The 72089-nt window shown below is 37.9% G+C and overlaps 1 protein-coding gene and 1 pseudogene across 1 annotated transcript; one reads left to right on the forward strand and one right to left on the reverse strand.

Annotated features, from left to right (window-relative positions):
• Positions 1-3600: 3600 nt before the first annotated feature.
• On the reverse strand, positions 3601-5839 carry LOC119811876 (olfactory receptor 7E24-like). Its single transcript, XM_038326021.1, has 2 exons — positions 5811-5839; positions 3601-4543 (listed from the first exon to the last, which is right to left on the reverse strand). Exons 1-2 carry the CDS (start codon positions 5837-5839, stop codon positions 3601-3603), a joined length of 972 nt encoding a protein of 323 aa, XP_038181949.1.
• Positions 5840-17798: 11959 nt separating this feature from the next.
• On the forward strand, positions 17799-36944 carry LOC119811583 (annotated as a pseudogene).
• Positions 36945-72089: the final 35145 nt, after the last annotated feature.

The following is a 72089-nucleotide window of genomic DNA, read 5'->3' on the forward strand; positions in this document are numbered from 1 at the left end:
CACATGTGCCTAGTTTATAGCTGTCCCTTACCCTGGAGACCACTTTTATCCACAGATTCCTTTCTGATCAGGTGATCTATCACTAGAGAAATAAGGAAAAGTCGTCACTGGACCTCTGCCCTTGAGGATGTCATTCAAGGGTGAAACAAATGTGGCAAAACATATTCTGAAGATAATTTTCTCCTGCTGCTTGTGATCTGTCAGCATTCATGCCCACATATGCATGTCCCAAGACTGAACTTCTCTGGAGGAAATTCCAATGCACAATACACATTTGTGAATTACATTAAAAATCATAAAATTGGATTCAATCAGAGACTCTAAAACAATATTTAATGTGAATGGTATGAGGGATCATGTCAATCAGCACTCATGCACCCACATAAACCTACTGTGGACAGTAAGCATCATAATAAAATAAAAAAAATTCTCAAATCATGTTGAATACAATGATAATATTATTGAAATTCCTCCATGAGATCAAACACACCACCTATACCACCTGGGTAGCAGTAAATTGCCCAAGGTCTTTTGAAAAGCCAAACACTACTCTTCTGTAAAAGGAATGTAGCCACAAAATGAAAATTCTATTATACTCATCGGTGATCTCCTGGCTCATTCATCATTAGAGGAGCTTTGGATTGCAGTTGTAGTGTCCATCTTTCCATAGTTATGTTATGTGTGCAGGTGTGGAATACTTATTTCTATGGTTTCTCCCCTGAGTACAGGCATTGTCTGTCTTTATGCATTTCCTACCTAGCTGTAATATCTGATTAAGATTCCATGAAGTCACTTTTCTGTGAACTGATTCAGGTTCTCTTTAAATGGTCAGTCTTATGAACACAAATTCAGAGTCTGGCTCTATATCACCGCTCACCTGGCTGCAGATTTAGAATATGTCTCTATATAGTCACTCATGTTGGTGCAGGTACAAAGTTGGTTTCAATATCAACTATATCTGCCTGTTACATAATTTTCTCTGGTGTAGTTGAAGAATGTCTCTATTTTTTCTTCTCTAAGATCCAGTTAATGCTTTCCAGTGAAATAAGAATCTATGGGATGTTTTGTGTTTTGTGTTTACTTGTATTAGATTATATTTACACTGTAAAGTGAATGAACAAGGCGCTTGCTAATTCTATTGTAGATGCATTTTAGTATGAAAGTACTAGGTAGTCTTTTCATCAATTTTCCCACTAACATTCCCTACGCCAAGAGTATTATGCAATTTTAGTGGCTCTTTTCTTCCTTTAGGCTCCACTGACTCTCTCTAAAGAAAATGACTCAAAAAATAGTTCTAGAAATAGAACACTGCACATCTTGGCCTCAAATGTTTTGTCATCTAGCTATTGTATTTTTTCAGATTGTATCTCAGTATATAACCCATTGATTCTTGCCCTATTTTGTCAGAGTATGCTAAGCGGGGGGGGGGGGGTGGGGGGGAGGGCGGGGAACTATTGGTTATTTTAACAAAGGATTTCACTAACATTAGAATTCATCTCTTTCAACATGTTGAATTTGATATTGAACTCTCAAACTTTCTGAAAAGTAATCAATATTTCCCAATAATGAAGAATTCAATTTATAAATTATTATGTCAAGAAGTCCAGAGAAGAATTCAAATAAAGAATTATTATCTGATTGTTTATTTTTGTTTTATTGTTTGACAGTAGTGGCTAATCCCCATCTTTTTTTTTTTTTTTTTTTTTTGGTCTTTTGAGACAGGGTTTCTCTGTGCAATAGTCCTAGGTGTCCTGGAACTTGCTTTGTTTGCCAGGTTGGTTTTTTACTCATAGAGACCTGTTTATTTTTCTCTCCTTAGTGTTGGATTAAAAGGCATGATCCACCACACCTGGATAATTCCTATCTTGTAATGATCCATTTTACACTACTAGAGGCAAACACCAAAGGTAGATATTGTGTCTAGAAAATGCGTTTTCTTGGCATCAGTGTTACATCACTCTATCTGTTGAGAAACTAATAAAAACAGTGCAGTTGATACCCGTGAGATGGAGAATATGCGGCCAAACAAGAATTTACAGAGTTTCAGGGAGGTAATTGTTATGACATATAATACATGAGGCACAGTATCATTGTTTAAACATCTGTTGGACACTAAAAAAGAATGCATGTTTACAACAGGGTGTATTAATTTAGTATAAATAAAAATATATTCCTCACAGAGAAATCAAAAGTGCATTTTTCTAATCATGTTATGACTCATTAACTCAATTATTCTCAAGATATATAATGAAATCTACATATTTTCAAGTATAGACTGGAATCAAGCAGTTATATATATATAGTGACTGCTACAATGTCAGAAAATTAAAGGAAAATTTTAGTCACAGTTATATTGCAGTATGGTGTCTAAAACATTGATCTTACACTTATGAAGGAATTATCAAACTAGAATTTTTAAGGTTTAAGGCAGACAGCTGTCTTTTTTTAAATTTACATATACATTTATTTATATTGTGTGTTACTGTTTTTTCTGTATGTATGTGTGTGCTATGTGCATGCAGTCCCTTCAGAAACAAGCAGAGGATACTGTAACTGTAGACTCAAGATAGGCTTGAGCCATCAAGTGAGTGCTGTTAACTGAACCTGCAAGAATAGAAAGTGTTGTTAACCACTAGGACATCTCTCCTGCTTGGTTCTACACTAAATATCGACGATGATAGAGTTTAGTAAATGAAGAAAGTGGACAATGAAGAAGTGCCTGATACATCTGGACTTTGCACCAAAATATGACAAAGGAGTGAAATTGAAAGAAGAAATTGGGGAGACTGTGCTGAGTGTGATTCTGAAGGGAGTTTGGCTGAAAGGCCCGGCCGGAGGAAATCGTCCACCTCCTGTTATAGGAACTTGGTTTATAATGATATGCTTGAGCATAAAAAATTAGAACAGATATTTGGACTATGTATATGATTTGATACAATGCTCACTGTAGATAGATTTGTATGAATCAGATACTGGTATGAGATTCATTCATCAGTGTTTTAATGGTTCCCTGATAATTCAAATGAAATTTAAACTTGAGGATAAGTGATTAACTCCAGATTCATAGCCTATATAGAAAATATCAGTGAGGCTATTAAAACATCATAGTCATTAAGTTTAGAGGACCCAAGTTCAGTTTCTCTCATGCACACAAGGTACCATAAAACTGAGTCAAAAAAGGGTCTAATACCCTCTTCTGGCACCTCAGTGATGCCTCTGCGAACCTTCACACTTACGTTGTACATAGGCACAGATACACATATATAAATCACAATAAATATTATTAAAGTTGTATTAGTTGAAAATTTTAATTAAAACTTATATAAACTTGTACATTCACTGTGAATTTTAAATATAAATAAATATCCCATTTGACAGATAATTGCTTAAAAAATAGTAAATACCTAGAAACTCTACATTTAATAATGGTACTTCTGAAGAAAATAGGATTCATAAATACATACCAAATCCAATGAGGATACATTAAAGAAGAAATAAAATCCTTCAAGAAAGGTAATGCAAGGAATAAAGCCAGAACTATATTTGTACACCACAAAGTATTGAAATGTAACCTATGAAATTCTGGAATAGAAAATAAGATTAATTTGTTCTCAAGTGCAGCCTCCTCAAGGCACCTTTAATATCCCTGTTCCTAAGGCTGTAGATAAATGGATTAAGTGTGGGTGTAACCACTGTGTACATCACTTCAGCGATTAAATCCTTTCTATGAGAAGATGACAAAGCTGAACTAAGATATACTCCCAGACCTGTTCCATAAAATAGGCAAACTACTGACAGATGAGACACACATGTAGAAAAAGCTTTAAACTTTGCCTCTGAAGATGAAATTTTAAGAACAGATAACACAATTTTATAGTAAGAGTAAAGGATCCCCAGGATTGGAAAAAATCCAAATATAGCACCAGTAAAGTACTCAACAATGTCATTGATAAAATAATTATAACAGGTCATATTAAGGAGTTTAGAAGGATCACAAAAGAAATTAGCAATTTCCACATCCTTGAAATATGGAAGTTGCATGATAACCAAATTGTGCAGCTGGGAATCCAGAATGCTAACCAAAAATGAACTCAAAACCAGTAAGACACAGTGCTTGGGGGTTATAATGATTGGGTAATGAAGAGGATGACAAATGGCTATGAACCTGTCATAAGCCATCACAGCCAGAAGCATGTCATCTACACAACCAAAAATGGCAAATGCAGACATCTGTGTTAGGCATGCCATGTAGGATATGCTTCTTCTATGCGTCTTAATGTTCACCATCATCTTCGGGACTGTGGTAGAAATAAATCCAATATCAGCTAGGGACAGGTTGCAGATAAAGAAGTACATGGGTGTGTGTAGTTGAGGGTCATTGCTGACAGCCAGGACAATGATCAGGTTCCCAAGCACCGCAATAAGATACATGGACAGAAACAGACCAAAGAGAACGGGCTCCAGTTCTGGCTTATCCGTGAGTTCCATGAGATAGAATTCTGAAATGAACGTCAAATTTTGTGTCTCTATATTCCCTGGACACCTTGTCAAAAGGAAATATTTATATAAGAAAAGTTGGACAAATTTGGCGTTGAATTCAATAATCACAGTAATTGCATTGTCTGTATTTACTTTTATCTTGCTCTGTTTGGAGTGTAGAGAGAATCCTGTAATATAATGAGATTAATCTTGAATTTATATTGATATTCCTTTCTCAGGCTCTCTATTGCTGATATTTGATAAGAAAACACTGGAGTTTTCTTAGGAAAAACTAATTAGACTTGGAAGGTCATTTAAAAGAACAGGACATGAAGTTTGGAGAGAGGTGTTGGTGGTGTACTAAGGGAAATTCCAAGGGGAGTAAAGGGTGGCTATTCCAAGGAAACATCCTGTACACATATAGATTTTTCAAAGGCAAAAACAAAAAGCAAATTAAAAATCTCCCAGTGTCCTTGTCTATATACACTTTAAGTTTAAATATTCGGAATTTAAGCACTTGCAGCCTACAAACATTTGTTTCTATGCTGCTGCTACAATGATCCCTTTCATTGTCTGTTTCTTTATTATTCAAAACAAAAGGAAAGAGTAAAGAAAAAAGAAAATAATCAATGAAATAGTCAAACATGTCATCTGTTTAATTACACAGGGTGTTTCAAGTTTCCCTGGTTTCAGTGCTAGAATTAAACACTAAATAAGCTCATGGTCCTTTATGAAACTACACGGGCGCAAACCTGACACTTTCTATATATTTTATCTTCCATTTTCTGATTTCTAGTCTTAAGGGATATATTTTCCTCTAAAATGAATTCATAATTATATTTAATTTATCAGTTAGGAATAATATTATGTAGACAATGTGAAAAGCAGGCATAAACTGAATTATATATCTCTACCAGTTAATATATTATTTTATAATATTTGTATGATTCATGAGAGATTTTATCTATGTGTTTGGATGTGTATAACATAAATTTTCTAGTAAAGATCCTATGTGATTTCCATATTATTTTATCAAATGTACATGTTCATGCAACAGCATTGACTAAGAAAGCATACTATACTTTTCAATTATTAAACAGTTAATACATATGAAATTAAAATCTTAAGCCATAGTCTTTATAGTATGAATGAAAAGAATATATATTGAGTAAAATAACAGAAATTAAAGCCCATAAAATTCAAAATTCTCATGACTGCTATTTTTCATATTTGTTTTCTCTCACCCACTGCCCAAATAATTGTTTGATTTTGTGATGACAAAATAGTTTTTCCAAGAACCCTGCCAACTTAATGGTAATATTTCCACTTACTGACTTATACTGTTTCTCTGCTGAGCCATGTTCATGAAGTACAAACCCACAGACACTTTCTTGCAAGGTGCCCAAATTCTACTGAAGTCAAACTTGGACTTCAGTATTGAACGAAATACAGTATCAGATGTTGAACTTAATGAGAAATATAAAGTGACAAAATGACACAATTGTGAATGTAACTAATATTTTACACAATACAGAATGTTTGCAAACCAACCCAAATATTGACTAATATATATGTTTAAAGTCTCAATGCGCAGAGGACAATATTAGACAAATTGGCCTATGATAACTCATTCCCCAAAGACATTCTAATAGTAACTCCAGAAAAAAAAGAAGAAAATCAATGGTCTTGTCTCTTCCTTTATCCAGAAAAACATTTCTGAATATAGCTGATATCTTTTAATTGCACGCACTTTAAAGATCAGTTTTTTGCGCATTTCCATCTTATTGTATATTCATATGCTGCAAAACTCTACCTTACTAAATCATTATAAGTACATACCCCCATGAAAATGATTATGTTGACAGCACAAGAAATTAACCTGATCTATAATATTCAATGAATTAAAATAAAAAGAAATATATTTTATTTATCATTTTCCTAAACTAAAAAAAATAATAAAAAAGATGATTAAAGTAATTTTGATTAAATGCCTGATTTATTAATATAAATGTCAGGTTTTCTAAGAGTAGTCATAATGAGTGTTATGGGTGCTCAGTAGACAATCTTTCAGAGAAGTCTCTTCAAGGTGCTCTTAGCAGTCTTATTCCTTAGACTGTAGATTGACAGACCCAACAGAAACATTAGCAATGTGCCCATGAAAGAAGTCATTATGCTATTTTAGAAAAAAAAATCTGATAGAACTTAACCTAGGTATATTCACAGAACACTTGTCAGTTCATTAAATCTTTCTCGTCAGTTGATTTTATTATTTCTACTACCACATCTTATTCAGAAAGTCTGTGTCCTTCTAAGCTGAAGAGTACTCTTAACGCTAGTGGTTTATTAGTAACATGTCTATTTTATTTTTTTAAAAAGAAAACAAGCTACCTTTTTTCATTTTACATACCAATCTGAGTTCCCACTCCCTCCTCTCCTCCCATTTTCTCCATCTTCCTGCCACATCATCCCCCATCCACTCCTCAGAGAGGGGAAGGCACATTGCTTTGGGGAAGGTCCAAGGCCCTACCTACCATATCTAGCCTGAGCAAGGTATCCATCCAAAGAGAATAGGTTCCCAAAAATCCAGTATAAGCAGTAAGGATAAATCCTGGTGCCACTGCCAGTGGCTGCACAGTGTGCCCCAGCCATACAACTGTCACCCACATTCAGAGGGTCCAGTTTGGTCCCATGCTGATTCTTTCCCCATCTGGCTAGAGTTGGCAAGCTTTCATTAGCTCAGGTAAACTGTTTCAGTGGGTGAACCCATCATGGTCTTGACCTCTTTGCTCATATTCTCACTCTTTCCACTCTTTAACTGGACTGGGAGCTGAGCCCAGCTCTCCCTTGTGGGTCTCTGACTTTGTTTCCATCAGTCACTGGATGAAGGTTCTATGGTGACATTTAAGATATCAATCTGACTACAGGGCAAGGCCAGATCAGGGACCCTCTCCACTATTACTTAGGACATCCTTGTGAATTCCAGGGAATTTCTCTAGTGCCAGTGTTCCTGCCAGTCCCACAATGGCTCCCTCAATTGAAATATTTATTTCCTTGCTCTCCATCTCTGTCCCTTTTCCATTCTGACTATTCTGCACCCTCCAGTTCTTCTCCCTTCTTCTTCCCACCTCTGCTTCTTCTGCCCTCTCTTCTCCTCCCATGCTCCAATTTTTCAGGAGATCTTGTCTATTTCCCCTTACCAGGTGGATCTATGTATGTTTTTCTTAGGGTTCCCCTTGTTTCTTAGCTTCTCTGGGATCATGGACTATAGGCTCCTTATCTTTTGCTTTACAGCAAGTATCCACTTATGAGTGAGCACATACCATGTTCATCTTTCTGGGTCTTGGTTACCTCACTCAGGATGTTTTTTTCTAATCCTATCCATTTGCATGCAAATTTCAAGATGCCATTTTTTTTTATCATCACTGATTAGTACTCCATTGTGTAAACATACCACATTTTCTTTATCCATTCTTCAGTTGAGGGAAATCGAGGTTGTTTCCAGGTTTTGGCTATTAAAAATAATGCTGCCATGGACATAGTTCAACAGATGTCCTTGTAGTATAATTGAGCATCCTTTGGGTATATGTCCAAGTCTGGTATTGCAGGGTCCTGAGATAGGATGATTCCCAATTTTCTGAGAAACCATCATACTAATTTCTGGAGTGGTTGTACAATTTTGCATTCCCACCAGCAATGGAGAAGTGGTCCCCTTACTCCACATCCTCCCAAGCATAAGCTATCATTGGTGTTTTTGACCTTAGCCATTCTGATTGGTGTAAGATGGTACCTTAGAGTCATTTTGATTTGCATTTCCCTGATGGCTAAGGATGTTGAACATTTCCTTAAGCATCTTTCAGCCATTTGAGATTCTTTTGTTGAGGATTCTATGTTTAGTTATGTGCCCTATTTTTAATTGGATTTTTTGGATTTTGATATGTAATTTCTTGAGTTCTTTACATATTTCGGAGATCAGTGTTCTGTCTGATGTGGGGTTGGTGAAGAACTTTTACCATTCAGTAGGCTGTCTTTTTGTCGTATTGACTGTGTCCTTAGAGGCAGGTGGAACTGTGAGTTCGAGGCCAGCCTGGTCTACAGAGCGAGTTCCAGGAGAGCCAGGGCTGTTACACAGAGAAACCCTGTCCCAAAAATCAAAACAAAACAAGCAAACAGACTGTGTCCTTTGCTTTACACAAGCTTCTCAGTTTCAGGTGGTCCCATTTATTTGTTGTTGCTCTCAGTGTCTTTGCTACTGGTGTTATATTTAGTAAGTGGTCTTCTGTACCCATGTATTGAAGGCTACTTCTCACATATCTTCTGTCAGGTTCAGTGTCGTCAGATTTATTTTGAGGTCTTCAATCCATTTGGACTTGTCCTACAAGCTGCAACATTATGCAGCTATCTTTTTACACATGACTTATCAGAACCAAGACTCTGGTAATAACTAAACAAAAAAAAGCAAGGCTTTTAAGCATTATTGCTTTGTGAATAAAGTGGCTGCCCTTTGCTGTAGGTTTTTTTTTTTTTTTTTGCTATAGCTAACTCCTTTTCTGTTACATATTTGGGAATAAATTCCATAGTTCAGAACAGTTTCTCAGTCCTGGGACTTGTTCCTTTCTCCAAGTGCAGAGATCTGCCTTCCTGCAGTTATCTTTTTCAGTAGGCATTTGAGCAATGCTTAGAATCCAGACATAGGGCATTCCATCTAAGATATCAACAGATCTCCAAATACATAGAATTACTCTCTGCCCAAGCTGTTGTTCTGATTTTATATCATTACTACAAGCAGGAACTAACAGTATAGAGGCCTGGATTCCTTCTTTGTATCTACCACCTAAAGCAGTAAGTCTAACTCCAGATGTAGACCCATAGAAGCTGCAACATCTGGTATATGTACTATCTGATGAAGAGCCATCAGTTTCTCCCCAACTGTTTATGCATGTTGCTTGGTTACCTAATTCTGTGCTTCCTGGGAGAAAAGAAATGGCACACTGATGTAAATGATCAATGCCATATTCATAATTTTACTGAAAATAAACATCTTAACCTTTTATCTATCACCTAAAAATGTAGCATAGAACACTAACCTTCCCCTCAAGAATTCCCTGGTGATTTAATTTCCTTTCTTTTCTTTTTCTTTTTTTTTGTTTTGTTTTGTTTTGGCTTTTTAAGACAGGGTTTCTCTGTAGCTTTGGGTTAATTCCATTTCTTAACTAACTTTCCCATTAAGGAGTACAGCAGATGTATACTAGCCACACCCATGGATCTATGTGTGTGAAAAGTCTTATCTGATTTTCTATAAGTCACGAGAATTCTGGCTTTGGAACCTGCTAGTGCTGGGGAATTATTGGTTTTAAGGGTATATATGAGTGGAAACCTCTGTCCTTGGGGAGGACAAGGAGGAACGATGTAGAATTAAGAAACAATGTAGTACTAAGAACAATGTAGAACAAGGGAGAAAAAGAAAAAACAATGGCAAATGATGGATTGAAGAGAGAAGAATAAAGAATTAAGGATAGATGGAACCTATTGTGAGTAAACTTCTTTACCTTAGATCTTTAACCCCCTTTCAGCTATTCATGACATTTTTAAATTGAACCCTGTAAGGGAGTCTTTAAGGCCAAAACTTTTAAAGCTCTTTAAAGATTTAAGATTTATGCATGGGGATAGATATGAATCTATTTGCATTCTTCTACGTGGTGATATCCGGTTATACCAGCACCATTTGTTGAAGATGCTTTCTATTATCCATTGTGTAATTTTGGCTTCTTTGTAAAAAAAAAAAAAAATCAGGTGTCCAGATGTGTGTGGATTAATATCTGGGTCTTCAATTTGATGTCTTTCATCAATCTGTCTGTTTTTATGCCAGTATTAAGCTGTTTTCATTATTGTAGCTCTATAATAGGGCCTGGTGTTCAGGGATGGCCATGCATCCAGAAGTTGTTTTATTGTACTGGCTCTCCTGGGTTTTATTTTTCCATATCAAGTTGATTATTGTTCTTTCAATGTCTGTGAAAACTTGTATTAGGATTTTGATGGGGAATGCATTAAATCTATAGATTGCTTTTGATGGGATTGCCATTTTTATTATGTTGATCCTACCTACCCAAAAGCATGGAGATATTTCCATTTTCTGGTATCTAATTTATTTCTTCAAAGACTTAAAGTTCTTGTCTAATAGGTCTTCCACTTATTTGGTTAGTGTTACCCTAAGATATTTTATGTTATTTGTGGCTAATGTGAAGAGTGATGCTTCTCTGAGTTCTTTCTCAGCTCCTTTATCATTTCTATAGGAGGGTTACTTATTTTTGCGAGTTGTATCCTGCTACATGAATCAAGGTGTTTATCAGCTGTAGGAGTTCCCTGGTAGAATTTTTGGGGTCCTTATGTATAATAGCATATCATCTGCAAATAGCAAAAGTTTGACATCTTCCTTTCCAATTTGAATACACTTGATCTCCATTTGTTATCTTATTGCTCTAGCCAGAACTTCAAGAACTCTGTTGAATTGATAAGGACAGAGTGGACAGCTTTGTCTTCTTCCTAATTTTAGTTGAATCACTTTGAGTCTCTCTCCACTTAATTGTTGACTGTTGGCTTGCTGTATATTGCTTTTATCATATTTATATATGTTCCTTGTATTGCTGATCTCTCCAAGATCTTTATCATAAAGGAGTGTTGAATTTTGTTGAATGCCTTTTTAGTATCTAAAATGAAATGTTCATATGGTTTTTTCTTTCATTTTATTTATATTGTGGATTACACTGATAGATTTTAATATGTTGAATAATTCCTGCATCTCTGGAATGAAGTCAACTTGATCATGGTGGATGACTTTTTTGATGTGTTCTTGGATTCAGTTTGCCAGCATTTTTTGAGTATTTTTGCATCTATATTCATGAGTGAGATTAGGCTATAATTCTCTTTCTTGGTTGAGTCTTTGTGTGGTTTCAGTATCAGGGTAACTGCATCCTGATAAATAGAGTTTGGCAATGTTCTTTCTGTTTCTATTATGTGGAAAATTTAAGGAGTGTAGGTATTAGCTCTTCTTTGAAGTTCTGGTAGAATTCTGCACTGAAACCATTTGACCCTAGGCATTTTTTGGTTTTTTGATGACTACTTTCATTTTGCAGGTTACAAGTCTATTTAAATTGTTCACTTGGTCTTCATTTAACTTTGGTAAATGGTACCTAATCAAGAAAATTGTCCATTTCTTTTACATTTTCCAATTTTGTGGAGTACAGGTTTTTGTAATATGACATTAATTCTATTGATTTCCTCAATGTCTGCTTTCATGTCCCTCTTTTCATTTTTGATTTTTTAAATTTAGATGTCCTATTTTTCCCTTTTGATTAGTTTGGATAAGTGTTTGTCTATTTTGTTCATTTTCACAAAGAACCAGCTCTTTGTTTAATTCTTTGTATTGTTTTCTTTGTTTCTGTTTTTTTGCTTTCAGCCCTCAACTTGGTTATTTCCTGTCTTCTACTCCTCCTGGATGAGTCTGCTTTTTTGATTCTAGAGTTTCAGGTGTGTTGTTAAGTTGATAGTGTGATATTTTTCTCACTTTCTTTATGCAGGCACTTAGTGCTATGAACCTTCCATTTAGCACTGCTTTTATAGTGTCCTATAGGTTTGGGTATGTTGTGCCTTCATTTTTGTTTAATTCTAGGAAGTCTTTAATTTCTTTATTTCTTCCTTGACCCAGGAGTAATTCAGCTGAGCACTATTCAATATTCATAAGTTTGTAGCCTTTCTGCAACTAGTATTGTTGTTAAATTCTAATTTTAAACTATGATGATCCAATAGGATACAGGGAGTTATTAAAATTCTTTTGTATCTGTGGATATTTGCTTTGTTACTGAGTATGTGCTCAATTTTAGAGAAGGTTCCATGAGGTGCTAAGAAGAAGGTATAATCTTTTGTGTTTGAGTGGAATGTTCTATAGATGTTTGTTAAGTTCATTTGAGTCATGACATCTGTTAGTTCGCTTATTTCTCTGTTAAATTTCTGTCTGGTTGACCTGTCCATTGGAGAAAATGGTAAGTTGAAGTCTTTTACTAATAGTGTGTGGTGTTTGATTTGCAATTTAAGCTTTAGTAATGCTTCATTTACATATGTGGGTACTCTTGTATTGGGGGCATAGACGTCCAAGATTGAGACTTCATCTTGATGGATTGTTCATGTTATGAGTATAAAGTGTCCTTCTCCATCTCTTCAGATTAACTTTAGTTTGAAATCTATTTTGTTAGATACTAGGATAGTTATAGCTGCTTGTTTCTTAGGACCATTTGATTGGAAAATCTTTTCCCAACCATTTACTCTGAGGTAATGTCTGTATTTGAGGTTGAGGTGTGTTTCTTGCATACAGCAGCGAGATGGATCTTGCTTTTGTATCTATTCTATTAGCCTGTGTATTTTCATAGGTGAGTTGAGTCCATTGATATTAAGAGATATTAATGACCACTGGTTGTTAATTCCTGTTATTCTTTAGAGATGGTGTTTGCGTGTTTTTCTTTTTTGGGTTTTGCTGGTGTAAGGTTATATGTTGCCTGTGTTTTTGTGGGTACATTTAGCTTCCTTGGGTTGGAGTTTTCCTTCTAGTACATCCTGTAGGACTGGATTTGTGGATAGGTATTGTTGAAATCTGGTTTTGTCATAGAATATCTTGTTTTCTCCATCGACGATGATTGAAAGTTTTGCTGAGTAGAGGACTCTGGGCTTGCATCCGTGGTGTCTTAGTGTCTGCAGCATACCTGTCCAGGACCTTCTGGCTTTCATGGTTTCCATTGAGAAACCAGGTGTAATTCTGATATGTTTGCCTTTATATGTTATTGGCCTTTTTCCTTTCTTAATATTTTTCTTTATTCTTCATGGTTTTCATTTTAATTATTATATGGTGAAGGGACTTTATTTTTGGTCCAGTCTATTTGGTGTTCTGTAAACTTCTTGTACCTTCATAGGGATGTCTTTCTTTAGGTTGGAAAAGTTTTCTTCTATGATTTTGTTTAATATATTTTTCATGCATCTGAATTGTAATTCTTCTTCTCTTCTATCCCTATTATTGTTAGGTTTGGTCTTTTCATGGTGTCTCAGATTTCCTGAATGCTTTTGTTAAAAATTTTTTGAATTTAATGTTTTTTTGACCAATGAATCTACTTCCTCTATAGTATCTTCAACAACTGAGATTCTCTCTTCCATGTCTTGTATTCTCTTGATTATGCTTGCCTCTGTAGTTCCTGTTCAGTTACCCAGATTTTCCATATTCAGAATTCCCTTGGTTTGTGCTTTCTTTATTGCCTCTATTTCAATCTTCATGTCTCTAAGAATATGAACTGTTTTCTTCACCTGCTTGATTTTTTTTCACCTGCTTGATTTTTTTTGTGTGTGTTTTTCTTGGTTTTCTTTAAAAGATTATTCATTTTTTTCCAATTTTTGTTTTATTTTCTTCCATTTCTTTAAGGGAATTTTTCATTTCCTCTTTACATGTCTCCATCATCCTCATAATGTTACATTTAAAACCATTGTCTTCTGCTTCTTCTGGGTTAGGATGATCAAGTCTTGCTGTTGTATGACTCCTGAGTTCTGGTGTTGTTAACATGTTGCTTTTTAGGTTGTTGGATAAATTCTTGCATTGGCTCCTATTCATCTCTTTCTCCAATTGGTGCCTGCAATGTCTTTGCCTCTTGTTCCAATCCTTACAGTGGCCGTCTGTGTCTTTGGAAGCTGCTCTTGTTCTGCTCTGTACTGTTGCTGTCTGTGTCTCAGGGAGCCACTGAGATCTCTTGACCCACTCTCTTGGTCCGCTCTCTTAATCTGTTCTTGTGGTTCACTCTCTTGGTCCTCTCTGTGTAGTTGCATCCTGTGTTTCAGAGTTCCTCTGAGGTTGCAGGGAATAGGTGAATTTGGAAGCTGAGTGGAACTTATAGCTTACAGGGTAAAATACATAGGGTGGGGGTATTGGATCACCCTACCTGCTTCAAGCTTGCCTGCCGGCTGGCTAGAAAATCTAAAGCAGGTGGGGAAGGGACCTGGGGTTTTGCCATGGTATGGGCAGCAAAGAAAGTTGGTTGCCCCACCAGGTGGGTGGTCACTCACCTCTTGGTCCTCTTTGTGTAGTTGCAGCCTGTGTTACATAATTACTCTGAGGTCGCATGGGATAGGAGAGTTTGGGAGCAGAGAGGGACTTATAGCTTTCAGGCTCTGATCGATGGGATGGGTGGGTTGGAGCAACCTATCTGCAGGAAGCTTGCCTGCTGACTGTCTACAGAAACTGAGGCAGGTTGTGGAGTGGACCGGAGTTATGCCTCAGTATGGAGGGCCTAGAGAGTAGGGTGTCCCGACTGGTGGGTAATCACTCACTTTTTGGCCCTGTGTATTTGCAGTCTGTGTTTCAAAGTTCCTCTGAGGTCATGGGGGACAGGAGAGGTTGGGGGCAGAGTGAGAGTTGTAGCTTATAGGATCTGATTGAAGGTGTGGAGGTGTTGGAGCAGCCTATTTTATTTATTTATCTATTTATTTATTTATTTATTTATTTATTTATTTATTTATTTATTTATTTTTTGTTTTTTCGAGACAGGGTTTCTCTGCAGCTTTAGAGCCTGTCCTGGAGCCTGCTGGCTGGTTAGAGAAGCTGAGTCAGGTATTAGTAACATGTCTTAAGGGAAATGTTTTTGATCCATTTCCAGTACAGTTTTGAGCAGGAAGATTGATAAGGTCCAAGTATTATTAATACACCTATGGAAATCAAGGTTTCTTGTAACATATGTTTAAAATGATATCTTTTCTCCACAATTTACTCATAGTGTCCTCACTAGAATTCAAGTGGTTGTTTTTGAATGTACTTTGTCTTATAGCTCATTTTATTCTATTGTTTCATGTCTGTTTTGAGAAAGTACTGTGACATACCTGTTATTATGGCAGTGAAGTATATTTTTAAATGAAGAATGATGATAACACCAGCAGTGTTTTTTTCTACTATATTGGTTTGACTGCTGTGAGTCTGTTGGGGTTCCACATATTTTTAAATGTTTTTCTATTTCCTATTTCAGTAAAGAATGGGCCACAGTCTTTTACATTTTCCAATTTTGTAGTATAGTTTTTATGATATGACCCACGATTTTCTAAATTTGATTGGCATTACTTTAGTAGTTACTCTTTCATTTTAAAGGTTATTAATCTGAATCTTCTTTCTCTTATTTTGGTTAATTTGTTTAAGTGTTTGCTGATGATGTTCATCTTCTTAAGTAACCACCAAATTATGAGTGGGGTCAAGACTAGAAGAAGGATCTTTCCAAGGCTGAAATAATTCTTTGTGAGATCTTGACTACTATGACGTATTATCTAGCATACCAAAAGTATCCAAGGTTCCATTGGAATATATGTATGCTGTTTGGAGCCTTTGACAGATTCCCGTGTGAGAATTACAGCAATGAGGTTTGAATTTTTAATTTGTTCCTGATCATATTCTTTCAAATAGTTTGCCTTTGAGAAATATCTCTTTACTTGCAATTAGGCTTTCACGGAAGCAGAACTCTTCAAAATAGGCCACAAGGGATCTCTGCAGTCTCTCAGGATTTGAGTCTTGTGACCCTTGTAAACATATAGTTAAATGTGCTATGCATAACAGACTTTCACTGCTAAAAAGAAGTGACTGTGTGTGTGTTTAAGTATGTGCGTGTGTGTGTGTGTGTGTGTGTGTGTGTGTGTGAGATGTTCCTGCCTAAAGAATTCCTGAAAACATGATCCAGTGGCCATTATCCTTACTCCTGCTACAGTGTTTTGTGTCCCACACACTTACAAGATAAATATTTGAAGAGGAAGAATAAGATACATCTTTTCAAAACCACAAAAAGCACAAAGAGAATTATTTCACATATACACAGTCATTAAAGATAACCTCAGCAAAGTATTACAACAATCTAGCAGATCATATGATTAGTTGTGTGAGCAGTAGTCAACCTTATTCCCTAGCCATCTATCACATACCTGAATCAGCAAATGAATGAAGTAGCCACATTGGATGATTTTTGGTGTTGAAGCCCATTCCGACAGGGACCAGCAAGGGATACCTGGCAGGGGGCTTGAGGTTATAGAAAATGGCAGATTAAGAGAAATGAAGAAAGAAATGTAGGATAGACTGGGAGGACTGAAGGTAAATACCAAATAACCCCAGGTTTAAATTTCTCAGCCAGCATATATGCTAAATACAGGCAAAAGGCAGAACAAAAAGTGGTCCAGTCAGCTAGGTGCCTCCCTGCACTGTCCCTGGGAGGAAGCTCAAGCAGGTTTATGTGGATGTATTTGCCTCACACTGGTATCATTTGCAGATGGAATTTCTGTCCCACCCAGTCCAACAACTGTTCAGAAATACACAGAGGAGTGTATTAATTATAAACTGTTTGGCCTATTAGCTCCAGTTTGTTATTAACTAACTTTTACAACTTAAACTAATCCATAATTCTTGTCCATGTTTAATCACATGGTGTGTTATCTTTTATCACTGAGCAGTCTCGTATTGCTTCCTGTGCTTCTGACTGGTAACAGCAGCCTGAGCCTTTCTTCTTCCCAGAATTCTCCTAGTCTTATCGCCCAGCAAATACTTCCTGCCTGACTACTGGCTAATCAGTGCTTTATTAAACCAATACAAATAACAAATATTTACAGGGTATAAGAGCACTATCCCATGGCATTAAGATTTGCTGTTTGAAAAGCTTACGCCGTCCCTCTCTTTTCTTATAATGCAATGCTGAATTTGATTTTCCATTAAATTCCTTTATCTGGATTTGAATATCTTTATGGTCTATTTTATTAAGTTTTTCTAAAAGGTGTATCTTAGCACTCAGATTAACCAACATTTTTAGTAATAAAACAAAAAATGATAAATCTGATAATGCTTAAAATTAACATCAATGTCCTCTAAATTAGTAATCTTCTCATATAAACACCTTATTTTCAAATTAGTCAGGGTGTTATCATACAGAGACCCAAACCTCTCCATTGTAATGGTGTTTCCCATTTTTTAATATATGAAAAAAATCTCTTTTAACTAATCTCTCCCTGTAAGAATTTCCAATTTTCTTACCAAATCTGCTGACAATGATGAGGAAGTTGTAAGGCTTATTGTTGCTGCATAGAACAGTAAATCCTGACTGGATTTCAAGGCAGTTACTAAGTTTGGCAGCAGCTAGAGAAGGGGTTCAGGGCAAGCCTGCCAGGAGAGAAGAAAGAAAACCATAGAGTGACTCTGGTCACATGTAGCTTTGGCCTATCCCAGTGGCTGTAAAGTCTCAGGCAAATGGCTTTTTCATGAATTCATACCCTAAATGTTGAGTGCCAGATGCAGCACAAATAGTAAAAAGTCATATAAAGATATAGACATTAAAGATATAGCCATCAAAACTGAAGATCAGAGAAGCACATCAGTAAAACCTCTTGCCATGCTCAGACTGAAGGGGCAAACCCCAGACTGCCTAGACAACACCGTGTCTCCACCAAACCTCAGACTCCATGCTCTAGTGAGTTCCTTCCTTCCTTGTCCCCTTTATATTCATCTCTCTAACCAGCAATATTGCTCCTGTCTCCACCTGACTAGTACTGGGATTAAAGGTGGGTGTGAGGCACCCAAACACTGGGATTAAGGGTGCATGCCAAAACTTCATGGCCTCTAGTGACTTAACTTTGAACTCTGATCTTCAGATTAGCTTTATTTATTAAAAATGCAAACAAAATATCACTACAGTGAATAGACTCTAAGACTACAACAACTCTTATAAAGGAAAACATTTAATTGTGGTGGCTTACTCTATCAGAAGTTTAGTTCATCATGGTGGGACAGGTTAGCAAGATGGTGGGCATGGTGCTAGGAGGAACTGGAGTTATATATCTTAATCCATAAGAACTGGGTGTAGCTTGAGTATAGGAGACCACAAAGCCCACTCCCAGAGTGTCACACTTCCTTCAACAAGGCTATACTTACTCCAACAAAGCCATACCTCCTAATAGTTGCACTTCTATTGGGGACCATTTTTTTCAAACCATTACACATCTAGATTGTGATTGCATGGGATACTGGGTCAGGGATCAACAGAATTCTATATTCTCTTTGTCATTGCTGAATAAATCATACTGTTTATCTTAGAGGCAGTGTTCATATGTAGAGAAATAAATGAGTGGAAATGGAAATGGTGCTACTCCTCACCACCCCTTGCAACCCACTAACAAAATTTTGCTTTCTGTTTCAATGAATTTAGGATATGCTGTTTAAGAGTCATATGGAAAAACAAAACACCCAGGATAGCCAAGACAATCCTGTACAATAAAGGAATTCCTGGAAATAGAAAACTGAGAGCAACAATAAATAAATGGGACCTCTTGAAACTGAGAAGCTTCTGTAAAGCAAAGGACACAGTCAATAAGACAAAAGGCAACCCACTGAATAGAAAAAGATCTTTGCCAACCCCAACATCAGACAAAGGAGTAATCTCCAAAATATATAAAGAACTCAAGAAATTAGACATCACAATTCTAAATAACCTAATTTAAAAATGGGGTAGTGAACTAAACAGAATTCTCAACAGAGGAATCTCAAATGGCCAAGAAATTTTTAAGGAAATGTTCAACATCCTTAACCATCAAGTGTAGGCCCATATTTCTGTATGGCTCTGAAGCCATAGGCCCCATCTGAGGGGGTCACGTAGCTCTGCAGACAAGCTGTCTCAGCCTTAACAATAGCCAGGATGTGCTGCTCTTTCTCTTTTGTTATAAATGTAGATCACCTGGGGAGAGGTGTTGGCTGAAGCTGATGACTTAAGTGTCAGGATGTTTGGTGCTCCTTCCTTTGTAATTTGGAGGATATCTTATAGAGATGCTAATTCAGGCCTATGTGACAGCTAGCATACTCAGCAAACAGATGTGGAAGTGACAAAAGGCCATTCACCTGATTGCCTAGGAGACAACCTAATATATCATCCCCCCACCACCCCCCCACCCCCCCCCCCACCCCCCCCCCCGCTCAGTTTATGTGTTGGTATAAAAGTTGGTTGGAGAATAAACACGGGGAGATCGTCAGGAGAAAAGACCCTGAGATGCCCTTCCATGATGACCGGGTAAGTTGTGTCTGATTATTCCTTGCGGCTCCGTACCAGCCAAGTTAGGGAAGATAATTTTCTGTGTTGGAGCGACACGGGCTCCAACAATCAAGGAAATACAAATCAAAACAACTCTGAGATACCATCTTACACCTGTCAGAATGGCTAAAATTGAAAACACCAATGATAGCTTATGATAAAGAAGGTGTGGAGTAAGGGAAACACTCTTCTGGTGTAGGAGGTCCTTCTCTCTTTGTGTTGCTTTCATTGGTTAACAAAGAAACTGCTTTGGGCCCTTGATAGGGCAGAACTTAGGTAGGCAGAAAAGATAGAACTGAATTCTGGGAGGAAGAAAGCAGAGTTAGAGAGATGCCATGGATCCTCTGCCTGAGATGGACGCTGGTTAGAATCTTTCTGGGTAAGCCACTGCCACATGGCAATATACAGACTAATAGAAATGGGTTAAATTAATATAAGAGCTAGCCAATAAGAAGTTAGAGCTAATAGGCCAAGCAGTGTTTTAATTAATAAGTAGTCTAGCTGGGCAGCCGGAATGAACAAGTAGCCCCTCCTTGCAACACTCTTCCATTGCTGGTGGGAATGCAAACTTGTACAACCACATTGGAAATCAGTATGGCAATTTCTCAGAAAATTGGGAATCAACCTATCCCAGGATCCAACAATAACACTCTTGGGCATATACTGAAAAGATTCTCAATCATACTGCAAAAGCATTGTTCAACTATGTTCATAGCAGCATTATTTGTAATAGCCAGAACTTGGAAAAAACCTAGATACCCTTTAACCAAGGAATGGATAAAGAAAATGTGGCAAATTTACACATTATAGCACTACTCAGTGGTATAAAACAATGACATCTTGAATTTTGTATGCAAATGGATGGAAATAGAAAACACTATCCTGAATGAGGTAACCCAGACCCAAAAAGATGACTATGGTATGTACTCACTCATAAGTGGATACTAGCTATAAACAAAGGATTTGAGCCTATAGTTCACGATCCTAGAAAAGCTAAGTAATAAGGTGGTCCCCAAGAAAATCAGATATAGATCCACCTGGAAATTAGAAATAGATAAAATTGCCTGACAATATTTAGAGCATGGGGGTGGAAAGAGAAGGGAGGGAGGAAGGGGAAGAGGAAGGGAGAATGGGAGGGCTGAGGAGAACTTGAAGGAATGGGATAGTTGAGAAGGAGGAAGGACAGAGATGAGAGTAAGGAAAGAGATATCTTAATTGAGGGAACCATTATAGGCTTATCAGAAACCTGGCTCTAGAGAAATTCCCAGGAATCCACAGGAATGACCCCAGCTAAGACCCTAAGCAATAGAGAAGAAGAGGCCTGATCTTGACTTTCCATATAGTCAAACTGATGTATATCTTAAATATCACCATAGAACCTTCTTCCAGCAACTGATAGAAACAGAAGCAGAGACCCACATCAGAACACTGGACTAAGCTCTCAAGACCAGTTGAAGAGTTGAAGGAATAAGAAAATGAGTTAAGAGATCAAGACCATGAAGTGTTCATCCACTAAAATAGGTTACCCGAATTAATAGGATCTCACCAACTCCAGTCAAACTGAGAAAGAACAAGCATAGGACCAAACTAGTCCCTCTGAATGTGGTTGACAGTTGCATGGCTGGGGCATATTGAGGGGTCACTGGCAATGGCACCAGGATTTATCTCTACTGCATGTACTGGCTTTTTAGAATCCTATTCTCTTTGGATGTATACCTTGCTCAGCCTAGATATAGTAGGGAGGGCCTTGGACCTTCCCCAAAACAATGTGCCTTGCCCTTTCTGAGTACTGAATGGGGGTTATTTGGGAGGATGTGTGGAGGGAGTAGGAGTAGGGGAGGGAGGGAGAACTTGGATTGGTAGTTTTTAAAATCTAATAAATTTAAAAAGAATAATAAAATAAAACAAACAAACAATGGGATCTGTTGCTTGTGTTTACACGTGTTGAGTGTTTCTACCATGAGACCAAGAGAGTATCATGAAGTATGTGCCATAATCTTCTGGGCACTTTGAACTCCTGTTGACCAAGGATTCTGTCCCAACCATTCCAGCAACTGTTCAGTCCCCAATCACACACATCACACAAACATACACATACATAAAACTTTCAAAAATAGAATTAATATTTTAAGAACATTATTATTTAAAGTATTTAACCTTTGGATCTATGTGGTGAGTACATTTACCCAGAACTTGATTTTTGTCCAATTTTTTATTCTTAATCTGTATGACACTACAACATGTTCTGAAAAGTTCTGACTACATAGAACATTTGCAAAGCTCTACTTAAAATACTTTGGCTTCTATGATGAGAGTGCATAAAATATTTTTGCATTTAATATTAGTGATTTAGTAGAATGATTTTGAGCCCACATCAATTCCATGAAAGGCTGCACCTGTTGCAAACACTGAACATTTAAAGATTCTTGAGGTTTAAGTAATAAAGACCCTTAAGGTTTTAATGTAATGTAATGTAAAACAAAAGTACCTTGTTTTTATTTAATTTGATTCTGACATGTTCTTTCTATGTAGCCCTGACCGTCTTGGGACTTGTTAGGTAGAATAGGCTGGTGTTGACCTCAGACACAGATCCTCCTGCCTCTGCCTCCAAACTGCTGGGAATGAAGGCTTACACTAACCCAATATGCCTCACATTGGTTTTAGGTTCTTTGAAACGAAGACAAAATATGTATCCTTGGCAGGCCTTGAGGTTGCATATGTGTGTTGCTAGTCCATTTGATGTCTCTTGTATTTCTATGATTTTAGGGCAGACAACTTTGTTTTGTGTAACCACCTAGGAGGCTCATCCCTGGGAGATCATAATTCTCCCTCTCCCACTGGTCATTAGATTCCTGTAGGAGTGGGGTCTTATTAGATCCTCCCCACACCTTCTATGTTAGCATGTCTATTTTCCATGTTTTCTCCTCCACTCACGGTCTGCCTGCCTTGCTAGCTATGGCCCTGGGTTCCCAGCTCATTCCTCTCCTGTATGACCAGGTCTCCCCTTCCAGGACCCTGCAGTTACAGTGTGTGACTGTCTTGCTGTCTGCACTGGCCATGATCTCAGTGAAGCTCTCCAGTGTGAAATAAAACTGGACACCATTTGGTATGGTGGCATCTTGGGGTAGAAATATTCCCTGTTCTCCAAGGAACAGCCACTTTGATTTCCATAGTGGCTGTCCAAGTTTGGTCAAGTTATTTCTCATGCAGGAACCAGCATGATACAAATAAAATATTGTTCATCTAAAGCCACTCTGAGAATTAAGACTTTTTCAGGGACTCAACATTCTTAGGCTTCCTCTTGCTGTCCTGAATGGAATTCAGGACAGAATTCTATTCTGCCCCTTTTCTCAGGGATGAGGTCACCACAGGATACCCAGGCCCTCTGAGTGTTGCTAAAAGAATGCCTGCCAGGGCATTTCTGAGAGCCAAAGATAGGGATGAACACTGTGTGTGGGTATGCCTGTGAGGGACTTGCCTGGGTGTGTGTCTGAAGATTGTTGTGATTGTTCTTATGTTTGTGAGAACCTGAGTGGAGAAAATAAAGCTGGGTTTACCTCAGGGAGAGGATGTGGCTAATAGGTTATTTGTGGGCTTGCCTCAGTGAGGCAAAAGGGCAGAGCCACACAAACTAACAGGCCTTGCTCACTAACCCACCTCTTGTTCCCCCTATGGTTGAAGAATATCTCTTGGACCTAAAGATGCTGTTTCTGGAGCACTAAACCACCTGGTCCCTTGCAGTTTTGGAACTGGTTCCTGGAGGTCCCCATGACCTGACTCAAGCTGGGCAAGCAGTCAACTGTTATTAGATGCTGGAAAGAGCCCAGGAATACCTACCTGACCATGGCCTTACAGATGAGCTCCTGAAGCAGACAGTGTGACCCAGACATAAACCTGCCCCTTTAAGGACCTTCCCTCCAGCAGACAGCCTTCTGATTGCTTAGCCTCTAGTACCACTCTCCAGACCCTTCTTTCAGCCTAAGGCCTTTCCAAATATTTTCTGGTGCCCAGTTGCTTTACAAAGCTTTCTCTGAGGCACCTACCATCTTCTGAGCCATCAGAAATTGCTAGAGGCTTGGAAGGTTCCTGTTATAGCATGACTCATCTTCATAGGTCAGCTCCTCCTCAAAACTGGAAATATTTTGATCATAAACTCATGACTGTTGTTTTGAGGTGTTTTACTATTTTGCAAGTAAAAATTAGTTACATGCACTTTGACTTGTTTCGTTGTCTCCTCTCCCCTCTCTCTCTCTCTCTCTCTCTCTCTCTCTCTCTCTCTCTCTCTCTCCCTCTCCCTCTCCCCCTTCCCCTCCCTCTCCCTCCCTCCCCCTCCCCCTCCCTCTCCCTCCCCCTCCCTCTCCCCCTCTCTCTCCCTCTCTCCCTCCCCCTCTCCCCCTTCCTCCCTCCCTCCCTCTCCCTCTCCCCCTCCCCCTCCCTCCCTTCCTTCCTCCCTCCCTCCCTCTCCCTCTCCCCCCTCCCCCTCCCCCTCCCTCCCCCTCCCTCCCTCTCCTCTCCTTCCCTCTCCCCTCTCTCTCCCCCTCTCCCCTCCTCCTCCCTCCTCCCACTCCCCTTCCCTCTCCCCTCCTTCCCCCTCCCCCCTCCCTCTCTCTCCCCCTCCCCCCTCTCTCCCTCTCCCTCTCCCTCCACCCTCCTCCCTACTCCCTCTCTCTCCCCCCCTCCTCCCCTCCCTCTCTCTCTCTCAGCTCCTCTCCCTCTCTCGTCCCTCCCTCTCCCTCTCTCTCTCGCCCTCTCCTCTCTCTCCTCTCCCCTCCTCCTCCTCCCTCTCCCTTCCTCTCTCGTCCCTCTCTCCCTCTCTCCTCCTCGCCTCTCTCCCTCTCCCCCTCCCTCCCTCCCTCCCTCCCTCCCCATCCCTCCCTCTCCCCTCCCCTCCCCTCCTCCTCCCCCGCCTCTCTCTCAACTGAGTTGCATACCTGGAACTGGAAAGAGTTCCAGAATTGGGAGCTGAGTCCCAGGCCAAAGAACAAGGGCAGCCAGCTGTGCGGTGTGGGAACAGCCAGGCCTCTGCCCACCTATGCCTCACTCTGCACTGCCATCTTGTGGTAGGCATTGGTCACTGCTGCAGGTACCTTTTGAGCCCGTGGCCTTCAGAATCCACTCAAGCCTCTCATTTCCTCCATTTCTTTCCTGGCATCTCTTGCCTTTCTGCGAGTTCTCGGGACACTAAGTATCTGAGGTCATAGGTGTGCTGATTCCTGGCCTCATCCTGGGAGCACAAGGCAGTTTGAGATGGGCCTGCCAGATAGGCCCTCCAAGTCGCCCCTCTTCCTGCTATGTGACCCTGGCGTTCCACACTCTGCAGACCTCTGGAAAGTATATGTTTATATGGCAGGTCAAGAGCCCCACACCTTGGAACATGCCTTTCCTTCCTGTTGAAGCCGACGTAGCTCAGGATTACTTCCCATGGCCCTTGGGAGGATTCTGGGACTGTGCAGGCCTTTGAATAATTAAATTACCTTTATTAAAGTAATTTATTTTCCTATAGAACAGAGTCACCAAACATCACAGAACAAAGGAGGAGTTTCCATGTCTACTCCCTGCTGAGAAGGAATCCTCCCCACAGACACAACGGTGACATTACCTTTTACAGGAAGGGTGTCTGGATCCTTGGCCTCTGCCTTCTAGCAACTTCAAGAGCTGCCATGTCTTCCTCTCCCGGCAGTGGCTGAGGGAGGGTTCTGTTTCCAACAAGCCTGCACCTCACTACAGCCTTTCCCTGTTATCCGCTGCATTTCTTACTGGCTCGCAGTGGGCCTTTGCTGCTCTGCCCTCTAGGGGAGCCTCACTGTTTTCTTCTGTCATTTGTCCCTGCTTGAGAGCAAAGGCAGCAGACTCAGGGTCAGAAGTTGTCTTGTACGGAGCAGTCACCCAATCATCCTGCAAGACCCTATGGTTAGGACACAGTACTGCCATGGGCAGAGAGCCCTGATAGCCTTCACAAGCCCCTTGCACTGGGAAGCTACGGGGGTGGGGGGCACTGCCCCTGGGGCTTTCACTCCCCACTTGACTTTTGATGGTGACTTTGTGTTTTGCTGAGAGCTCAGCTATACCTCCTTGTGGTGTGTTAGAGAGTGATTATAAACTGAAAGAGACAACTGAGGGAGTCTGAGAGAGGCCTTGGGACCTCACTGAGAGTCAGTGTGGACCTGAAGTGAGGAGCACAGCCTTGACACACTTTCTTTTCCCTAACACAGGCATAACGATTGTGTCCTTCTCTCCCTCCATCTGTTTTATAAGCAATAAAGTGTCAGGGTATTGTGAGAGAAATCAGTTATAGTGGCAATTATCAGAATTCTGCAGGTTGTGCATGTTATAAATGCTCCTGTTTCTACAGACTGTGGCTTTGGTCTGTTAGTAAGAATTGTGATAGTTTCAGGTTCCTTTTCCAGAACCCACATGGTAGCTTATCATTTATGGTAACTCCAATCCCCAGCGTCTCCTGGCTTGCTCTGCACTCTGATGGATACATGCAGGAAAACCACCATATAACAAAAATAAAGATCAAAATTTAAAAAGGGAGAGAATAGAATTCTCTACAGTGATGTCAGGCTTGAAACAATCCACAGAAAGGGCTCACTAAAATGAGCGCCTTCTGGTCTCAAGGAAGCATGTGTGGCCTCTCAGAGGCAAAAGGAGCCTTGTTTCCAGGTGACACTGGCTCAGCATAACCATCTAAACAAGAGCAGCAGTCACGGTGTTGATAGGTGACTTTTCCTTGATGTTTCTGAATTTGTGTTCTCTGTCCTTTGTACTTGTGAGAATTGTGGCATTGATACAAATCTCTTTTAGATCATACATGATGATTGGCAGAAACCATGGGATCCAAAGCAATCTACTTTCACAGTGTCATTTACTTGATTTTCAGCTAAGAACTTGTGGTATAAGATGAACATGCCATAGGCAGTTCTTCATAACATCTTTATAATTTATGTATGTTCCTGCAGGCCTGTGTGTTAATGATGTCCCTAAATGTCTCTGCTTTTACGTTGTGAGCAAATTCAGAACTCGATTTGTTAATTGATCACGATCAGGAATAGACATAACATTCTATGAACTTGTCCAGAATCTCTAAGCAAAATCCCTATGCATTCCTTGTTTAGGAAAAGCATTGCTGTGGAGATAACTCTGTGCTCTCATTGCCTCCTGCAGACAAGAAATCTTTCTCGAGTCTTCTCTCTTGGCTGTTGTAATAGTTATTCTTGGTAATCAAACTGACTACCTCTGGAATTTACTAAAAGAATCATGCACACTTTCTTGGCTAAGATTACACCATGGAGGGACTACTTTGGTCCTGTGCATGTTCCTTCCCAGTCCAGCTGGAGTTGGTGAGCTCCCATTAGCTCAGGTAAACTGTGTCAGTAGATGAACCCTTCATGGTCTAGACCTCTTTGTTCATATTCACATTCCTTCTACTCTTCAACCGGACCTTGGGAGCTCCATTCAGTACTCGAATGCGGGTCTCTGCCTTTGTTGTTGGACGAAGGTTCTATGGTAATATTTAAGATAATCATCAATCTGACTACAGGGTAAGGTCAGTTCAGGCACCCTCTCCTCTATTGCTTAGGGTCTTAGCTGGGGTCATCCTTGTGGATTCCTGGGCATTTTTCTAGAGCCAGGTTTCTCCCTAACCCCATAATGGCTCCCTCAATCAAGATTTCTCTTTCCTTGCTCTCATATCTGTCCTTCCTCCATCTCAACTATTCCATTCCCTAAAGTTATCCTCAACCCTCCCTTCCCCCCTTCTTTTCCCCTTCTCCCCTTCCTTCTATCCCCAGCCCCCATGCTCCCAATTTTGTCAGGCAATCTTGTCTGTTTCCAATTTCCAGGTGGGTCTATATATGTTTTTTGGGGGGGTTAATCTTATTACCTAGCTTCTCTAGGATCATGAACTATAGGCTCAATGTCCTTTGTTTATAACTAGCATCCACTTATGAATGAGTATATGCCATTGTCATCTTTTTTGGTCTGGATTTTGAAGTCAAGATACCTTTAAAGCATATATGACAGCTTTAGAACAGCTGGCTGGATGGACTTACAGCACAGGATATCCCATGACAGACCTGATTAACAATGCCCCCCATTAAAAAAAGTAGTCTATAGAATAGTGCCCATATTCCCCAAATGATTGTTTATTAATGTTGGTTTACATTTAAAAAGGAATATGCTATAGAGATGAATATGTTGCATTGGTATGGATCTTGATTTATTGATACAGATTTAAGGTCAAATTTGTTATATGTATGCTTCTGCTCTTTACAAAGGTATTGTGTTTGTGCGGCTCATTTAAAATGTAATGTATAATTAAGAAATACTAGTTCACTGGAATTGGCAAGGTTGTCCACTCTCTACTCATATCTATTCAGTATAGTACTTGGCATTCTAGCTAGAGTGATAAGACAACAAAAGTAGATCAAAGGGACACAAATTGGAAAGGGAGAAGTGAAACCATCCTATCTGAAGATATGATAGTATATACAAACATACATGCACACATACATACATACACAGTGACTGCAAAAAATTTATGAGGAAACTCCTACAGCTGATAAATACCTTCAGTAATGTGGAAGGATACAAGATGAACTCAAAAAAATCAGTAGCCTTCATATATACAAAGGATAAAAGCATTGAGAAAGAAATCAGAGAAACATCACTCTTTATGATAGCCACAAATAACATAAGATATCTTGGGATAATGCTAACCAAAAAGGTGAAAGACCTGTATAAAAAAACTTGAAGTCTTTGAAGAAAGAAATTGAAGAAAATATTAGAAAATGTAAAAATCTCCCATGTTCTTGAATAGATAGGGTCAACTTATAAAAATGGAATCTTAACCAAAGCAATCTACAAATTCATGCAATCCTCATCAAAATCACAACACAATTCTTTACAGACCTTAAGAGAGCAATACTCAACTTCACGTGAAAAAACAAAAATCTCAGGATTGCCATAACAATCCTGTATAAGAAAGAAACCTCCAGAGGTATCACCATTCCTAACTTCAAGCTCTACTATAGAGCTATAGTAATAAAAACAGTTTGGTATTGGCATAAAAGCAGCTAGGTTGATCATTGGAATCAAATTAAAGACCCGGATATTAATACACACACACGGTGACCTGATTTTTTGACAAAAAAGCTAAATTAATACAATGAAGAAAAGAAAGCATCTTCAACAAATGGTGCTATCTTAACAGGTTGTTAACTTGTAGAAGAATGTAATTAGATGTATATCTAGTCTTGTGCACAAAGCTCAAGTCCAAATTGATCAAAGACCTCAACATAAGTCCAAACACACTGAACCTGATAGAAGAGAAAGTGGTAAGTAGCCTTAAATACATTGGCACAGGAGGCTACTTCATAAATATAACACTAGTAGCACAGAGACTGAAAGCAGCAATTAATATATGGGATGTTCTGAAACTGAGGAGCTTCTGTATGGCAAATACAACAGTCAATAAGACAAAATGGCAGCCTACTGAATTGGAAAATATCTTCACCAACCCCACACTGTACAGAGGACTGATCTCCAAAATATATAAAGAACTCAAGAAACTAGACATTAAAATACCAAATAATCCAATTATAAAATGGGGTACAGGTTTAACAGAATTCTCAACAGAAAAATCTCAAATGGCCAAAAGACACTTAAGGAATTGCTCAGCATCCTTAGCCATCAGGGAAAACCAAATCAAAATTACTGAGACACCATCTTATATTTGACACATCAAAAACATTGTGATAACTTATACTGGAGAGGGTACAGAGAAAGGGGAATGCTCCTCCATTGCTGTTATAAGTGAAAAAAAAAGCATTTTGGAAATCAGTACTATGGGATAATACTCTTGTATCCTGTAAAGATTTGTCACTTGTGTTGGTTTAATAAAATGCTGATGGACAGTAGCCAGGTAGGAGGTATAGGTGGGGGCAACCAGACTAGGAGAATTCTGGGAAGAGGAAAGGCTCAGTCTAAAGTCACCAGTTAGATACAGAGAAAGCAAGATGAGAATACCTCATGGAGTAAGGTACCAAGTCACATAGCTAAAAATAGATAAGAATTATGGGTTAATATAAGTTGTAAGAGCTGATTAATAATAAGCCTGAGCTATCTAAATAGGAACAAGAAAAAGACATCTGAGTAAATTGGGGGCATTGGGTCATAGGAGAGGGTAGAAGGGAAGAGAGGAGGAAGTGAGGGGAGTAGGAAAATACATAGCACAATAAAAAGAGATACTAATAAATAATAAGTCTGCACTAATAGGTCAACCAGTTTATTATTAATATAAGCCTCTGTGTATTTCTTTAGAACTGAATGGCTGCAGGACTGTCTGGGATAGAAACTTCCATCTACAAATCAGTATCAGTATGGCATTTTCTCAGAAAATTGGGAATGAAACTACCTCATGACCCAGCAATACCACTCTTGGACATATACCCAAAAGATGCAGAACCAAACCACAAGGACATTTGTTTAACTACATTCATAGCAGCATTTATTCACAACAGCCAGAAACTGGAAACAACCTGGATGCTTCTCAACTGAAGAACAGATAATGAAAATGTGGTACATTTACACAATGGAGTAATTTCTCAGTGGGGGGAAAAAGGACATCCTGAAATTTGCATGCAAATAAGTGGAACTAGAAAAAACTATTCTAAGTGAAATAACCCAAACCCAGAAAGACAAATACGGTATGTACTCACTCATAAGTGGATATTAGACCTAAAGCAAAGATAGTGGATGGGGCAGAAGGGAGGGCAGGACAGGAGGAAGAGGAGAACATGAGGAAATGGAATAGTCAAAATGGGGGAAGGACAGAGAGGAAAAGCAAGAAAAGAAATATCTTGATTGTGGGATCCATTATAGGGTTAGCAAGAAACCAGGCACAAGGGAATTCCTAGGATTCCACAAAAGATGAGTCCTAGATAAAAATCTAGGCAATAGTGGAGAAGGTACCTAAAATGCCCTCCCCCTGTAACTGGATAATGACTATCTTGTCATCATAAAACCTTTATTCTGTGGCTGATGGAAGCAGATGCAGAGGTCCACAGCCAAGCACTGGAGTTCAGCCATATAGAGGGAGGGCTGATATTGTGGCAAAGGGGCCAAGGCCATAATGGGGAAATCCACAAAAACAATTGATTCAAGCTTTTAGGAGCTCACAGACTCTGAACTGACAACAGGGAAGCTTGTATAAGACCAAATTATGCCCTCTGAATGTGGGTGACAAATGTGTGTATTGGGCAGTTTGTGCAGCCACTAGCAATGGAGCCAGAATTTATTCCTAGTTAATTAATTGGCTCTTTCAACCTAATTTTTTTATAGAGGAATAAATTGCTCAGTCTCCATACTGGGGGAGGATCTTGGACCTGCCTCAGGTGAGGTGACAGACTTTGTTGACTCCCCATAGGAAGCTTCAAGCTTTCTGAGGAGTGGATGGGGGAGGGATTAGAAGAAGGGGAGGGAGAGGGAGCTGGTATTGGTAAGTAAAATAAGATTTCTTAAAATTAAAAGTAGATAAATAAAAAGAACAAAAAGTTTCATTAAATAGAAAGAAGAAAAGAAAGAAAGAAGAAAGGGCGGGGAGAGGAAGACAGATGATAGATTAAAGAGAGAGAGAAAGAGAGCAGCAATGAACATAGTTGAGCAAGCTTCCTGGTGGTAGGATAAACCATCCTTTAGGTATATGTCCAAGAGCGGTATAGCTGGATCTTAAGGTTGAGTGGGTCCCATCTTCATGAACAACAACTACACTGAAGTCTGTAATGGTTGTACAAGTTTAAACTCCCACCAGCAATGGATAAGTGTTCCCCTTATGTCAGATCTTCACCAGGGTGAACTGTCACTTGTGTTATTGATCTTAGACATTCTGACAGGTTTACTGTGGAATTTCAGTGAAGTTTTAATTTGTATTTTTCTGATGGCTAAGGATGTTGATAATTTCTTTAAGAGCTTCAGAACATTTGAGATTCAAAATTTAAGAATTCTGTTTCATCTGTACACCAATTTTAACTGGATTATTTGGTTTGTCAATGTCTAGTTGAAAGTTCTTTACATATTTCAGAATCAGTCTTTTATATATTTTGCTTGATGTGGGGTTGTTGAACATCTTTTCCCAGTCAGTAGGTTACCATTTTGTCCTTCTGTGTCCTTTACCTTACAGAAGATTTTCAGCTTCATGAGGTCCCATTTATTAATTCTCAATCTGAGTGCCTGCACTATTGATATTCTTTTCAGAAGTTGTTGCCTATGCCAATGCATTCAAGGCTCTCTCCAGCTTTCTCTTTCATCAGGCTCATTGTAATTGGTTATACTGAGGTCTTTGGTCCACTTGGAATTGAGTTTTGTGGAGGGTGAGAGATATAGATCTATTTGCATTTTCTACATGCTAATATCCATGTATGCAAGCACAATTTGTTGAAGAAGTTTTCTTTTTGCCATTGTATAATTTTGGCTTCTTTGTCAAAAACAACTTATCCATGGGCATGTATATTAACTAATGGGTCTTATTTCAATTTCATTGATTAATTTGTCTGTTCTTATGCCAGTAACGTAATAATTTTTTCCATATAGTGCTGTATTAGAGCTTGAAATCAGAAATGGTACCTCCAGAAGTTCTTTCATTGTATAGGATAGTTTCGCTGTTGGATTTGGTTTGCAAATGTTTTGTGGAGTACTTTTATATCAATGTTCATGAAGGATATTGGTCTGGAAATCTTATTCTTTGTTAAGCCTTTTTAGGAATTTAGTATCAGGGTGACTGTGATCTAATAAAATAAACTTTGCAATGTTTCTTCTGTTTCTATTTTGTAGAGTAATTCAAGGAGTATTAGTATTAGGTCTTCTTTGAAAGTCTGGGAGACTTTGGCTTCAAAACAGTCTGACCATGTTTTTTTTGGGGGGGGGTTAGTACAATTTTAATGAATGCTTTTAATTCTTGAGGAGTTATAGATTTATTTATATTGTCTACCTGATTTTAGTTTAGCTCTGGTAAGTGGTATCTATCAAGAAATTGGACCATTTCTTTTATATTTTGCAATTTTGTGTAGTACAGGTTTTTTTTTAGCTATGATCTAATAATTCATTGGATTCCATTGGTGTCTGTTGTTTTATCCCAGACATTACTGATTTTGCTAGTTTGGATATTATCTTTCCACCTTTCTGTCAGATTGGATAAGGGTTTGTCTATCTTGATTTTCTCAAGGATAGAAAATCTTTGTTTTATTGATTCTTTGTATTCTTCTCTTTCTTTCTATTTTATTGATTTCAGTCCTCAGTTTGATTATTTACTGCTGTCTATTTCTCTTGGATGTGTTTGTTTCTTTTTGTTCTAGAGCTTTCAGGTGTACTGTTAACTTTCTTGTATGAGACCTCTCTAATTTCTTAATGTAGGCATTTAGTGTTATGAAATTTCCTCTTAATACTGCTTCATTGTGTCTTCTAATTTTTAGTATGGTGTGTATTAATTTTTATTTAATTCTAGGAAGTCTTTAATTTCTTCTTTTATTTTTTCCTTGTCCCAGTGGTCATTCAGTAGAGAGTTGTTCAGTTTTCATGAATTTTTAGTCTTCTTATTTTTTCTGTTGTAGAAATCCAGCTTTAATCCATAAAGTTCTGGTAAGAAACAGGTGGCAGGATCATACCTAACAGAAAATAAATCCCAAAGCCAAGGATAGCTGCTTTGTCTAAAAGCAAAGTATCTGGGGTCCACACATCAACCTCTGCATATTTTTTATTTTTCATGCAAGGAGAAAAAATGAAGTGAAGTGAGCGTGGAGGAGAGGAAGAATAAGAAGGGGAAGGGGAAGAATAAGAAGAAAGAAGGAGAGGAAAGAAGTGGTAGTGAGAAGAAGTGTCAGGACGGTCACTTTTGCACACCACCATGGTAAGGTTTGTGAATTTAGGAATTCTACGCAAACAATAAACACTTCTAAATATCCAGTAGACATTTCTCAGATGAGAACAAAGTGGAATTATGTTAGTTGTTCAGTCTTAGAGAGGGCCATGGGAGCAACACCGGTATGTTCATCATAATTTTCAATCTTTTCAGTACATACGTGTTACAAAAATTTGTGGCATTGGAATGATGTGTTAGTGACTAAGAACAATCTCTTGGGAAAGACCATCTGACTGTGTTTGATGGCTCACAGCTTCTTATAAGTCCAGGTCATGGGGATCCAACGCCTCTAGATCCATGTACACCTAAATTTGCATTCCAATACATTACACATCACAGACACACATATACAAAATAAAAATGAAAATATTTAGACTGTGAAAATTTTGAAACTAGTCACAAAATAGTCACTATTTTATGTGATTCAGTGTGACTGTCTTAATAGCCTAATCTAGGGTATCATGTAATTGTTTCCTGAAACACTTCTCTACATCATAAACTTTCTCATTTTAATTAAAAAATTTTAAGCCTATTAAAGTCTCCTGTAACATGCTTTGTTCACATTCATCCCAAAGCTCTTTATTGCTCTACCCTGTTTTCCCTCCCAACCAACTCATAATACATTCTTTTCACTTTTTTTTTAAAATATTTATTTATTTACTTATTATGTATACAATATTCTGTCTGTGTGTATGTCTGCAGGCCAGAAGAGGGCACCAGACCTCATTACAGATGGTTGTGAGCCACCATGTGGTTGCCGGGAATTGAACTCAGGACCTTTGGAAGAGCAGGCAATGCTCTTAACCGCTGAGCCATCTCTCCAGCCCCCATTCTTTTCACTTTTAAATCCTTCAGGAGCAAAGCATACCTCCTAAGTATTCCTGTTGGATCATTTCAATTTAGGATGAAACAATTTCTAATCTTTATAACCAAAAATTTTATATAGACTATTACACAATCTATTAAATATTACATGGCCTTCAATTTAGTTGCAGGTTCATAAAGAATGCTCAGATACCTGAATTCGATAAATAATAACTGATAATAGAAGAATATGTGCAACCAGTGTTTATCACCAACTCATGCATCATCGGCTTCAGTGTGACATGCACTCATCGATTCAGGAACTTTCATCAGGAACAAATAGCAGACTGCTGCATTGGTTGTGCCTGGTACCCATAGAATGAGATTTCCAATGAGACAGGTATGTGCTGGTGTGCAGAAGAAATTGCTGAGACAGAATATCTTCTTTTTTCAAAACTAAGAAGAGGCCTGGAAGGAAACTAAAGACATAAACTACGAGATTTTAATTTAATCATTTTACTGATACTTAGGATATTATGAACCCTGGAATGAACATGCATTTTCTTCCTTAAACCACACAACTTGTTCAAACTATGATGGCTACAGATTTTATATTTTCTAAAGAATGTTTAATAAAAAACAAAACATTTTATAACTTATGCTACAAAATGAACATTGTATTGCTATCCATATGTCTAATCTTCCTTAACCCTTTGTACAAATTGAATTTGCATCATGAGCAGTTCATGATCTTGTCTTTCTGACATCCAGCTTTGTCCCTGACAAAGACCAGAGGTTCAGACTTGGAAATTTTTTAAGACTTTGGGGAATAGCTTATAGAATGAAGCACTCACAGTGAAAGGGTTAGGACCAGAGAGCACATCCTCAGAATGCACAAGAAGATCTAACAGTGTTCTTCAGCAGTCACACCCTGCCAAGAGATAAGGGACAGATTCACAATATGTATAATCTTTCATGCCACCTATCTTGGGATATGTAGTTGGGAACAAGAGGAGACTACCAGAAAGAGAGGGAAATGGAAAAAAAAAATGTTTTTCTTTAAAAAAAAACTTTCATGAATATAAACAATAATAAACAATAGTAAGTAACTTCTCAGCTTCCCTTATCATGAAGGGCGTGCGCTTTATCACCAGGGGACGGACTGTGACTCAGCAACTTGGCCTCACTGCTCCTTACAGTAACAAGGAAGATAATTGTTGCTTAACATCAAAATGATTATTGAGGTACCCACTGATTAATACAGATACTAAATGATTAAGTATATAATGAAGACATTTTATGAGGATTTGTCGTTAATGTTCTTCAGCAGATATAGAGCGGTGTCTGAGATGTCCAGATGACCAGTATTCCAATGCAGAGCACACACACTGCCTGCAAAGTCATGTATCCTTTCTGACTTAGGAAGCCTCATTGGGGATGACTCTGGCCTGCATGCCGCTGTGCCTCTCTGCATGTCCCTGTGCCTCTCTGCATGCCGCTGTGCCTCTCTGCATGCCGTTGCGCCTCTCTGCATGCCGTTGCGCCTCTCTGCATACCGTTGCGCCTCTCTGCATGCCCCTGTGCCTCTCTGCATGCCGTTGTGCCTCTCTGCATGCCGTTGTGCCTCTCTGCATTCCCCTGCGTCTCTCTGCATGCCCCTGCGCCTCTCTGCGTGCCCCTGCGTCTCTGCGTGCCCCTGTGCCTCTCTGCATGCCGCTGTGCCTCTCTGCATGCCCCTGCGCCTCTCTGCGTGCCCCTGCGCCTCTCTGCGTGCCGCTGTGCCTCTCTGCATGCCCCTGCGCCTCTCTGAATGCCGCTGTGCCTCTCTGCATGCCGCTGCGCCTCTCTGCATGCCCCTGCGCCTCTCTGCCCTCACACCTCTTGTTCCTGGTTCTTTTGTGAAATGCAATGACACTTTCATCATGGAGGCTAATAACCGCAGAATCATACCGATCTCCCTCACCTTCTGTTTCCTCTGCTCATTGCTTTTCATTGGGATCCTAACATAGTACCTACATCCTGCAGCAGATGACATTTGGAGTCTTTTTCACAGTTGCTGTATCTATTGTCTCTTGGCCAAGAAAATTACTGTGGCACTAACTTTCAAGATCATTACTCCAGGAAGAAGGATGAAACAAGTGCTGGTACCAGGGGGCACCTAACCTTGTCATTTCCACCTGTACTCTGGTCCAACTGTTCTTTGTGGAATCTCGCTGGTAGCAATTCCTCCCTTTATTGACACAGATACACCCGAACATGGCAGGTCATCATTGTGTGCAACAAAGGCTCAGTCATTGTGTTCCATTTTGTCCTTGGATACTTGGGCTTCTTGGCTCGGTAGAGTTTCACTGTTGTGTTCCTGGTGAGGAATCAATCTGCCAGACCAATTCAACTAAGCCAAATTCCCAATCTTCAGCATGCTGATGTTCTGCAGTGTCTGGGTCACCTTCCTCCCTGTCTACCAAAGCAACAAGGGGAAGGTCGCAGTGGTTATGAAGGTCTTCCCCATATTGGCCTCCAGTACAGGGTTGTTAGGGTGTATCTATGTCCCAAAATGTTATGTTATTTTGATAAGATCAGATTCAAATTATCTTCAGAAGTATACAAATAAATCACTTTATTGAACCCTTAATAGTTTTAAATTTTTAGATTATATCTAAAATATCTCTATTCCCTTTCCTGGGGATAACCACCTACCTCGTCCATTCTCGCCGTTAATAGTTTACCTGTAGTTCTTTGAGTAGACTACAGACCTTTCTATCTTTTCCCATCCAATTTATTAAGTTTGGTAGTTGTCATCCTTGTTTTCCTTACATTTTGGTGGTCATGTGGGTGAGACTTTATGGAGTACCTTCTGGTAAACCTAGAAGACATATTCTCATAGGAAACTATCTTATCTTCTGCCTCTCAAGAAATTTCCACCTTTCTTCAATCATCCATAAACTTCAGGTGTGGGAGGGTTCTGTAGATGGATCCATTGTTTGGTTCTAAATGTACACGTATTAATGATTTTTTTAAATTTTCATTTTACATTCCAACCACAATTCTCCTTCCCACCTCTCCTCCCACGTATTCCTCACTTACCCGCAGTCCACCCCCTATCAATTCCTCCCAAAGAGTAAGGGCTCCCATGGGGAGTCAACAAGTTTCTCCCCCAGCATTAAGGCAAAGGATGGCATTTCACCATAGGAAATCGGCTCTAACAAGCTAGCTCATGCACCAGGGATAGATCCTAGTCTTCTTTCCAGGTGCCCCACAGATAGGCCAAGTTACACAACTGTCTCCTCCACAGAGAGTCTAGTTCTGTTCCATGGAGGCTCTACAGTTGTCAGCCTAGACTTCATGAGTTCCCAAGAGCTTGGTTCAGCTGTCTCTGTAGATATCCCCTTCATGATCTTGATATTCCTTGCTCATATATTCCCTCCCCCCTCCCTTTGTCTGAATTCTCAGAGCTTGAACTGGTACTTGATTATAGATCTCTGTATCTGGTTCCATCAGTTATTGGATAAAGCTTCTTTGATGACAGTATGGGTATTCTCACCAACGTAAGTATAGGGGAATGCAAATTCAGGCACTCTCTTCACAATTGCTAGGACTCTTAGCTGGGGTTATCCTTGTGGATTCCTGAGAATTTCCCTAGAACCAGGTTTTTCTCTGACACCACAATGGCTCTCTCTATCAAGATATCTCTTTCATTGCTCTCCCATTCCATCCCTCCCTGAACTTGACCATCCCACTCATTTTAAACTGGAGGAATCATTCATAAATGGGCACCAGTTAGTCTTTATTCACACTATGTTTTTTCCCCTGGTAGCATGCAGCATACTTCCCAGCACTTTGAATGCTAGTCAGAAGGGGAAAGTCTTCTAGTTGGGCACCAGCTCAACTTTTTCATATTTGAGGACAAAAGTAAGTGTTGTCCCTTGGAATATCACCTTAGCACCAGGTTGCATAGAGAAATCCTACTACTCAAGCCTCAGGGATCTATGTGGAAAAACAGGTGGAAGAGTTTTGAGACAGAGATAGTGGGGGGACTTCATGGGAGCATTAACATCCACAAACAAAAAGGACTGGAGATCGTAGGAACTGGAAAGACTTTGGAGGCATGCATAAGACCTGTGCAGCTACAAAGCATAAAATATCCCAATACTTACAAGAGGAGCCTGCCTCAAATCCCATCCCTAAATAAGATCTATTTTGTAATTCATACCCATTTCAAACAAGAAAATTGGTTTTCTCCAATGAAGTTTCAATAGTTATGTCAACCACACACCAGGGAGTGTTTATGCCATGTGCTGTAATTGACCAACACAAGACATATTTCATGTGTTTTTCTTTCTGTGTGTTTTGGGTACAGGCCTTCCTGTTTCTTTTGTTTCTTTGGGCATAGCTTTGTCTTATTCTCTTCAGTTTATTTGTTATGATTTCCATGTATGCTTTGTTTTATTTAAGAGAGAGAATAAAAAACATGATTGGATAAACAAATAGGTGAGGAAGATTGGGAAGGCATTTAAGAGGGGAAAATATGATTGAAATGTATTTTTTGGAAAAAGTACATAGTAAAAAGTAAAAGTAGAAATACATATATATGTAACTCAGTATGTGTTCACATATTATATATATTTTATTATTTTTTTAAATTTTCTTTAAAAAAAGAAAATGAACTATCTTTTTTCATTATATATACCAATCCAAGTTACTACTCCCTCCCCTCCTCCCATTCTTTCCACATACTTCCCACCCCATCCAATCCTCAGAGAGGGTAAGGCCCATTGCTTTAAGGATGGTCCAAGTCTCTCCCTACTATACCTAGGCTGAGCAAGTTATCCATCCAAAGAGAATGGGTGCCCAAAAAGCCAGTAGATACAGTAGGGATAAATCCTGGTGCCATTGCCAGTGGCCCCTCAGTCTGCCCCAGCCATGCAACTGTCAACCACATTCAGAGGAATTAGTTTGGTCCTATGTTTGTTCCTTCCCACTTCAACTGGTGTTGGTGAGCTCCCATTAGCTCAGGTAGACCATTACAGTGGCTGTATCCATCAGTGTCTTGATCTCATTGCTCAAATTCTCATTCCTTTCACTCCTCAACTGGACTTTGGAGCTCAGTCCAGTGCTCCAATGTAGGCCTCTGTTTCCATCAGTTGCTGGATGAAGATTCTATGGTGATATTTAAGATATTCATCAGTCTGACTACAGGGCAAGGCCACTTTGGGCACCCTCTCCTCTATTGCTTAGGGTCTTAGCTGGGATCATCCTTGTGGACTTCTGGGAATTTCTCTAGAGCCAGGTTTCTTGTTAACCCCGTAATGGCTCCCTCAATCAAGGTATCTCTTTCTTTGCTCTCATCTCTATCCTTCTTCCATCTCGACTATGCCATTCTCTCAAGTTCCCTCACCCCTCTCTTTTCCCCCTAATCTTTCCCTTCTTTATTCTCTTCTTCACCCCCTGACTCCTATGTTCCCAATTTTGTCAAATAAACTTGTCTATTTCTATTTTTCAGGTTGACCAATAAAATCGAATCAAAGATCTGGATATTAATCCACACACCTATGAACACATAATTTTTAACAAAGAAGCTAAAATTATACAATGGAAAAAAGAGAGCATCTTCAACAAATGGTGCTGGCATAACTGGATGTCAACATGTAGAAGAATGAAAGTAGATCCGTATCTATCACCATGCACAAAACTCAAGTCCAAATGGGTTAAAGACTTCAATATAAATCAGACCACACTGAACCTGATAAAAGAGAAAGTGGGAAGTAACCTTCAATGCATGGGCACAGGAGACCACTTCCAAAATATAACTCCAGTAATCAGACACTGAGAGCAACAATGAATTAGTGGGACCTCCTAAAACTGAAAAGCTTCTGTAAAGCAAAGACACAGTCAATAAGACAAAAAGGCAACCCCACATCAGACAAAGAACTTATCTCCAAAATATATAAAGAACTCAAGAAATTAGACTTAAAATTCTAAATAACCCAATTAAAAAATGGGGTACAGAACTAAACAGAGAATTCTCAACAAGGGAATCTAAAATGGCTGAAAGACACTTAAAGAAATGTTCAACATCCTTAGCCATCAGGGAATTGCAAATCAAAACAACTCTGAGATACCATCTTACACCAGTCAGAATGGCTAAGATCAAAAACACCAATGATAGCTTATGCTGGAGAGGATGTGGAGTATTGGGAACACTCATCCATTGCTGGTGGGGATGCAAATTTATACAACCACTTTGGAAATCAGTATGGTGGATTATCAGAAAATTGGGAATCTACCTACCTCAGGATTGAGCAATATCACTCTTGAGAATACACACAAAAGATGCTCAATCATACTAGAAACACATATGCTCAACTGTGTTCATATTGGCATTATTTGTGATAGCCAGAACCTGGAAACAACCTAGATATCCCTCAACTGAAGAATGGATAAAGAAAATGTGGCACACTTACACGTTAGAGTACTACTCAGTGGTAAAAAAAATGACAACTTGAATTCTGCATGCAAATGAGTGGAACTAGAAAACACCATCCTGAGTGAGGTAACCCCGATCCAAAAAGATGAATACGGTATGTATTTACTCATAATTGGATACTAGCCATAAACAAAGGATATTGAGCCTATAGTATATGATCCTAGAGAAACTAAATAACAAGGTGGGTCCTAAGAAAAACTTAGATAAAGCTTCGTTTTTAATACACTGAGACCATAGCAGAAACATCCAACTTGGTAATTTGTGAGGAACAAATATTACCAACCCAATTTGATATATCTACAGTATGATCCTTGACCCAGGGCACAAAAAACATCATGTAAAGGGGCTAGAAAACAGTTAAGACCAGAAAGATAGGGAGTACTAGGATACCTGCTGAGAGACAATGTCTTCTCTATAACAGTGAAGCTATACCTATGATATCTTAATAAGTTGGTCACCTAAATATGGTGGTGACCAGTAGGAAAAAGATGGGGGAAATCTCACATGTCCTCACTACTAGATGGAGACTACAGCAATCAATGGGTGCTGAGAACCAAAGTCAGCAGTAGCAAATGTAGGGCTGGGTATGTAGATAGGTATTGTTTAAATCTGGTTTTGGCATGAATATCTTGCTTCTCCATCTACAGCGTTTGGAAGTTTTGCTGTAATTAGGCTATGGGGTGGTGTCTTAATTCCTATATATGTTTTCTTAAGGTGGAGGCTAACAGGTTGAGAACTATTGGTTTACAGTTGTATGAATAGGAACCAAAAACATCACATTTAAAATTGTGAGCATTGAAGACTTAAACTATGGTTTCTCTTCACAGACAAGATATAGGAGTGGCCAGCTTTCTGCAACATGGATTGGTAGATATTTACTTTTGGTAAGCACACATTTTCAGTTGGAAGAGTTAAAATGTTTCTGGTTAGTGGTGCTCCAGGCAGTCACTCTGCAAACCCATGGTATTAATGCTGCCACCAAACACACACACACACACACACACACACACACACACACACACACACACACACACACACACAAAGATTCAGATGGGAACATTTCCCAGGGGCAAGTGCAGCATACTTTTATATGTGTAAGTTGATTCTAACTGTATTCTAACAACCCTTCAAATAGTTTGTGATTGAGTTTTCATAGAAAGGCTTCCACAAATATCCCCTCCTTTGTGCCAGCCTCATACAAAATCTTGCTTTTCCCATACTCCATCATTGGCCAGAACTATGCTTATCTGGGGACCTAAAGATAGGATTCCAGAATTATCCTGGTTCACAAAATAGAAATAATTGGTTCTTCCTTAGGGTACAAGACATCACTGGTCAAAGGTACTTGGCCAGGCTTATGGTAACAAACAATTTCTCTTTTGTTGAATGCCTTAAGCTCAATTAAGTAGGTGTTGGTTACCCCAAGTACATACTTGCCACAATCACACCTTTGAATATATCTTTTCGAGATAGTCTTTATGGTGGTTAATTTTCACAGCAGAGTGAGACTTAGAATTACTTTTCTCTTGTCAGATTTTAGCACTTTCAGATGCTCTGAGATTAAGTTATCAGGGAGGAGGCTTCCAAATCAATTCCATCTCAGTACTTCCATAATGTATCTGAAGTATATGGTATCTTCAACAAAAGGGCACATCTTCAATTTCTGGGAGGCAACAGTTTGAGTGTCCATAACTTTTATGATTTTAGAGTCTTAGGGGTTACTCTGACAAATGAGGATATTTGGAGAATAGTTTCTCATGTTTGATACTAAAGTTCTTGTAAGATTGTCTGTGTATCTTGCTAAATGTAATAAGCCGAGAAAGTACAAATTCATTTAATATTTATATGCTAATGCATACTCAATTAGAGATATGTATTTCTAATTTTACTTTTTATTAAATCTTTTTGTCCAAAAATACATTTTGATTACATTTTCCCCTCTGTAAATGCCTCCCAAATCCCCTCACCTATCTATTCATCCAATCATGCTTTTTCTTAGGTCTCCTAAACAAAATAAAGTATAAATGTAAATAATAGCAAGTAAACCAAAAAGAATATGACAAAACAATGCCCAAAGAAATCAAAACTAACAGAAAGCCCCCTGCCCAATATGCACAAAAAGAAAAACACATGGAATATATCCTGTGCTAGCCAGCTACAAGAAATGACCGTTCTACAGATCTGTGGACTGTAGCTGTATGATGGTTAGTGTAAGAGCGGCCCCTATATACTCACAGAGTGGGGAGTAGCCCTGTTTGAAACAATTTAAAGATGTGTTCTTATTGGAGTAAGTGTGGCCTTTTTGGAAGAAATGTGTCACTGAGGTTGGACTTCTGTTTTTCTCTCTTCTTTTTTTGGGGGGGGGGGGGTTGAGACAGGGTTTCACCTTTGGAGTCTGTCTGGAACTAGCTCTTGTAGACTGGCCTCAGACTCACAGAGTCCTGCCTGCCTCTGCCTCCCAAGTGATGTTCCTCCATGCTTAGATGACAACATCTTACAATATGAAAAGAAGATGATATTTTACTGATATAATGTTTTAGCTAATCTTACTTGAGCACCAGTGAGAAAGCTCTTTGTGAAAGGTCTGTGGTGTGACAGGCTGGAATCTGACCATGATCAGCATGTGAATATGGTCAAAGAAGATCCCTCAAAGTTCGCCTCCAGACCCCACATGCCTGCCATGAACTACAAACCCACAGTCACATTACAGACACACACATCAGAAAGATTTTTGCCTTTAAAAAAAATCTCATTGCCATTACATTATCTGGCATCTCAAGACAACTGCCTTAAAATGCAGTACTTCACTATAAATGGATAACTAATGGAGACATGAAGAAGCATGGAACACAAAATAATATACACATATCCATAGCACATCAACCTATGATATGAGATATGGAGTTGATTGTTGATTACCCTACTTCATAACATCTCTATCAGATAGAGGAAAATGCTGATATGGATACACACATGAAGTATTTTATATTGTTCTTATTCTGTGTTAAGTATTTTAAAATAACATTGCTAATACACTTGAAAAAAAACACCACAAATTAGAGGTACACCTCCTATCTTTCCACTTGTACTCAGGGGACTCACACATGAGAATCATGAGTTTAATTGTAGTCCTGAGTAGTTACTGACATCAAGTCAGGCTGGATAGTCAACAACAGCTTAAGGAAATGTATGACAATATGAAAAGCAAAAGCATTAGCAACAGCTTCCTACCCTTTCACAGACACACTGTCTTCAAAACAATGATCACATAGTACCTGCTATTTAAATAAAGAATGGACACTAGATGATGGGCATCCCATTCTATACATTGCTGCAGAGAAATGGCGATCAACCAAGTGGAACTGCAATTAAGATGAACAGAAGCCACAGAAGATATAAGAACTGATTAATAAAGTTCAGTAAATAGATTTAACAAAATACAGCAATCTTCAATTCCTATTCCAAATGTTTCAAAATGAAAACCACAAAACAGTTATTGACATTCATGAATACATTTTGGGTGAATATGGTAATTATTAATTTTCTTCAAGGATACAAAGTAAAAGAGATGAAACAATATTTTTTCCTTGAAACTGAAGGAAATTATGATATCTAAAGTCTTGTAAACCATTTAAATGAATAGGGTTTTTTTATCATGTGTTTTTTCTACTGACTTCAAGTTGATATATAATGGCTTTAAAATATTTACAGGGCTGGAGACAAGGCTAAACAGTTAATACAAGTTCATTCCCAAGAACAAGATCAGGTTTTTGAGAACTTCTAATTCCTGCTGCTAGAGGATTTCAGAGTCATACCTTCTTAGAAACAAGGATACACATGCACATACTTACTACCTAAAGACACACTGAAATCAAAAAATTAAAATTAAAACAAATCATTAAGCAAATCTACATTCTTGTATGTTTTTCTTGTATAAGTGTTCATTCCTGTAGCCCTGGTGTTATGGCCTCTAAAGGCAGGGTTTATCTTCATTATCAATTGGCTCATGAAACAAAATCCTAGTTATAGGCTTGAAGTTAAGAGTAATCAATCCTCAGTCAGTGATACCGATTTGGAGAGATTTAGAAAATGCTATCCTGCTAGAGAAAATATATCACTGGAATGGTCTTGAGAGATGATATCTACACACTATTTCCAATATTAACTCTTCATACTGCAGGTTTAGAAGGTGAGCTCTAGGCTTTTGACGTTGACCACCATACCAGAAGCTTGCTGCCAAGCCATTTTCATCCTGATGCAGTATCCCTCTGCATCCATATGGTGTGGGAAGTCTTTTTTCTATGCTTTGCTTTTACTGGTTAATGAATAAACCTGTTTCAGCCAGTGGCTTGGCAGAACAGGGCAAGGTGAGAGTTTCAAGCAGATATAGAAGAGAGTAGGCAGAGTTAGTGAGATCATGTAGCTGCCAGACAAGAAAGATGCTAGCCACCAGCTGGAACCTTGCCAGTAGGGCATAAGCCTTGTGGTAAAATATAAAATAATATAAATGGGATAATTTAAGATGTAAGAGCTAGTTAGAAGTATGCATAAGATAACAGACTGAGCAGTGATTTAACTGATACAGTTTCTGTGTGGTTATTGCAAGTCTGGGCAGCCAGGAACGAATGAGCAGCCTCCACCAACAGATAAAGAGGGTCTGCTTTTGTTTCCATAGAAGATGAGAACTTATGGATTTCTTCCAGACTAATGTGGTTTGAAGGACCCCCTGAAATATTGCTGCTAACACCCTCAAAAAATTATTTCACCCAGCAAAAATCAGGAAGCAGTTTGGAGAGAACCACACCTAAATTCCCAAATAGTACTTATAAATGTTTGTCTACATTTAAAGGGTGATATGCTATAGAGATGGATACTTTGTGTTGGTATGGATCTTGGTTTATTGATACAAACTTAAGGTCAATTTTGTTATATGTATATTTCTGCTCTTGATTAAGGTTCCATTTGTGAAGCTCATTTAAAAATGTAATATATAATTAAGAAATATAGGTTAATAGATAATCTATAATAGTCAAGCTTATAGTCATGTTAGTTAGATTTTCTAAGTGTACAGAGATATTTCAGATGGATGGTTATTCTTCACACCTTTCATGTACTATCGAATATGGCACTTAAAATGTTTTAAGAATTTAGGACTTTTCATGACAATGACACACATCTGCTCCTGGCAGAACCAATCTACTTCAAGAGGATGATGGGCACTGAAGAAGCTCCTTATGGCATTGGTTAGCCATTTGGACAAGAAACTGCTCTTGCCTGAACTGTTTGGCAGGACTTGCATGATCCACAAAAAAAATGACTGCTGAAACTTCCTAAAAGAAGGTGAGATGGTCCTTAAGGATTCCTGCTTCATAAAAGAGTGAGCCTGACATTCTGAAGGACACAGAAGAAATCAACTGACAAACTGCCAACATAGGTGGAATGGTCTTTGAAATTTTCACCTTCGTAAAAAAAAAAAAATTCCAGATACTATAGGCCTGTAGGCTGAAGATGGATGCTCCAATGACACAGAACTTTGGGTGACTGTCCAGGCAGCAAGATGTCTCTGTCAAATCTAGAGCTTTGGAAGTTGCTTATAATGTACTTCCTGTTTACTTAGGTAATATTATAATATTGTATCCTGGAGTCTTTGGCGGACTTGAAGTATAGATAGTTATAGTTTTCCTTAGTTATGATATAAGATAAAGTAGATATAAATATTGTAGCTATAATTCTTGATTGATACTTTTTTGTTACATGTAATTTTAAAACCTTTTTTTAAAAATTTATTTAAACAGAAAAGAGGAAATGGTGTGGAAGTCCTTCTGTCTATGTTTTGCTTTTATTGGTTAAATAAAGCTGTTTTGGCCAGTTGCTTAGCAGAATAGGGCAAGGCAGGAGTTCCAAGCAGATATAGGAGCAGAGAGTAGGTTGAGTTAGTGAGACACCATGTAGCTGCCAGAGAAGGAAGATGTTGGCCAATAGCCAGAATCTTGCCAGTAGGCCATAAGCCTTGTGGTAAAAATATAAAATAATAGAAATAGGTTAATTTAAGATGTAAGAGCTAACTAGAAATATGCATAAGCTAATTGGCCAAGTAGTGATTTAATAGTACAGTTTCTGTGTGGTTATTTCAAGTCTGGGCAGCCAAGAACAAAAGAGTAGCCTCCAACTACATCCATAAACCAATTTAATCTCTTTCATAAGTTGACATAGACATTATGCTTTATAACAACAGAAAATGAATCCAAAAAGTTTTGTACCTATACCAGTTATTTCGTGTAATTGAAGAGCAGTATGAAATCTAAAATGTTACCTATCATTTAAATTCACAAGGTTTTTAATCCATAATAGTTTCCAGGTGCAAACAAAATAAAGAGTGACGTTATGAAGAGATTGTTGACAATTGTCAAATTTCTTTCTCCAGAATAATTAATCTTGTATATCTGTTGGCTAATTTTACAAGATTCATTGCACTCAAACTGCCTTCATTATGTTTTTATATGCTCAAATATTATGAATGCAAATGTTTTAACAGATTGATTAAACACTATGAATTTTAATATTATAAAAAGACTACCATGAAATTCAAAACTATCACACTTAGGATATTCATAGGGTGTTTCTAAAGTATGGTTTTTTTTCTCATGATTTCAAAGACTACTGCTATGTGCAAAGGCTTTACCACATTGGTTACATTCATAGGGTTTTCCTCCAACATGTCTTTTTTTGTATTCAGAAATAATTCTGTTATGAAAAAGCTTTATCACATTCATTGCATTTATAGGGTTTCTTTCCAGTACTTTGAGTATTTTTAAATATTCAAAGATGACTGAAATATACAAAAGCTTTACATATTGTGCACCTTCATAAGGTTTCTCTCCAATATATGTTCTATTCTGCAATTGGAGACAATTGTGATGTGTGAAGTCTTTATATCACTGATTACACTCATAGGGCTTCTTGTCAGTATCAATTCTTTCATGATGCTGACAACTATAAAAATATCCAAAGACTTCACTGTATCAAATACATTCACAGGGTTCCACTCCAATATGAGCTCTTTTATGATGGAGAAATCTATAGAAATGTGCAAAGTGTGTACCATATTAAATACATTCAAACAGCATTTTTGAAGTATGTATTCCTTCATTCCTCTGAAGGTTACTTTGATATGCAAAGGCTTTACTACATTAACTACATGAATAGGTTTTTGCGGGAGACCATGTGTGACTCAGTTTCCATCTGGAATCATTTCTGACTTAAAGAAGTCATCTCAGTTCAAGTTTGCCTGCTCTGTTTCTTCTAGTAACCTTCATGGATATGAGTAATGTCTGTGTTAGCCCACAGAAAGAATATTTTTATCTAGTTGAAAGAGCACATTTTTCTATTAAGATTTGGGCTGGAGGGACCTCCTGGGGAGAAGACCCAAGCCAGAGACCTCTATGTAACCAAGCCCAAGCCAAGGACCTCCAGAGGAGTAGGCCCAAGCAGGGTACATTTATGGGAACAGACTTGAGTCAGCAACCTCAGTCAGAGAAGGCTTGAGGAAGCAACCTCCATAGGAGCAGGCATGAGACAGTGACCTCTGCTGGACAGGCCTGAAGTAACAACCTCCACAGGAACAGGTAAAAGGGAGCCATCATTGAGGGAACAGGCCTGAGCCAGAGGCCTTTGCGAGACTGGGAGTGAATCAGTGCCCTCCAGGGGAGCAGGCCTGAGCTAGCAACCTCTTCTGGAGCAGGCCCAAGCCAGCCACCTATACTAGAGCAGGCCAGAACCAGTGATATCTACCAGAGCAGTCCAAAGGCTCTGCAGAAGCAGCCCCAAGCAAGCAACCTCCATGGGAGTAGAACTGAATGACACAGAGGATTGCAGAGCAACCCCTGGGAGCACTGAGCAAACTCTGAGAACACCAAGTGACCTTCCAGGGTGACTGGAACCATGGTCTTGACTATATCACGAGGAGCAACCATCTGAGCCTTAGATCAACTGGTACCTGCAAGATTGATCACCAGAGATACAACCCAACTACACCAATCCGAGGAAAAGATGGATAGACAAGGTAAGCACACACTCAACACCACAAAGAGCAACGTGACTTGAATAAAAACTAGTAACACTACAACAGCAAGACTTGAACAACCAAATATAGAATAAATAGAAGTAAATGTCAAAAAAAAATAACTTTAGGGGAATGTTTGAGGCCCTTAAAGACAAAATAAAAAAATCCCCTCAAGGAAATGGAGTAAAAGCCAAACAAAAAATTGGAAGAAATCAGCAAATCCCTTAAGTAAAACCAAGAAAAAGCAATCAAACAAATGAACCTATTCAACACTTGAAAACTAAAATAGAGACAATGAAGAAAACAAACCGAGGGAATTATAGAAACAGAAATTAAGATAAAACAATCAGGAACCACAAATTTAAGCATAAACAACAGAATGCATGAGAAAAAGGAGAGAATCTCAAGCACTGAAGATACAATATAGGAAATAGACTCATCAGTCAAATAAAATATTAAATCTAACAAAAGCTTACACAAAATATCCAGGAAATATGGGACACCATGAAGGAGAAGAAGTCCAACTCAAAGCATAGAAAATATATTCAACAAAATCACAAAAGAAAAATTTCCCAACATAAAAAGATATGCATATGAAGATATAAGAAGCTTACAAAGCACCAAATAGACTATATCAAAAAATAAAAGTACCCTTGCCACATAATAATTAAAACACTAAACATACAGAATTTTAAAAAAGATTATTAATAGCTGCCAAGGAAAAAGGCCAAGTAACATATAAAGGCAGACCTATCAGAATAACACCTGACTTCTCAATAGAAACGATGGAAGCCAGTAGGTCCTGCTCAAGCGTTATGCCAACATTAAGAGGCTGCAGATACCAGCCCAGACTACTATACCCAGAAAAACTTTCAATCAGCACAGACAAAGAAAACAAGATATTTCATGACAGGACTAGAATTAACCAATACCTAGCCACAAACCCAGCCCTACACAGAGTATTAGAAGGAAAACTCCAATCCAAGTAAGTTGGCTACATCAACAAAAACACAGACAATTGATGATCTCACAGCAGTAAATCCCAAAGAAGGGGAAAATACACACAATAACATCACCAACAATGAAAACTAAAATACCAGGAACTAGCAATCACTGGGCATTAATATCCCTTAATATAAGTGGACTCAGCTCACCTATAAAAAGACACAGGCTAACAGATTGGATACAAAAACAGAATCCACCCTTCTGCTGCATACAAGAAATACACCTTCAAAATCAACTTCAAAGACAGACATCATCTCAGAATAAAGGGTTGAGAAAAAAATTTCCAAATGGACCTAAGAAACAAGCTGGTGTAGCTATCCTAATATCTAACAAAATAGACTTCAAACTAAAATAAATCAAAAGAGATAAAGAAGGACATTTCAGAGTAGTCACAGAAAAATAACCATCAAGAAGAAATCTCAATACTAAATATCTATACCTCCAAATACAAGGGTACCCTGATATGTAAAAAAAATATTTCTAAAGTTTAAATAACACACTAAACCCCACACACTAATAGTGGGAGACTTCAACAACCTACTCTCACCAATAGACAGGTCAGTAAAACAGAAATAAAGGAACTAACAGATGTTATGACTCAAATGGACTTAAAAGACATCTATAGAACATTTCATACAAACATAAAAGAATATGCCTTCTTCTCAGAACCTCATGGAACCTTCTCAAAAATTGATCACATACTAGATAACAAAGCAAACCTCACAGATACAAAAAACTGGAATAACCCCATGTATCTCATAGGATCACCATGGTTTAAAATTAGAATTCATCAGCAACACTAATTACAGAAAACCTATAAAAATGGAAATTAAACAATGCTCACCTGAATGACCAATGAGTTAAGGAAGAAACAAAGAATGAAATTAAAGACTTACTAAAATTCAATGAAAATGAACACACAACATACTCATATTTATGGGACACAATGAAAGCAATGTTAAGAGGAAGTTCATAGCACTAAATGCCTACATAATGATGCTGGGAAAATCCCACACAAGTGAGTTAACAGAACACCTGAAAACTATAGAACAAAAGGAAGCAAACTCACCCAAGAGAACTAGACAGCAGAGAATAATAAAATTAAGACCTGAAATAAACAAAACAGAAACAAAAAAATACAAAGAATCAATGAGACAAAGAGTTGGTTCTTTGAGAAAATCAGCAAAATAGAAAAAACCTTTATCCAAACTAATCAAAAGGCGGAGAGAGAATATCCAAGATAACAAAATCAGAAATGAAAAGAGATACATAACAACAGACATGAAAAAAATCCAGAAAATCATTAGGTCATATTTTAAAAATCTGTGCTGCAAAATATTGGAAAACTTAAAGAAAATGGACAATTTTCTAGATAAATATCACTAACAAAATAAATCAAGACCGCATAAGCAAATTAAAAAGACCTAAAACTTCTAAAAAGAAAAGATATAAACAGTCATCAAAAGTCAGCCAACCAAAAAAGCCCAGGATCAGATGGATTCAGCACAGAATTCTACAAAACTTTCAAATAAGAACTAATACCAATATTCCTCAAATTGTTCCACACAATAGAAACAAAAGAAACATTGCCAAACTCTTTTCATGAGGCTATACTTACCCTGATACCCAACCAACACAAAAGCATTACTAAGAAACAGAATTACAGACCAATCTCGCCCATGAACATTGATGCAAAAATATTCAATAAATCACACGCAAGCCAAATCCAAGAATACATCAGAAAAATCATCTACCATGATCAAGTCGTCTTAATCCCAGAGAAGCAGGGATGGTTCAACATACAAAAATCTGTCAATGTAATCTACCATAAAAACAAACTGAAAAAAATATTGTCATGATCATATCATTAGATGCTGAAAAAGTCTTTGACAGAATACAACATCCCTTCATGATAAAGGTCTTGGAGAGAGCAGGGATACAAGGTACATGCCTAAACATAATAAAGTAAATATACAGCAAGCCAACAACAAACTAAATGAAAAAAAAAAACTCACAGTGATCCCACTGAAATCAGGAACAAGATAAGGTTGTCCACTCTTTCCATATTTATTCAATATAGTTCTTGAGGTTCTAGCCAGAGCAATAACACAACAAAAGGAGATCAAGGGGATACAAATCAGAAAAGAAGAAATCAAAATCTCACTATTTTCTGATGATATGATAGTTTACATAAACAACCCCAAAAATTCTACCAAGGAACTTTTACAACTCATAATCACCTTTAGTAATGTAGGAGGATACAAGATTAACTCAAAAAACTCAATAGCCCTCCTTTACACAAATGATAAATGGGCTGAGAAAGAAACCAGAGAAACATCACCCTTCACAATAGCCACATATAGCATAAAATATCTTGTAGTAACTCTAACCTAACAAGTGAAAGACTTGCACAAGAACTTTAAATCCTTCAAAGAAATTGAAGAAGACACCAGAAAGTGGAAAGATCTTCCATGTTCTTGAGTAGGTAGAATTAACATAGTAAAAATGACAATCTTATCAAAAGCAATCTACAGATTCAATACAATGCCCATCAAAATTGCAACAAAATTCTTCACAGACTTTGAAAGAATAATACTCAACTTCATATGGAAAATCAAATAAATCCAGGATAGCAAAAACAATCATGTACAATAAAGGAATTTCTGGAGGTACCATCATCCCTGACTTCAAACTCTAGTACAGAGCTACAGTACTGAAACAGCCTGGTATTGGCATAAAAACAGACAGGAGGACCAATGGAACTGAATTGAAGACCCAGATATCAATCCACACACCTGTGACTACCTGATTTTTGACAAAGAACCAAAAACTATAAAACAGAAATAGGAAGCACATTTAACAAATGGTGCTGGCATAACTGGATATCAACATGTAGGACAGTCTCTTGCTATGTACAAAATTCAAGTTCAAATGGATCAAAGACCTTAACATAAAATGAACCACACTGAACCTCATAGAAGAGAAAGTGGTAAGTACACTTGAATGCATTGGCACAGGAAATCACTTCCTAAATATAACCCCAGAAGCACAAACACTGAGAGAAACAATAAATGGGACCTCCTGTAACTGAAAAGCTTCTGTAAAGCAAAGGACATGGTCAACAAGACAAAACGCCAGCCTACAGAATGAGAAAAGATCTTAACCAACCCCATATCAGACAAAGGGCTGATCTCCAAAATATACAAAGAACTCAAGAAATTGGTCATCAAAAGAACAAATAATCCAATAAAAAATGGGGTACAGACCTAAACAGAGAACTCTCAACAGAGGAATCTAAAATGGCTGAAAGACACTTAAGAAAACATTCAACATCCTTAGTCATCAGAGAAATGCAAATCAAAACAACTCTGAGATTCCATCTTACACCTGTAAGAATGGCCAAGATCCAAAACACTAATGAGAACTTATGCTAGATAGAATGTGGGGTAAAGTGAACACTCCTTCATTGCTGGTGCAAGTACAAACTGGTACAGCTCCTTTGGACATCAGTATGGCAATTTCTCAGAAAATTAGGAAACAACCTACCTCAAGACTCAGTAATATCACTTTTGGGTATATACCCAAAGGGTGCTCAATCGTACCACAAGGATATGTGCCCAACTATGTTCATAGCAGCTTTGTTTATCATATAGCCTGAACCTGGAAACAACATAAATGCTCTTCAACTGAAGAATGGATAAGGAAAATGTGGTACATTTACACAATAGAGTACTGCACAGCAATATATATATATATATATATATATATATATATATATATATATGTGGTGGGGGGGAAATGGATGGATATATAAAACATCACATTGAGTGATATAGAAAGACAAATATAGATACTCCTTCATAAGTGGCTTTTAGACATAAAGCAAAGACAAACCAAACTAAAATTCACAATCCCAGAAAACCTAGACAACAAGGACTCTAAGAGATATATATATATGGGTCTAATCTACATGGGAAGTAGAAAAAGACAAGATCTCTTGAGTAAACTCGGAGCATTGGGACCAAGGGAGAGGGATGAAGGGAAGGGGAGAGGAAAGAAGGGAAGTGAAGAAAAATATATAGCTCAATAAAAACAATATAAAAAAGATTTGGCCTGCTGTATGCCAGCCACCATGCACTCTTCTTTAGAGATTAGAAGTTGCTTATCAGAATAAGATAATGCACCTGCTTGAACTTCCTCCCCAAAACAGTGCACAGAGGTGGATAGATGACTGTACTGCTCTTTCTTCTGCTTTTTGACTATATTTAGTGTATATGCTGGCTGAGAAATAAACTCAGGGTTGCTTGCTATTAACCTTCAGTCCTCCCAGTCTATCCTATATTTCGTCTTCATTTCTCTTAATCTAACATTTCCACAGCCTCAGTACCCCCTTCAAGGGTACTCCCAGCTGATTTCTGCCAGCTAATTTCTGTGACAGGTTTTCTCTGCAGAATAAATTCTTTGTCTTTGTAGGGTATGGTGTTATAACAAGGTGTTATCACATTGAACACATTTGTAGGGCTTCTCTCCACTATGTATTCTTTTATGTACTCAGATATAACTGAGTTATGAAAAGACTTTATCACATTGATTACATTTGTAGAGTTTCTTTCCAGTATATATAATTTTACCTATTTGAAGAATAGAGTGACTTGCAAAGGCTTTGCAACATTGATTTCATCCGCAAGGCTTCTCTCCAGTAAGTGTTCTTCTAAATTCTCAGAGATTACTGTGCTATGCAAAGGCTTTATCACATAGATTACACTCATACAGCTTCTTGCCAGTTTTTTACTCTTTCCTGATATTGAAGACTACAGAAATATGCAAAGGCCTCACCATATCAAATACATTCACAAAGTTTCTCTTCAGTACTAACTCTTTCATGGTGGAGACCAGAGAACTGTACAAAGGTTTTACCATATTAAATATATCCATATGGTATTTCTTAGGCATGAATTCTTTCATGCCTTTGAAGCTTATATCTATGTGCAAAGGCTTTACTACACTGACTACATTTGTATGGTTTCTCTCCGCTATGTGTTCTCTCATGTTCTTGGGCATGACCTTGTTGTGAAAAGACTTTATCACATTGATTACATTTATAGGGTTTCTCTCCACTATGTATTCTTTTATGTATCTGGAAATGACTTAGTCGTGAGAAGGCTTTATCACATTGGTTACATTTGTAGGGTTTCTCTCCAGTATGTGTTTTTTTATGGTTTTGAAGACTTTTATAATATGCAAAGGCTTTATCACATTGACTACATTTATAGGGTTTCTCCCCACTATGTGTTCTTTTATGCTCTTGAAGACTATTATGATGTGCAAAGACTTTATCACATTGATTACACTTGTAGGGTTTCTCTCTACTATGTGTTTTCTTATGGATTCTCATACAACCCTGTCGTGAAAAGGCTTTATTACATTGATTACATTTGTAGGGTTTCTCTCCAGTATGTGTTCTTTTATGGTTTTGAAGACTATCATGATGTGCAAAGGTTTTATCACATTGATTACATTTGTAGGGCTTTTCTCCAGTATGTGTTCTTTTATGCTTTTGAAGACTATTGTGATATGCAAAGGCTTTATCACATTGATGACATTTGTAGGCTTTCTCACCAGTATGTGTTCTTTTATGTATTTGAAGATAACTGTGACTGGCAAAGCTTTTACCACATTGAGTACATTCACAAAGTTTCTCTCCAGCATGTGTTCTTTTCTGCATTTGGAGATAACTATTACGTGAGAAGGCTTTATCATGCTGAATATATCCAGAGAGTTCCTCTCCAGTATGAAGTTTTTCATGCCTGTGAAGAAAAATGTGATATTTAAATGCTTTACCACATTTATTACATTGATGAATCATTTTTGTCTTATAAATTCATTTTACAATTTGGTCTAATTATAAAGAAGAATTAGATCTTAAAAGTTTTTCACTTCATTCATATCCATGGTGTTCCCCTTCATTATGGGTTATTTTGTATTAAAGATATCTGTGGAGGTAGGATTCTTTATTAACACAATACACTGTGGTACTCTGAATAGTTATGTCCCCCCCACCCATAGACTTATGTGTTGGAATGTTTGGCCCATAGGTAGTGGCACCATTAGAATATGTGCTCTTGTTGGAGTAGTTGTGACCTAGCTGGAGGAAGTGTGTCACTGTGAATGAAGACATTGAAGTATTAAATGCTCAAACTATGCTCAGGGTGTCACACAGTCTGCTTCTGCTACCTGCAGATGAATATGTGAACTTTCCTCTACCTTCCCAGTACCATGTATGCCTTCATGCCACCATGTTTCCAGCCATAATTATAATGGACTAAATCTCGGAAGCTCTAAGGCAGCCACAATTAAATATTTTCACTTATAAGAGTTGCTCTGGTTGTAGTTTCTCTTTACAGCAATAAAACATCCTAAATAAGAGACTCATATTTATAGCATCATTTTTCTACATAAGGTTTCCCATATATTTCAAGAGAACTGGAAAAACTCAAAGTTTACCACACTGAATGCATTCATAAATTTTTCTATAGTGTGAGTCATACTACATTTGCAAAGTTAACCAGGACAAACAGAAGAATTTCCACATTCCTAGTGCTCATAGGAATTTTCAGCAGCATGAATTTGCTGTAAACTTATATCACATTGAAAAAGTATACTTTGGGGACTACTACATGTTCTAATTGTTCTGGGAGACAGAGAGATGTTGCTTCTTTCCATATCCCTATGCTCACATGGTTTATTTCCATTGTGACATAATACACCTAGTAAAGAAACCAATAGGTTTCCATATCACATTCATATGGTTTGACATTTTGTTTCTCATAGTTATGTGTATAGTGACTAAAGTTTCTGCAGAAGAACATTTTTGACTCTCAGACACTGTCATTCTCACTAAACTTAGCCAAGTCAGTAAATGTATATAAGTAACATTAGCTTTACTCTGGATTATTTGCTTCTTAGAAGATTTTTTGAACATACATTTATCACCTATTTAAGTTGTATATATTTCACAGTATCTTTGTATTAGGAAACTAAACAGATTGGAAGTTCTCTGGCATAGCTCACATGATGCTATGATTCAAATGGTGATATCTATTAAGGCATTGTTTCCTTCTTTTCTTATAATTTGCAAACACAAATTAACTAGACATTGAGGTAGATGGTTTGGTGCTAATTTGGTTATCAATACACTTAAACCTGTTCTTGCTTACAATATTGCTTCTCTGTAGCTACAAATTCTCTCCATTCCACTGGTCCCTTCTCTCTACCCACTGGGTCCTGCGCATCAGCTCCCACCACCACGTATAAAACAACTATCGTGAGGCTAAGTATTAATTACATACTCTTTGGCCTATTAGCTCAGGCTTCTTATTAGTAACTATGATCTCCTCAATTAACCCATTTCTATTACTCTGGGAAATGTCACGAGGCTGTGACTTACTGGTAAGGTTCTGGCATCTTTTTCCTTTGGCAGACACATGGCATTTGCTTGACTATTCCTTCTTTCTTCCTCTATCTCTGCTTTGATTTCCTGCCTTGCTATATTCTGCCCTGACATAGGGCAAATTAGCTTCATTATTAACCAATGGTAATAAAAACATGTTCACAGCATACAGAGGGGAATCACATATCACTTCTCTTTAAAAATTCCAGGACATGCCAGGCAGCAGTGGAGCATTCCTTTAATCCCAGCACTCAGGAGGCAGAGGCAGGAGGATCTCTGTGAGTTCGAGACCAGTCTGGTCTACAAGAGCTAGTTCCAGGACAGGCTCCCAAGCTACAGAGAAACCCTGTCTTGAAAAGCCAAAAAAAAAAAAAAAAATCCAGGACATATTAAAATTTCTTCAAAAGCACATTTGTATCTGACTGAACATGAAAATTACCTTCCATATTGTATAGAAATTCGATCAAGTTCTTCAATACTATGGTCTTCCAAATTGTAGCCTAAAACATAATACCAGAAAATATATGAAACACTTCAAAAATTTAAGTTATTATCTTCAATGAACTTTAGAACCATGACTGATTTTTCAACATCATTCTTCCTCTTTCTGAATCAAAATTATAAAAGAGAATCATTTATGAAGAAAGTGTTGTCCCCTTATCTATTTTTAAAAATGAAGTAAAATTCAGTCTTACCTATAGCAGTGAGGTTCCTGTAGGTATCCAGCATCACTTCTTTGTAGAGATTCTTCTGTGAAGGATCCAGCAAAGTCCACTCATCCCAAGTGAAATTTATATGCACATCCTCATAGGTCACTCCATTCTAAAATATCCCATATATGTGTTCAACAGTAAGCATCATACTGACAATACTATAAATGCATACTTCTTTGACAATATATTTATATAATTCTGGTGCTCCTCACACTTATTCCCTGACACAAAAGTTCTAATGCAATCACCAAGTCATTTTCGAAAGAAATAAAATAATGAAATTCACCTGTCATTATTGCATATTTTGAATAGGATATAGTCTTACAAGAGAAATACCTATGAATGGACATAAAGGGAATGACAAGCAAACAGTTCAACAACACAGATCACACATAAGAGAAACCATATGAACAACTACTAACTGGAAAAAACATGGGTAACATGGTTGTATTGGCTTATGCCTTTACTCCAGCAATCGTGAGACACCCACAGTATTTCTGCTGTGAAACAATCTTCTCGTACACTGTAAATATGTATTGCTCTCACTGACTAATAAAGAGCTCACTGGCCTAGAGTTGAGTGGGAGGATAGATGAGAAAACCAGACTAAGAGGATGCTGTGGGGGCAAAGGAGGGTAGAGTCACAAATAAGAGTCACCAGAGACAAGGAGAGAATAGAAATTCTATACCAAGAAACGGTAACCAGCCACATGGCAAAGCATAGATTAGAAACATGGTTTAGCCCTTTCCCCCTAAACTTTCTGGCCATTCAGCGGGGCTTCCCCCTGGCTGCTGCCTTACTCTTCTTATCCCAACCCAACTTGCCCCGCAAGCACCCCTCTCCATCTGCAGGGTCATAGGATTCCCAACTCAGCCTGACTCAGGGCTGAGGGTCTGGGGACAAAGTGGTGAGGGCAACTGCTGCAGGACAATCTTTGTCCCACTGAGCCTGCAACCAGCAAGCACGCCCTTTTGTCTGCGTGGTCCCTGGCCAGCAAGTGGCCCAGATTCTGTACCAGAAGATCCGTCCTCCCAGAGGGGTGAGTGTGTGCCCAACCTGCGCCCAGCTGGACGCCCTGGAAAGGGAGCTCAGCTTGACCCCAAGCACCCCTTTCCATCTGCGGGGTCATAGGATTACCCAACTCAGCCTGCTTTGGGGCTGAGTGTCTGGGCACCAAGTGGTGAGGGCAACTACTGCAGGAGTTTCCTTGTCCCACTGAGCCTGCGGCACCCAGCAAACATGCCATTTTGCCTGCGAGGGTGGCCTAGATCCTGTACCAGAAGATCTGTTCTTACAGAGGACATTTAAAGGAAGAGATGGGCAGGCACCAATATAAGAATTCCTCCAACAATCTGAAAAATAACATGATAACACCAGAATCCAGCGAACATACAACAGGAAGACTTGAACACCCTAATCCAGAAGACATAGAAGAAATAGACTTTAAACATAACATTATGAAAGTGATAGAGTCCCTTAAACAGGAAGTGAAACACTCCCTTAAAGAAATGGATGAGAAGAAGGCCGGGCGGTGGTGGCACACGCCTTTAATCCCAGCACTCGGGAGGCAGAGGCAGGCGGATCTCTGTGAGTTCGAGGCCAGCCTGGTCTACAAGAGCTAGTTCCAGGACAGGCTCTAAAAAAAAAAAAAAAAGCTGCAGAGAAACCCTGTCTCGAAAAACCAAAAAAAAAAAAAAAAAAAAAAAAAGAAATGGATGAGAAGAATAACAAAAAGTTTGAAGAAATGAATAAATCTCTCAAAGATACCCTAGGAAACCAAGAAAAAGCAATCAAACAGGTAATGGAAACAGTTAAAGACTTGAAAACTGAAATAGAGGTAATGAAGAAAACACAAACCAAGGGATGGCTGGATATGGAAAATCTAGGTAAACAATCAGGTACTACAGAGACAAGTATAACCAACAGAATACAAGACAGAAAAAAGAATCTCCGACACTGAAGATACTATAGACGAAATAAACTCATTGATCAAAGAAAACAGCAAATCCAACAAATTCTTAACACAAAACATCCAGGAAATCTGAGACACCATGAAAAGACCGAACCTAAGAATAATGGGTAGAAGGAAAAGAATTACAGCTCAAAGGCCCAGAAAATATATTCAACAAAATTATAGAAGAACACTTTCCCAACCTAAAGGAGGATATTCCTATGAAGGTACAAGAAGCATACAGAACACTGAATAGACTGAATCAAAAAAAATCCCCTCACCATATAATAATCAAAACACAAAACATGCAGAATAAAGAAAGAATTTTAAGAGCTGCAAAGGAAAAAGGTCAAGTAACATATAAAGGTAAACCTATCAGAATTATACTGACTTCTCTGTGGAAACCATGAAAGCCAGAAGGTCTTGGATAGATGTGCTGCAGAAACTAAGAGACCATGGATGCAAGCCCAGACTACTATACCCAGCCAAGCTTTCTTTCACCATCAATGGAGAAAACAAGGTATTCCAGGATAAAAAAAAAAAGATAAAAAATATGTAGCCACAAACCCAGCCTTACAGAAAGTAATAGAAAAAAATCACAACCCAAAGAACCCAACAACACCCACAATAACTTAGATATCTAACAACCTTCCACAAGCACAACCCAAAGAAGGGAAACACACAAACTCTACCACCAAAAAAAAAAATAATCATAATAATAATAACTGGAGTTAACAACCACTGATCATTAATATCATTTAATATCAATGGTCTCAATTCACCTATAAAAAGGCACAGGTTAAGAGAATGGATGCGAAAGCAGGATCCAACATTCTGCTGCTTGCGAGAAACACACCTCAACCACAAATTGATTGAGACATTTACTCAGAGTAAAGGGTTAGGAAAAGGTTTTTCAATCAAACAGACCAAGGAAACAAATGGGTGTGGCTATGCTAATATCTGACAAAATTGACTTCAAACTAAAATCAATCAGAAGAGATGGAGATGGAAACTTATACTCATAACAGGAACAATTCACCAGGATGAAGTCTCAATCCTGAATATCTATGCCCCAATATAAAAGCACCCACATATGTAAAAGAAACATTACTTGAACTCAAAGAACACATCAAATCCCAAACACTAATAGTAGGAGATTTCAACACTCCTTTCTCACCAATGGACAGGTCAACCAGACAGAAAACTAACAGAGAAATAAGAGAATTAAAGGAGGTAATGAATCAAATGGACTTAACAGACATCTATAGAACATTCCACCCAAATAGGAAAGAATATACCTTCTTCTCAGCATCTCATGAAACCTTCTCAAAAATTGATCACATACTTGGTAACAAAGCAAACTTCCAAAGATACAAAAATATTTTCGTAACCACCTGTGTCTTATCGGATCACCGTAGAATAAAGTTAGAATTTAACAAAAATTCTACCCCCCAGAAAGCCTACAAACTCATGGAAACTGAACAGTCAACTACTGAACCACCCCTGGGTCAAGGAAGAAATAAAGAAGTTAAAGTCTCCCTTGAGTTCAATGAAAATAAAAACACAACATACCCATATCTATGGGACACCATGAAAGCAGTGCTAAGAGGAAAGTTCATAGCACTAAGTGCCCACATTAAAAAAAACGGAGAAAGCTCACATTAGAGACTTAACAGCACAGCCAAAAGCTTTAGAAAAAAAAGAAGCAGACTCACCCAGGAGGAGTAGAAGACTGGAAATAATCAAACTGAGGACTGAAACCAACAAAATAGAAACACAGAAAACAATCCAAAGAATCAATGAAACAAAGAGCTGGTTCTTTGAGAAAATCAACAAGATTGACAAGCCCCTATCCAGACTAATCAAAAGGAAGAGAGAGAACACACAAATTAACAAGATCATAAATGAAAAGGGGGACATAACAACAGACACTGAGGAAATTCAGAGAACCATTAGGTCTTAGTACAAAGGCCTATATGCCACAAAATTGGAAAATGTAAAAGAAATGGACTTGTTTTTAGATAAATACCATTTACCAAAATTAAATCAAGACCAGGTGAACAATTAAAATAGACCTATAAGTCATGAGGAAATAGAAGCTGTCATAAAAAAAAAAAAACCTCCCAACCAAATAAAGCCCAGGACCAGATGGTTTTTATGCAGAATTTTATCAGAAATTCCAAAAAGAGCTGATACCTATACTCCTTAAGGTGTTTCACATAATAGAAACAGAAGAGTCATTGTCAAACTCTTTTTATGAAGCTACAGTGACCCTGATACCAAAACCGCACAAAGACTCAACCAAGATAGAGAATTACAGACCAATCTTGCTCATGAACATCAATGCAAAAATTCTCAATAAAATACTGCCAAACTGAATCCAAGAACACATCAAAAAATAATCCATTACAATCAAGTAGGCTTTATCCCAGAGAGGCAAGGCTGGTTCAACATGCGAAATCTATCAATGTAATCCATCATATAAATAAACTGAAAGAAAAAAACCATATAATCATTTCATTAGATGCTGAAAAAGCATTTGACAAAATTAAACACCCCTTTATGATAAAGGTCTTGGAGAGGGTAGGGTAAAAGGATCATATCGAAATATAGTAAAAGCAATATACAGCAAACCAACAGCTAATATCAAATTAAATGGAGAGAAATTCAAAGCCATTCCACTAAAATCAGGAACAAGACAAGGCTGTCCACTCTCACCATATCTTTTCAACATAGTGCTCAAAGTTCTAGCAATAGCAATAAGACAACATAAGGAGATCAAGGGGATTCAAATAGGAAAGGAAGAAGTCAAATTTTTGTTATTTGCAGATGATAAGATTGTGTACATCAGTGACCCCAAAACCTCTTCCAAAGAACTCCTACAGCTGATAAATACCTTCAGTGATGTGGCAGGCTACAAGATCAACTCTAAAAAATCAGTAGCTCTTCTATACACAAAGGATAGAGAAGCAGAGAGGGAAATCAGAGAAACTTCACCTTTCATGATAGTCACAAATAGCATAAAGTATCTTGGGATTACACTAACCAAGGAAGTGAAAGATCTATTTGACAAGAACTTCAAGGCTTTGAAGAAAGAAATTGGAGAGGACACCATAAAATGGAAGGATCTCCCATGCTCTTGGATGGGTAGGATCAACATAGTAAAAATGTCATTTCTACCAAAGGCAATCTATAAATTCAATGCAATCCCTATCAAAATCCCAACAAAATTTACAGACTTTTAAAGAACAATAATCAACTTTATATGAAAAACCAAAAAACCCAGGATAGCCAAAACAATCTTATACAATAAAGAAACTTCAGGAGGCATTACCATCCCTGACTTCAAACTCTATTACAGTTTTCTACAGTAATGAAAACAGCTTGGTACTGGCATAAAAACAGAGACATTGACCAATGGAATCAAATCAAAGACCTGAATATTAATCCACAAACCTACGAAACCTGATTTTCGACAAGGAAGCTAAAAAGTATACAATGGAAGAAAGAAAGCATCTTCAACGTATGATGCTGGCATAACTGGATGTCAACCTGTAGAAGAATGAAAATAGATACATATCTATCACCATGCACAAAACTCAAGTCCAAATGGATTAAAGACCTCAATATAAATCTAACCACATTGAACCTGATAGAAGAGAAAGTGGGAAGTATAGGCACAGGAGACCACCTTCTACGTATAACCCCAGTAGCACAGACAACCAGAGCAACAGTGAATAAATGGGACCTCTTGAAACTGAGAAGCTTCTGTAAAGCAAAGGACATTGTCATTAAGACAAAAAGGCAACCTACTGATTGGGAGAAGATCTTCACCAACCCCGCATCAGACAAAGGTCTGATCTCCAAAATATATAAAGAACTCAAGAAACTGGACATGAAAATTCTAATTAACCCAATTAAAAAATGGGATACTGAACTGAAAAGAGAATTCTCAGCAGAAGAAGTTCAAATGGCCAAAAGACACTTAAGGTCATGTTCAACCTCCTTAGCGATCAGGGAAATGCAAATCAAAACAACTTTGAGATACCATCTTACACCTGTCAGAATGGCTAAAATCAAAAACACCAATGATAGTCTATGCTGGAGAGGATGTGGAGTAAAGGGAACACTTATCCATTGTTGGTGGGAATGCAAATTGTGCAACCACTTTGGAAATCAGTGTGGCGGTTTCTCAGGAAATTGGGAATCAATCTACGTCAGGATCCAGCAATATATACTGGGAATATACCCAAGAGATGCCCAATCATACTACAAAAGCATTTGTTCAACTCTGTTCATAACAGCATTATTTGTAATCACCAGATCCTGGAAACAACCTCGATGTCCCTCAATGGAAAAATGGATAAAGAAAGTGTGGAATATATACACATTAGAGTACTACTCAGCAGTAAAAAATAATGACATTTTTGAATTTTGCATGCAAATGGATGGAAATAGAAAACACTATCCTGAGTGAGATAACCCAGACCCAAAAAGATAAATATGCTATGTACTCACTCATTAGTGGACTCTAGCCATAAACAAAGGACATTAAACCTACAGTTCACAAGTCTAGAGAAGCCAAATAACAAGATGAACACAAAGAAAAACATATATAGATCCTCCTGGAAATTGGAAGCAAACAAGATTGCCGGGCAAATGTTGGGAGCATGGGGGTAGGGGTAGAGGTAGGAGTAGGGTTGGGAGAGGGGAGAGGGAAAGAGAGAAGGGAAAGACTGGAGAGAGCTTGAGGGAGTGTGAGGGTGGAAATGGAGGAAGGGTGGATATAGGAGCAGAGAAGAAGATATCTACATTAAGGGAGCCATTTTAGGGTTGACAAGAGACTTGGCTCTAGAGGAGATCCCAGGTGTCCATGGGGATGTTCCCAGCTAGGTCACTGGGCAGCAGAGGAAAGGGTGCCTGAACTGGCCTTGCCCCACCATCACACAGATGATTATCTCGAATATCACCATAGAATCTTCATCCAGCGCCAGATGGAGATAGAGACAGAGACCCTCCTCAGAGCAACAGACTGAGCCCCCAAAGTCCAGTTGAAGAGCAGGAGGGAGAAGATGATCAAGGAGGTCTGGACTGCAAGCGGTTGGTACACCCACTGAGACAGTGTGCTTGTTCTAATGGGAGCTCACCAAATCCAGCTGGACTGGGACTGAATGAGCATGCAATCAAATGGGACTCTCTGATTGTGGCTGACAATGGGGGCTGACTGATAAGCCATTGATAAAGGCACTGGGACTTGTTTCTACTGCATGTACTGGCTTTTTGGGACCCTAGTCTAATTCGATGCAAAGCTTGGATGTAGGGTGGAGGGGCTTGGACTTCCCACAGGGCAGGGTTCCCTGCCCTCTCTTAAGGAAGGAGGGGGAGGGAGAAGGGTATGTGAGGTAGCGGGAAGGGAATGGGAGGAGGGGAGGAAGTGTAAAAATTTGAATAGAAAAATAAATAAATTAAAAAAAAAGAAACACAGGTTAATTTAAATGAAGAGTCAGTAATAAGCACAAGCTATCAGCCAAGCATTTATAAATAATATTAAAATTTCATGTTGGTTATTTGTGAGTGGGTGCTCAGGATAGGAAAACTCCACTGGCAAATGGCATTCCTACCAGCTGGTATTTTCACATAAGTCTTAACAAAACTTAAAAAAGCCTAACACACAAAACATTGCCAAATTTGTCTTCCTAGACTCGTATTTCTAAGGCTGGCCACAGTACCAAGACATGACTCCCAGCAGCTGCCTGCAGGATAAACCAGCCACTAGCACCATGCACTAGAGACATGTACTAAGCTAAGCTACAACAGCAGTGGCTCACATAGCAGTTGAAGATTCACCTCATTTGGTTAGAAAAATGTTACAGATATGCTGTAAAGACAGATTGAGACACACACACACAAAAAAAAACTGTAAGCAAGTTACAGTGTTTAAAATATGCATAGGTTTGGGAGAGAAAAGAGAAAGTACAGTCAGATAAAAGAAATATATAGTTTTAAAATAAAGTCCTTAAAGGGGTAAAAAAGTAATATGAAAGAAAAAAGCCAACTAAAAATGGGAAATACACAGAGAATCTGTATCCCATATTTTATTTTATTGTCTTTAAGTTTTTGACTGCTATGAGACACTGGACTTTGAAGGATAATAGATAAAACCAACCTACATATTTTAGAAATATCCTGACTTCAAAACTTAAGTCAAAAGATAGTATTTCTATGGAGGAGAGCTTATGCCTTTAATTCCACAGGAGAAGAGAGAGACAATGGATTGACCCCAGTTTGAAGAAAATCAGGTTTGATCAGGAAAGACCACCTGAAGTACTGGCAACAGGCATAAAAAATAAACCTACCAGAACTACAAAACACACAATGTATATTTTACTTGATCAAATATAAAACAAAATGTTTTAACTGACTTATGCACACCACATATTCCATACTTACAATGTATGCTACCTTTAAAACTATATATATTGTCAGAGCAATGAAATGAAACACAAATTAAAACAGATGGCCCAGTTGATCCAATATCTCAGAATGCCTCTGTTGGAGTTTGTGAGTTCTATATCCAAAATAGCTTCAAGACTGCTGGCTAAGAGGATCCAGTCCCACAAAATACTCTGGTCAAAACCTAACAAATATCCCGATTTTCTCAAGGATCCTTCAAAGATGTCAGCACCCCCAAACAAAAGGAAGTAGTCTAGGGAATAATACCAACTTTTGCACAATATAGTTTATGGATATTTATTACCATTTAAGGGAGGTTGGTTGCAAGTTGTTATTGGTAATGTTATAGAAAAAAAGTTAAACAAAAGGGTTAAAGCAATCTTTTTCTTAAGGAAAAAGGGGGGAATATGATATAGAAATTATGATATAAAAAGGTAGATAATTAAATCTACTTTAATTAAAAAACCTATTAACCTTAAACAGTTTACATTCATGTGGATATTTGTATATTGATACAAATTTAAGTTTTTGTTATACTCTATATGTTCCTACTTTTTTAAAGACATTTTTATAGTGATACAAATTTAAGGTTCTTTCGCTTATGCTGTACATCAGCTTCTATGTTTGCATCAAGTATTACATAGACAGCTTGTACCTGTACAGATTGTTCAATTATGCAATGTGAAGTTAATCCTTAAAAGCTATTTAAGACAATAAAGAAATACAGGCTAATAGTCACCTGTAACTATCTAAAATACACTCACTTTTCCAGGTCTTACACAGAGAGATATTCCATACAAATAGGTAATCTTGAAACATTTCAAAAAAACTGCAGAATAGGGCATTTAAATGTGTTAATAACTTAGATTCTTCTCAGTATGAGACACATCTGGTCCTGGCAGCACTGATCTACTTCAAAAGATTATAAACATCAAAAAAAACTCCATATGGGGTTCTCTATATTGGGGGCAAAAGGTTGCTATTTGGACAAGAAACCACCCTTGCGCCAATTGCTCACAATATGCTGTCCAAACTGAACAAGCAGGGCACAAAGAAAATGGAATGCTAAACTTTGTCAAAACAGGGGAGGGCAGTTCTTCAAAATTTTCCCGCTTCCAAAAAAAAAGTCTATCAGATATTTTGAGACTGTAGGCCAAAGTTAGATGCCTCAATATCATAGACCATACAGTGACTGTTCAGACATCCAGATATACCTGTCATTAGGTAAAATTTTAGCCTTCTGATGTCTTTGATGGAGCTGAAGACTAGTTATAGTTACAGTCTTCTTTAGTTATGATAGAAAGTAAATTGGGTACAAAACCTTGAACTCACCAAGATAAAACAGATGATAATAGAACATTTTTCTCTAATTTTGCCAAATACAAATGAGCTAGATACTAGAACTGATTTTTTTTTTTACTTAATTCCTACTTTTATTATGTATAGTGTTAGTATGTGAAAGTTAAAACTTTCCTTTTACTTAGAAAAAACAGAGGAAACTGTTGTGGAACAATATTTTTGTATACTATGAGTTAAAAAACTTCCTTTTACTTAGACAAAAAGAGGAAACTGCTGTGGAACAATATTTTTGTACACTGTGAGTCTATATAACTCTCATTGGTTAATAACATGCTTACTGCCCTATAGCTGGGCATAAGGAGGTTAAGCAGGAGAAACAGACTAAGATGATGCTGGGGGAAAGAAGGGCAGTGTCACAATAAGTAGGAGAGGTCACAAGAGACATGAGAGGAGTTCCATGGAAGCAGGACTGAGCCAGTGACCTAGGCCAGTCCTGAGAAAGCAAACTCCACAGGAGCAGAGCAAACCCGGGAGTGCCAGTAAACCTCCATGATCACAAAGTAAACCAATGGGGTAACTGGAACCATGGCACTGACTGCAACCACGAAGAGCAACCATCTGAGCCTTGGATCCACTGGCAACCTGGAAAATTGATCACAAGAGTCAGAGACAGCCCCAACTACAACAAACAGAGAAAAACAACGTAGACAAGAACACTCACAACACCACAAAGAGCAACACGAAACCAGTAAAAACTAGTGACCCTACAACAGCAAGATTTAAACAACCAAATATAGATGAAACAGAAGAAAATGACCTAAAAATAAATTTAGGAGAATGTTTAAGGCCCTTAAGAGTAAATGAATAATTCCCTCAAATAAATGAAGGAAAAGACAAACAAAAAATGGAAAACATCAACAAATCCCTTTTTTAAAAAATTCAAACATATGAAAGAAACTATTCAAGATTTGAAAACTGAAATATAGACAATAAAGAAAACACAACCAAGGCAATTATTGAAACAGCAATCATGAGAAAATTATAAGGAACCACAAATACAAGCATAAAGAGCAGAATACAAGAGATGGGAGAATCTTAAGCACTGAAGATACAATAGAGGAAATAGACTCATCAGTCAAAGAAAATATTAAATCTAACAAAAGCTTAACACAAAATATCCAGGAAATATGGGAACCATGAAAAAACCAAACCTAAAAATAATAGAAGTTCAACTCAAAAGCACAGAAAATATATTAACAAAATCATAGAAGAAAACTTTCCTAACCTAAAGAAGATATGCCTATGAAGATACAAGAAGCTTACAGAATACCAAATAGACTAGATTCAAAAAATATAATACTTAAATTTTATAAAATTTTATTTATATAAAAATATAATACTTTATATTTAATATAATAAAACACTAAACATGCTAAATGAAGAAAGAATATTAAGAGCTGCAAAGGAAAAAGGTCAAGTAACATATAAAGGCAGATCTATCAGAAATACACCTGACTTCTCAATGGAGACAATTAAAACCAGAAGGTCCTGGTCAAGCATTATGCAGACATTAAGAGACCACAGATGCAAGCCCAGACTACTATATACAGCAAAACTTTCAATCACCATAGAAGGACAAAGCAAGATATTTCATGACAAAACAAGATTAACCAATACCTAGCCATAAACCCAACCTAAACAAAGTATTAGAAGGAAAACTCCAACCCAAGGAAAGTGGTTACATCCACAAAAACACAGAAAATTGATGATTGCACAGCAATAAATCCCAAAGAAGGGGAAAACAAACCCAATAACATCAACAATGAAAACTAAATTAAATGGAGATAACCATCACTGGTCATTAATATCCCTTAATATAAATGGACTCAACTCACCTATAAAAATGCACAGACTAACAGATTAGATACAAAAACAGAATTTATCTTTCTGTTGCATAGAAGAAACACTCCTCAACCTCAAAGACACACATCGCCTCAGAGAAAAGGATTGGGAAAAAAAAATTTCCAACCAAATGGAGGCAAAAATAAAGCTGGTATAGCTATCCTAATATCTATCAAAACAGACTTCAAACTAAAATCAATCAAAAGAAACAAATAAGGACATTTCATATTAGTCACAGGTAAAATACATCAAGAAGAAATCTCAATACTGAATATCTATGCCCCAAATACAAGGGCACCCTTATATGTAAAAAAAAAAAAAAAACACATCTAAAGCTTAAATCACACATTAAACCCCACACACTAATAGTGGAAGACTTCAATACTCCACTCTCACCACTGGACAGGTCTGTCAGACAAAAAATTAGCAGAGAAATAAGGGAACTAACAGATGTTATGACTCAAATGGACTTAACAGACATCTACAGAACATTCAATCTAAACAAAAGAATATACCTTCTTCTCAGTACCTCATGGAACCTTCTCAAAAACTGATCACATACTCGGTAACAAAACAAACCTCAACAGATACAAAAAAAATTGGAATTACCCTATGTATCTTATCAGATCTCCATGGCTTAAATTTAGAATTCAACAGCAACACTAATTCCAGAAAGCCCACAAACACATGGAAATTAAACAATGATCATTGGAAACATCAATGGGTCAAGGAAGAAATAAAGGAAGAAATGAAAGACTTCCTAAAATTGAGTGAAAATGACCACACAACATACCCAAATTTATGGGACACAATGAAAGCAATGTTAAGAGGAAAGTTCATAGCACTAAATGCCTACATAAAGAAGCTGGAAAAATCCCACACTAGTGTATTATCAGAACATATGAAAACTTTAGAACAAAAAGAAGCAAACTCACCCTAGAGGAGTAGATGACAAGAAATAATCAAACTGTGAGCTGAAATCAACAAAATAGAAACAAAACAATACAAAGAATCATTTTGAGTTGATTCTCCGAGAAAATCAACAAAATAGACAAACCTTTATCCAAACTAACCAAAAAGCAGAGAGAGTTAACAAATCCAGTTAACACAATCAGAAACAAAAAGAGAACCATAACAACAGACATGGAGGAAATCCAGAGAATCACTGGGTCATATTTTGAAAACCTGTACTCCACAAAATTGGAAAGCTTAAAGTAAATGGACAACATTCTGGATAAATATCACTTAACAAAATTAAATCAAGACCAGATAAGCAAATTAAATAGACCTATAACTGCTGAAGAAATAGAAACAGTCATCAAAAGTCTCCCAACCAAAAAAATCCTAGGACCATATGGATTCAGCTCAGAATTCTACAAGATTTTCAAATAACATACCAATATTCCTCAAATTGTTCTACACAATAGAAACAAAAGGAACATTGTCAAACTCTTTTTATGAGGCTACAATTACCCTGATACCCAAACCACAGAAAGACCACAGAAAGAAAGAGAATTACAGACCAATCTTACTCATGAACATTGATGCAAAAATACTAAATAAAACACTGGCAAATTGAATCCAAGAACACATCAGAACCCTCATCCACCACGATCAATTGGCTTCATCCCAGAGAAATAGGGATGGTTCAATATAAAAACAAACCTGTCAACATAATCCACCACATAAACAAACTGAAAAATAAAAACCACATGATCATCTCATTAGATGCTGAAAAAGCTTTCAACAAAATACAACATCCCTTTATGATAAAGATCTTGGAGAGAGCAAGGATACAAGGAACATACCTAAACATAACAAATATACAACAACCCAACAGCCAACATCAAACTCAATGGAGAGAAACAGCGATCCCACTGAAATCAGAAACGAGACAAGGTTGTCCACTCTCTCCGTATCTATTCAATATAGTTCTTGATGTTCTAGCTAGAGCAGTAAGACAACAACAAAAAAATCAAGGGGATACAAATCGGAAAATAAGTAAACTCTCACTATTTGCTGATGATATGATAGTTTACATAAATAACTCCAAAAATTCTACCAAGGAACTTCTACAACTCATAAACACCTTCAGTAATGTAGCAGGATACAAGATTAACTCAAAAAACTAAGTAACCCTCCTTTACACAGATGATAAATGGGCTGAGAAAGGATCAGAGAGATCCCCTCACAATAGCAACAAATAGCATAAAACATCTTGGAGTAACTCTAACCAAACAAGTTGAAGACTTGTATGACAAGAACCTTAAATCCTTCAAAGAAATTGAAGAAGACACCAGAAAGTGGAAAGATCTCTCATGATCTTGGGTAGGTAGAATTAAAATAGTAAAAATGGCAATCTTACCAAAAATAATCTACAGATTCAATGCAATGCCCATCAAAATCCCAGCAAAATTCTTCACTGACTTCAAGAGAATGGTGCTCAATTT

Source organism: Arvicola amphibius, chromosome 4 (genome assembly GCF_903992535.2).
Source record: "Arvicola amphibius chromosome 4, mArvAmp1.2, whole genome shotgun sequence".
Lineage (NCBI taxonomy): Eukaryota > Metazoa > Chordata > Mammalia > Rodentia > Cricetidae > Arvicola > Arvicola amphibius.

Excerpts from the sequence above, each read along its gene's own strand:
- LOC119811876 (XM_038326021.1), bottom strand. The coding sequence starts at position 5,839 with ATGGCTCAGCAGAGAAACAGTATAAGTCA. Across the intron at positions 4,544-5,810 it reads CAGAGAAACAGTATAAGTCA|GTGTCCAGGGAATATAGAGA; the intron begins GTAAGTGGAAAT and ends CCTTTTGACAAG.